At 46.0% G+C, this 70,608-nt stretch overlaps 3 protein-coding genes across 3 annotated transcripts; all 3 read right to left on the reverse strand.

Moving 5' to 3' along the window:
* Positions 1 to 23,101: 23,101 nt before the first annotated feature.
* LOC115327340 (alpha-L-fucosidase) lies at positions 23,102 to 26,526 on the reverse strand. Its single transcript, XM_029988338.4, has 2 exons — positions 25,769 to 26,526; positions 23,102 to 24,292 (listed from the first exon to the last, which is right to left on the reverse strand). Exons 1-2 carry the CDS (start codon positions 26,389 to 26,391, stop codon positions 23,524 to 23,526), a joined length of 1,392 nt encoding a protein of 463 aa, XP_029844198.3. The 5' UTR covers positions 26,392 to 26,526; the 3' UTR covers positions 23,102 to 23,523.
* Positions 26,527 to 33,039: 6,513 nt separating this feature from the next.
* Positions 33,040 to 39,076, reverse strand: LOC121834706 (alpha-L-fucosidase-like). The gene is made up of 3 exons (XM_042288440.1): positions 39,066 to 39,076; positions 35,513 to 35,545; positions 33,040 to 34,295 (listed from the first exon to the last, which is right to left on the reverse strand). The coding sequence occupies exons 1-3, from the start codon at positions 39,074 to 39,076 to the stop codon at positions 33,530 to 33,532; spliced, it is 810 nt and encodes a 269-aa protein (XP_042144374.1). The 3' UTR covers positions 33,040 to 33,529.
* Positions 39,077 to 45,860: 6,784 nt separating this feature from the next.
* On the reverse strand, positions 45,861 to 60,673 carry LOC121834705 (alpha-L-fucosidase-like; the record flags this gene model as incomplete). Its single annotated transcript, XM_042288439.1, is given in 2 exon segments — positions 45,861 to 47,649; positions 60,088 to 60,673. Coding segments are annotated over 2 exon segments (1,352 nt in total), but the record flags the coding sequence as incomplete, so codon positions are not given.
* Between the last annotated feature and the right edge of the window lie 9,935 nt (positions 60,674 to 70,608).

Here is a 70,608-nt window from a genome sequence, read left to right on the forward strand (position 1 = left end):
AGTACTTCCTCAGAATATCAAACGTCTCATTTTGCTTAGTGACTCAATATTTTTCGCCCGGGTAGTAGGGGTTGGAAAGGAGCTTTCTTCCACTTGTAGATGCACGGAACTTTACGCTGTCCGCACTGTCCTCGACTTTTTCGAAATAAACAAAAAAAAAAAAAAACTGCCCGCCCCCTCCCAATAAACACACACACACACACACACACGCACACACACACACACACACACACACACACACACACACACACACACACACACACACACACACACACACACACACACACACGCACACACGCGCGCGTCCGCGCGCGCGGACGCACGGACACACAAGCACCACACATACACGCACAGAGAAACACACACATACACAGGTACACATCTACATGGTATTGGCACTACCGCCTTGTTATCAAGGTGTACGTTGTTGGCCCGCATCACTACACGAGCGCTTAGTATGCTGGACGGAGATGAAAGACATTATCAGCATCGCTGGAAATTAAAAATAAAAATTATATTGTGCTTCTGGAAACTTTCGTCTGTCGGGAAAGACCCGGCAAATGGTACAAGCTTAATTCGCTTCTTGACAAAAGAATAAGAAGGCTTCACTACACTTCCATAACTAAAGAAAACAAAAATATGAAAGAAAACCCGAGACGAAGGGCAACACAGAAAACGGGGACAGACACAGCACGTCTTACTATTACGGAACTTGTTGAAACGTGTTGTGTGTGCCCAATCGTTTGGTGCCGTCTTTCGTCTCGGGCTTTTAAGATGCGTTAATTCGCAAACTGCGCAGACGTCTTGGGCGTGCCCGGTATCAAGCTAGGTGCAACCAGTTGCTGACCTCCGCTAGAAATAAACCGCCTTGAAAACGATTTCTGCGCATGCGCAGGTCCTTCTCACGCAGTGGAGAAAGCTCGAACTACGGTTTGCGTCCGGAAGGGAAGTTGCGCTACCCCTCCTGCCTCCTCTGCGACAGGAGACAGGAGTTGTGAACACAACTAGGGGTGTCGAGAGCCGGTCGAGGTTCGAGTTCGACCAGGTTCGACTTCTCCGAACTTCTTGTGCAAAGTTCGGCAAAGGTTCGACTGCTATGCGCATGCGCGACAGGCTGGCCAGTTGGCTTCGGATTGGATGGTAATGGCTTAAAGATGAATTAAGGGCAGTAGTGATTGGTTATTTCAGTTAACACAGTACAAAAAATGAAAGCCGTTTACAACTCCCTGTTACGCCGAATTACAGCGCAGCTCTTGAGGAGGAGGAGGAGGGAAGGGTACTGAGGGTCACGTGTTATCGGGGGGGAGGGGTAGTCACGTGACCTTGGAAGGTTCACATGACCCCCTCGCCAAGGTCACGTGACCTGGGGGTGTCACGTGACCACGGGGGTCACGTGACCTCGGGGGGTCACCTGACCTCAAGAGAAATTTTTCCGCTAGACTTAGCGGGGAAATTTTTCCGCTAGATATAGCGGCGAAAGTTTTCCGCTAGATTTAGCGGGGAAATTTTTTCGCTAGATTTAGCAGGGAAATGTTTCCACTAGATTCAGCGGGGAAATTTTTCTGCTGGATTTAGCGGGGAAAATTTTCCGCTAGATTTAGCGGGGAAATTATTCCGCTAGATTTAGCGGGGAAAATTTTCTGCTAGATTTAGCGGGGAAATTTTTCCGCTAGATTTAGCGGGGAAATTTTTTCGCTAGATTTAGCGGGGAAATTTTTCCGCTAGATTTAGCGGGGAAATTTACCCATAATGCACCGCGCGGTTACGCCGACGGTGACGGCGACGCCGACGCCGCTCAAGCCGGAAACGGGCGCCTAAGAGCTGCGCTCTAAAATTAAGTTATTCACTTCTTCAGTCATTAGAATGTTTCTTTTAATTGCAACTGTTCGTAAAATTAAAATAACTCTTTGCATAAAAAAAAAAAAATCTCCAAACTTAGACATGCAATTGTATCAAGGTCTGGCCACACTGTCCATAAAGTCGAACCGGTTGAATCTGGTTAAAAGTTCGAAGGTCCGTTGAACCGGTTCGACCCAGTCGAAATCCGGAAGTTCGGCCTCAAAATCCGGTTCGACAAAAGTTCACGACACCCCTAAACACGATTGCTTTCCTTTCCGCACTTCGACCTTTCGTCGCTTGGTGTCGTCTTATTGTGAGAAAAAAAAGCTTTGGCTAGGTGGCGCAAGCCGCCGCCCGATTAAAAGGGTTCAGCCGTATATCCATCCATCGATTCATCCTGTTAGTTGCTAAGAGAAATGAAGTGGAACGTGTGGCAGCATCCTATGCACGTATCCACTGTTCACAAATATCATTACACACGTGCTAAATCACAGTCGAACTAACACACAAGCCCAGCAATGAACGCGCCCTCATACGAGTTTATGGAAATGTGCATAGGGGGCATTCACTGGCGGCCATAGCTGTGTGCGAAACTGCTGAGCGCGTGCTAACGGCAAGCTTTTAGAGTTATCTTGCACTCTGCGTGCCACAACGTCAAGATTGCCGGTCGTAGCAGTCTATCAATGTGAGCTCGCTCCGAGCATGCGCACTAAACAGCGCACTCAAATATGGCGTAATACCCCCTAAAACGAAGAACGAGCTTAGTCAACCGCGATCCCAGACACGAGCGTTTTGGGGCCGCGCTGACTACAGTTCAAACGATGATGTAGTCAAATCACGTGACTAATGGCGTAACTGGTTTTCCAGACCATAGAGTTACTATAATGTACGCTGGAGGTTCAACTGGAGCTAGTGTCTAAGGCAGGGGTTTCCCAAAAAATTAAAATTAGGGGGGTCCAAATTTTTTTTTTTTTTTGGGTTGGGGGGGGGGGGGGGGGGGTGCATCGAGAATTTAGGGGTCGTTGCGAATTAAGGGGGTGCCTTCATCAAAACAAACAAAGGGGGGGTGGGGTGTAGGGAAATCACTGGTCTAGGGCACTTCCGGTTTCAAATTGAAGCATGAAGCAACCAGTCCTCTTTAAGGTGCTCCTGTGCATTCCTATGGTAGAACGCGCGTGCATTTCGTCTCTTCGCCGAAAAATAACGGATTAGATTTGTTACCTCGGTCGTAGGGAATAGTAGGTAACTTTATTAACATTTTAAAAATAAAATTGCTGTAATTACAGTATTTTTACGAACAGTTAGCGATGTTTAACTTACCAGTATTCCGGGCCCTGCCCTATGTTCAACAGCAAGTGCGTAAAGACAAGCGGCGAATCTAAGCAAAAATAGCAGTCTAAAAAAAACGCAGAACTTGTTGAAAAAACGCCAACATACCATTACGCTAATATTGATTATCTGCGAAATTTATATGTCATTGAAATTATCACCATCTACGAGCGGTTAAAACGCGTAAAGAGGTAAAAGTAGGCGCACTATAAGAGGTGTTTCTCTTTCGGTGGGGGGCTGAATTTATCGGGCGGTACACTCTAAAACCGGTCCCTCATAAAAAAGGCTGTCCCTCTGATTTTAGAGGGGACAACAATGCTTTCAGGGGGACAGCCCTTTTTAAGAGGGAAATTGAAAAATAAAATAGCAACATCTAGAGGGACACCAACATATTAAGAGAGACCAAGGAAACCGTTTCGTTAGTCCCTCTGAACAGGAAAGACAGACAAAAAGATTCACGCGTGTCCCTTCATATTAAGAGGGGACCGGTCCCTCTTAACTGGACCAATGTAGTTCGGTCAGGAGGAGGGGGGCAGGCGCACTAATCCACGGCAAAGAGTTCAGACGGTGCTAAGGCTTCGCGCCAATTCACGGAGAGCTGGAAACGGTCGTTGCCGGAGAGTCGCAAGCGTCATGCTGCTCGTTTGACTTCCTTCGGGTGAGTAATCCTGTCATATTGGCGCTTTTGTTTTGGGTGCATTGCGGGTGGGAATAACGAGCCATCAATAATTTCACGCTGGCTGTGAGATGCACGAGCTTTGCATGTAGAGTGAGAGTGTTCAGCTGTAGTCCGCGGACGCGGTCGCTTCCTGGATCTGCTCGTTCAGCTAGGACAAAGCGTCGCTAATCGTTTGCCCTGCCGTGAGCCGCAGGGCTGTCTTTCGCACAAAACACTTTTAGCGGGTTAAGGTGTCCCAATGTGTACGCGTCTGTCTTAAGCTGGTCATATCAGACCATTTTCTGTCCGACGCTTTTGTCCTAGCTGAACGCGCGATCGTTCTTCTCCCAGCTCGAGCTGCTAACTTTGGCAGTGCTACGCCGGCATTTTATTACCGGCAATTTCCTGGTATTTTATCCGTGAGCGTACACTGTCGGCATCGAGTACTACAAAGGATGGCATCCCCCTCCCTAAGGCAAAGCCAACATAAAGGCACCCTAGCTGGGGCAGTCAGTGTTTGTAAGCTTGGCTCGCCGATTTCTTTCTCGGTGTGCACTCTAAATGCTTGAGGTTGACCGCCCGGGAGCCTTGATTGACAGAAACAATGTTGGCGATTTTGCGTTTGTTTGCCTTCACAATTCATTACAGCAATTTACACTGCAACGTTATGTTGTAGACATCGTTAGCGTTGCAGTGATTATGAACATTTTTCTCTCAAGTGGGCGGCGAGTAAAAACCCATAATGTGTGTGTATGTTTGTGAAAAGGGCAGGGGGATTGGACGAGCACAAAACAAAAAGAAGAAATAAAGGTTTTTTTTTTCTTAGCGTGTTCGCGTTGCGTCGGCGTCGCGGCGTCTGGGGGAAGGGTGTAGCGGCGGCCAGGGAGTACATTTTTTTTTTTTTGTATTCCTTTGGCGTACTGTTTTGTTCGTTATATTTTGACGGTCGTGCCGGCACAGCTACCGGCTTTTTTTTTTTTTTGGCGCCGACCATGTTTTTGTTTTTGGAGATTTTATTTATGATGTTTATTATGCTCTTTGTTTTCTGTAGCTGGCTGAATATTTTTTTTTTCTGTGTCGTGCATCCGCGAAAAATATATAAACAGAAGTTTGCTTTTTTTTTCGTTTCTTTCTTATGCGCTTTAGGGCTGGTGCGCTGACTGTGGGCGTTAAATGACTGACCGTTATTAACAATCTTGTTTTCAGAGTGAGGCAATGGCAACGAACGTTGACATGAAGGGAATCAGGCGGGGGTTCCGCTCGGATTGCTCGTGTAAAGAGCTCTACCGGGACCCTCTGCACGGTGGAACGCACCACCCTGACTGGTGAGCCTACTGCGGCCACCCGCACACGGTTCACAACGAACTCGGTAATTATTAACTTTTTGTATTCCGGTATGTAGGTAGGCTCTATTTACGTTCTGTTGGCATATGCACTGCTTCTGAAAAAAAAAAAAAAAAAAAAAAATGAATGGCTTGCGGCGAAATATTTACAGAAATGTAATTTTTTATTTGATTATGTTGCTTCCTAAAACATGCGCTAGATCACCTCTGCAGCTTCGAGCCGCAAATGCAATCCATGCTTTCCAAAGCACATGGGGCTTCTAAAGTTCATCTACTACTAAATGCGTTTTCGTTTTGTCTTGGTAATACAGAAACAATTGATTCTCGTAAATTAATTAAAACTGCAGTCTATTCTCGTACCAAAAATTAATAGTAGCAGAAGTTGCGTCATAAGCTAATGTCACTCGCTATTTCATCGCATACAGATTGGGTTCCGAATCTTTGAACTGTTTGCACTTTATTTTCGCATTTGTTTCCTATCGCCTGCTTGACAACAGGAGAAAGCGCTTCATTACCTTTATTCTAATTCCCACCCTCTGTATCTAAAGGAAAACAATATGGTCTTTCATTCAGCTAAAGGTGGATGCACAACTTTGGTTCCATAACACGATCGTCACCATGCTGGGAAACCTGGAGGAGGTAAAAGGGGCCTTCTGCGGAGACAACCCAACAACATTCTTGAACATTAAGACCATCCTCCGGTCTCGATTGGCCAGAAGTTCTTTCATCACCTATGGTATGTGAAAAAGCGAATGCAAAAATAGAAATCTAAGTTTAACGCTGACGCAATTTTTTTTTTTTTTAAGAATTGTTGCAGGACGATTTTACCCCTGACGAAAAAGTTCCAAGGCCCAAGACTTTCTTCGGTTCGGAGAAAGGGATCGTTTCTGGGAACTGGTCAGTGAAACTCACCGCTAGCACGACTATGGAGGGGGCACTAGTCATGTGCTTATGGGTGTATTACATAACGGGACTTTCCTACCCCGTGGCATGTGGAAAAACCCTTGGACTCCTCTAGGGTCTGCTCGTTGAAAATAAAGTGTTTCGATTCAGTTTATGTCGGAGAAGCTCATAAAATCGCTTATGGCCGTTCAAAAACAACAGAAATTCTGAGCTTCTGCTGATGGCAAGAGACGCCGAATAATTAGTTTTTAATGCTATGAAGTGGGTAACTACGCTCTAAAAAAAAGCACAGGAATCTACTTTCCCGAGCCAGCACTTGGAAAGTCAATCACCGTAACTCACGGAAGCAGCTCAGCGAATCACGATGCCGAAACATAAGATTAGACCAAAAAAGCCAGTCCGAGTTGTGACATTAACCAATGCAAAACATCACGCTTGTTGTGCTTAATGTCGCAACTCATTTTTTTGGTATAATCATATGTTTCGGCATCTACATTCGCTGAGCTGCCTCCGAGAGTTATGGTGATTGTCTTTCCAAGTGTTGTGCGGGAAAGTAGACGCACGGGCTTTTTTTTTAGAATGTACTTTTCTTTTTGTGTTATCCGCTAAACAATTTTTTTTTCCAGCACGATTGTATTGTTGTTGTTTATGATAGGCAAAATGAGTCACTCTGCAGCACGAAATTTTTTGTGTGATAGCTTCCAAGAAACACCGATTTCTGGCGTCGTTCTAAGTCTTTTTTAATTCGTAAAAGCTACCAGAACATCGTTATAGAATTATTATTTTGATGAAGACATATCAAAATATTTTCTTGTGTCATGGCAAATAAAACAGTGTTTACTCTTAAAGATTGTTACTGTTTTCTTTAACACATTGATTCCGTTTATCAACAAGATATACAGATCAAATTTCAATTCTGCTACGCAGCACAGAATAACTTTGGTTAAACCATATCAGCAAAAGTGCGAGAAGTGCAGTGCAGCATGTCACCTGACACTCAAAACACGAAGGAGCAGAAATTGTACGATACAATAACAGAGGTAACTTAAAGCCGGGGTCACGCTGCTTATACATCATACAAAATACATTCTGAAGACATGTTCCAATGCGAGTCACCGCCCGTGCTTTGTATGCCACGTGACAAAGTAACCTCTTGATTGGTTACCTCGTGGCGTACGAAGCGCGGATGTCGAGGCGACTCGTTTCGGAACATGTCTGGAGAATATATTTTGTATGAAGTATAAGCAGCGTGACCCCGACTTAAGGGGGACTATGCCCCTGCATTTTAAGCGGGCCACCGTCCCTCCGAATTTAAGGAAGAAAATATCTAAAAACTGTCCCTCTTAATTAAGGGACTCTGACCTCAAATTTAAGGGAGACGCCGCCTCGCTTACTTTAAGAGGGGTGGTGTCTCACTTAATTAAGAGGGAGCATCTCCATGTAATATTAAGAGGTCTGTCGCCCCCCTTAAAGTTAAGTGGGAAAAAATCGAAGAAATGTCCCTCTTACTAAGTGGGACCGGGCTTAGAGTGTAAGAGTTTTCTTGCTTTTCCCTGTTTTAAAAGTTTTCCAGTGTGCGCATATATGATAGTTTTAACCGCTATAACAAACTTACCTTTGTAGGCATACATGAGAAGCAGAGTTAATAAAACGAATCTTATTTCAAATCGCACTGATTACTTAGTTTTACTTTATTTTGATCATCTACATGCATGTGTAAGTGCTGATCCAGTGTTAGTGCGTAGTTTTTGACGCCTCTCCTGATTTTCGAGACGCCCTGCATTGCTTTTGGACGTCAACTAGAATAGCACCGATGTCGTGTTCGCGCTAACAGTGTCGGACAGTCTATATAAATACATGTACGAAGTCATTTCAGCACCATTTGTAAAGCCGTGAATTTGAAAGAAAAACTTGCAACTGACCAATACTTTCGTCTAAGTGACTGAGAAATGTTTCAAGCTACGTACAATTATTCGTGATATTTGCTTTCATAATCAGGCGCATGTAGAAAATGCACTCACTTTTCCCCATAGAAATGCAATGCCGGAGGTCAATTTTAGAATGGTTGCCATCTGCTTCAATTTGAAACCGCACACTAGCGCCAGTTGGACCTCTAGCGTGCATTGTAATTATTTTATGCTACAAACCAATAACGCTGTGAAGACCGACTGTAGTCCTAACACAAGTTTGAAAAACAGGAGACGACGGATGACCGAAAATGGGGACAACATACAAAACGTCTCGTTTTGTGCGTTGTCCCCTTTCTCGTCCGTCGTCTCCGGTTTTTTTAAAGATGCGTAACATCAACCAGCTCGCCTGCCTACTCACTCTATCTTTTTGTAGTCCTAAACTGTTGGGCAAAATTAAAGTGAACTTCTTCCGTGAATCAAATCAGATCAAAGTTAATCACACGTTTCAATAAATGGGGAGTCTTCAGCTGAATATTTTTATTTTTTTATTTTATTTTATTTATTACAATACTGCGGACCTTTCGGTCTACGCAGGAGAGGAAGTACAAAAGCACATAATAAATACATGATCATGCACTCTGTGCGGGTCAAGCGTGCGCAGGCAGTTCGAAGTGCCTGCACATTCTTTACATGCATCACTTAATTAAAAAATTCGGTCAATTTGGCTCCGAATAGCTCAAGGCTGCAGAAACTGACAAGTTCTTCTGGTAAAGCGTTCCACTCAATTATTGTTCTGCAAAAGAATGAATATTTGAATACATCATTCTTGTATTGATACGGTGAAATGGCTTTAGTGTTGCTCGTTCTCCGGGAACGAGACGTCGAAGGTAGCAGATATGTTTCAGGATCTATTTTTGTCAGTCCGTTTGCTATAATGTATAATTCTTTTAATCTAGAAATTTTTCTTCTGTTTTCTAGGCGATCCAGCCGCGCCTCAGCTCTCATTGCGGTAACAGACGACGTACGCCTATATTCCGAAAAAATAAACCGTAAAGCAAGGTTCTCAATTCTTTCTATTTGTGTGACCTGTTTTCTTCTGTAGGGGTCCCATACGCAACTTGCATACTCTAATATCGGACGCACATAGGATTTATATGCAGTTAATCTAACATCTCTATTTGCATGTCTTAGGTGCCTTCTAAGGAACGCTAGTTTTTGATATGCCCTTGCACATATATAGTCCACGTGACTATTCCAGCGCAACGTATTACAAAAAATCACACCTAGGTACTTAAATTCATCTACTTTTGCAAGTTCTGTGCTCCCTATAGTGTAGCGGAAATCTAACACTTTCTTCTTGTTTGTAATACTACAAAATACCGTCTTATTAAAATTAATAACCATGCCCCATGTAGCACACCATGAGCTGATTACCCCCAAAGACTCATTTAGTAACTCCTGATCCTGAACTGTAGTAATTTTAGAAAATAGCATACAGTGATCCGCAAAAAGCTTAACATGTACAGAAGAAGGCAGATTCGAAGCTATGTCATTGATATAGACTAAGAATAAGAGTGGCCCTAAAACGGAACCCTGGGGTACTCCTGAATAGACTGCTAATGGGGGAGAGCATACGTTATTATAACAGAACCGAACAATGCCGAACAATGAAGAAAGGTTGTGGCGTGAAAATATATTTCTTTAATTTTTGTGCTTTATTCTGAATCGCAACTTTCAGTTTGAAACTCCCTCATACTTACACAGTGTTTCACTGGGCTAAAAATAATTAAAGAAAGGTCGCTTGAGACAAAGGAATTATTTGTTTTCGCAATAACGTTATCGACCATAGGAGGCGTCAGGTTACGAGTGTCAAGTTGCAGTTAGCAAATGAGTTACCTTCTTATTCAAAGGCGTTGGTGAAACGCCCTGCATATGTATAATTTAGATGGGTGGCATACGGTGTAGCCGGTGCCTTTGCTGGTCCTCCACGGTTTGTGTGAAGTCGCTGTGCAACGAATATCTGCTTTCTCTCCCTCTCTCTCTCTTTTCGTCTTTCATTTGTTACACCAAGAGTCGTAACGTAACCCACATAACATTAGCCCTGCGCGCATTCCCAAGATAATTAAAATCACCACTGCTAATGACTTCTTTCTAAATCTTGTCTGATTCGTCGTTTTTTTTTTTTAAGTTTTGCTAGAAGAGGAAAAGTTGTTAGCTTTTTTTATTGCCTAAAATAAGGCAAACTGATCAGAGTGTTAGATAACGTACCGTATTCAAAGAAAACTTCCGCTGTTCTGCGTGTTTAATATTGATTAATATTCTTCTTCTTTTTTTTTTCTTTTTTTTTGCTGCTCACTTCTATTCACGATTGCAAGCTGGGCGACTGGCCGCCGCCATGTCTCTGCTCGAGCAGGCACGCCCGTGCGATTACGAGCTTGCCAAAGCTACGTTCACCCGCGCGTTGCACGCGCTTGCACGAATGGGGCACCACTTGTGGCGCCATGCTTGCAATTGTCTATATACATATATCATAGTCCCCGCTGTAGAGACTGATTGTAACGTGAAGTGAAATAAATTTGTAACGCAACGTGTCACAATTCGCACTGATCGAGGATCTTTTCGATTATTTAGCGATACAACCAGAGTGTGAAAGTGGCTGTTTTGACACCCGCAATACAGACCGCCTGCAGGGCAGCGTGATGAAACCTGCGTAAAGTGCCTGCACGTTCGAAACAAAGAAACGCGCTTGGTCTCAAACAGTTCACGTGTAATCGTTACTTGTTTCACTACTTTCTACTTCTCTCTCTCTCTCTCTGTCTAAGTTGCATGTACGCAAACACTGCAGGAATGTATTTTTTTTTTTACTGTCCATAGAAAATGTAAGTTTTCTTTTTGTTTTGTTTTTGGCACGCGTTGGTGGTCTTTTATGAAGACGTCGCAACATCTTCGTAATCCGGCTGCATGTGTGTCCGTGATGGCGGGTCGTAAGCAGTTTAAGTCGAACGTTTTGACCTGCAGTTAGTTACGAAAAACATTTCCTCGTGGAGTGGCATTCCCCACGATTTTTCGTTTCTTTGGTGTCTAGTATAGCTGTTCGCTTACCAGGAATTATGGTTTTGTAATATGTACAGACGTCTTTAGCAGCCACGTCCTTATCTCACTGTGTTTAAAGTAATACGATTTTCCGTAATATATATATATATATATATATATATCTGTGTGTGTCTGTGTGTGTTCTTTTTACCCGTGTAAGCGTCGACGTTTCGCGCCGAGAAACTCAGGGGGAGGAGACGACGTCCCCGTGCGCTCTCCTTTCCTCCTCTCCCACAGTTTCTCGCCGCACAGTTACGGACAGCTTTCAAAGAAACACTGACAGGGTATAGCGCTTTCAGCAGATTTTCACGAAGGTGTGTTGTTTTACGTGAACGTTTAAATGTAACGCCATGCTGTAACGCCCGGCTGTAACAAAAAAAAAAAAAAAAAAAAAAAAACCCGTCACCGAACAGCGTTACGCCTATACGGCGAGCAAGTGTTCCAAAATGTGTCTGGCGCGTCAAAATACAAGGGGAAGCATGCCAATCGAAGAAAAACATGGAGAACGGGCAGGAAACGCTCGATGACAAAGCAGCCAAGTGGGCGGCGGTCATTGGTGGAGGTCAGTGCGAAACAAAAGTACGGGGGAGCGTTTTGGGTGGTAAAGAAACGCACGAGGTGCGCATAGAGCAGACGAACTTGCAGGCCGTATAAAGAACCGTATAACAAACTCGAAAGAAATAAGTCTCCGGCATGGGACTCCAACCCACCACTTCGAGATCGTGAGCCAAGTGCTCTACCGACTGGGCTATCGAGTGCCGGTGCGTGGGTGCTTGCTGTCGCACGCAAAAGCAAAAAAAAAACTTCGCGCGCCTCGCCGCCTCGTAAACGGATGGGCGAATGAGGGCGGTTTCTCGATTTCTGTCATGCTGCGCCATCTCACGGCGTGTGTGTCGGAAATGGGAGCGAATCTTCGGTAGGCGGTGCCCGTTCGGACGCCCTTCTCATCTTCCACCGTGGCCGTGGCTCCTACGAAGCCGACGGCCGCAGAACGTGTGCGAGCTTATCGGGAACGTAAGAAACGACAGAAGCGGCAGGAAGAGCCTTCACCGAGGGCCCCGCAGACGAACGCCTGATAAGTAGAAAACCTGCCATACATTCTGTGCTTACCAGTCTTCATCAGCTTGGTCAAACTTGTACAAGTTTGTTTTATTGTCGTTACAAATTCAGCATTCGTCTTTCGCAAAAAAAGAAAAAAAGAACAGAAAAAAAGAAAAACAGGTATCCAAATTTATTTATTATGTATACAAAAGGTTAGGGCGCAAACGATGTGGTGGTGGTTAAACATTTGACTAAAAACCCCGTGACTGGGACGGGAAGGGGCGGACAAACACAAAGTCTCAAAACTTTTTGTCCGTCCCTTCTCGACCCAGTATCGGGATTTTTAGACAAATGTTTACCATGGTATGTTTTTGGCGACAGAAAAAAAAAAAAAAAATAAAATAAAAACTCCTCATACAGAGCATATCTGCAGACTGTCTTTTGTACGATGCAGTAAAATCAGTATGACCAAGGCTCAAGGTATACGACAACGAGACACAAATTCGCGCGGCCTATATGTCATCGAACCCGTACGAACATTTTCCGTATTTGCGGCTCCCCACCCCGAACCCGATAAGTAGGGCTCCGTGTTTTCGGATAAATCCGAAAAACTCCGAGAAACACCCGCCGGTAAAATTTTTGTCAATTCGGATTTATCCGATAAACTCCGAATTGTTATGTGCCCATGCCCCCCCCCCCCCCCCCTTTTTCCAAAAAAAAAAAAAAAAGCTTTTTTTTTTTTTTTTTTTTTTAATTTGAGCAGCGCAGGATCATTGGTCCTGGGAAAAAGACACCATGATTATCTTTCAAGCCTCGGACCGTTGTCAAAAGGGGGTCTTACGGCTTGTCTCGTCAAGGTTGGTTCAGGGAAACAGGTCATCGTATCATTCGTGTTACGACAAAAGCCACTCTTTTGGCTTCCAGTTTGGGCCATGGGATTTGGGTTTTAAAGAAAGGAGAGGGTATGTTTCTGGGGGTAACAGTGAAAACTATGGACCATAGAGATTGTAAAAAATAGGGAAGAGGGGCAGTTGAAACTTCTCTATTACATCCTTAACCACTCCACCTCGCGCGGCCGCGGGATAGATTGATGGGATGACTACGAGCTTCCTTGCGGCTACCTCCGGCAGTTTATTGATTTTAAGGTATCGACGTTTATTGAAGCCACGCTTGCGCGTGACTTTTGTGGTGGGACAAATTAGTATTGCCAATGACACCAGCGCCAAATTCAACTGAAGAAATCTTAATTGATACGAGCGCGTTTTATTTTTTATCTGGCATACATTCACATCCGGTTATTATTTATTATTTTTAATAAGAAACACTGCGAAACTAATCTCCGAATCTCGGAGAATTGGGGATTTACAAAAAATAAACTCCGATAAACACCTAATTTTCGCTAAAAAATAAACTCCGAAAAACACCCTCCGAATTTGACGAAAAATAAACTCCGAAAACACGGAGCCCTACCGATAAGGTCTCCGTAAAGCCATGGTCACGCGGATATCATATATACATCGTCAAAAGACAGACTTTGGACACAGTCTGCGGTCACGTTCGAAGCGCACAAATGTTCGAAGTAAAACATGATTCGAAGATGCTCGACCCGCGCCCGCACATAATTCTGTCATCATTTCTGCAGACCGTGTATTTTCTATACGGTGTATAACGAGCAGAGCGACTGCGGTCGTTTTTCTTTTGTTTCGCCGGTTGCCTCCGGAGTAATCCTTGCCTCGTGACCCTGGCCTGGGTGCAATTGCCGAGGCCCTTTTCGCGCGAGGCCAGGAATAATCCCGCGCGCGGGAAGGCCGGCGGAATGACACTGGTCAGAGGCGCTGTTCCCGATGCGATACGATCGCTGGACCGACCGCCACCATGCACGATACCGATTTTGCGTAAAGCGATGTTTCGAGTGCATAACGTTCGACTACGGCCCCTCCGCTTCACTTCAGCTCCGACCGCAGTCAACATAATGTTCCAACGGAGGTAACTGAGCAGCGTCAAAAGTGCGTCGTCACTGCGTTCCCTGTCTTTGGCGCCTACAAGCAGCCAGCGTGCGGGCCGCAGTTTCGGTTGTGTCATGTCTGTGTCCCACTAGAGTGACCAATAGAGACGAACGACAGCGACAAGCCCCAAACCGGAGTTTTTCGAGATTTGACAGGCTTTGTAGAATAAAGGAGGCTATGCTCAAACACGAGCACCATGCAGACACTCGTACTTATTTCACGAGAACCGAACGACTAAATGCCTGCCAAAGGTACCATCGCGAGCATGCTGCGTGTGTTTGAGGCTTGTCGCTGTCGTTTGTTTCTGCTTGTCGTTCTAGTGGGACTGGGGCATCGGCGTTAAAATGTAACGACTAAAATATAATGATTTGTGGCCACGGAAGAGTCACGCGGCTACGGCGAACGCAGTGTGGAGTGCACTGCACCTACACCGCGATAAGGTGAGACCGCCTCGCGAACGCGGGGTAGTTCAAAAGCTGCCGACGCGAGCAGTCGTAACGCCCGTACGAGAGCAAGCCTCTTGTCTCGCGATTTGAGTCGCGCGAGTGGAACGACGACGTCGACGCGCGCTCGAGCGACAAACGCAATCTTATATCGAAAAAAAAAAAAAAAAAAACACACACACACACACACAAAAAAAAAAACACCTTTTGGAAGCAGCGGGGACTAGATTACGAGGCTTCGCACACGACGACGCTATCGGACCAGACTCAAAAAGGGTTGGCAAGGTCTCTCTCTCTCTCTCTCTTTGTCTCGCTAGTTCGTTCCTCGGCTTATAGCCGCCCGATGAGCGTTAGATTGTCCGCGCCGGCAACGTCCTGCCTGGCATCCTATCCCTCTTACTTCGAGGGTGTTGTTGTGCTGACCGAGCTCCCTGTAATCAGGGGAAGTGCAAGTCATCCTGGTATCTGGTATCTCTCTTTATTTTGCTCTCGAGCAACTGTCTTATATCGGACAGTGTGGAGTATTTGTTTTTTGTGTGTAATATAGCCACATGTCTTATATCGGACAGTGTGGAGTATTTGTTTTTTGTGTGTAATATAGCCACACGTTAGGTCGTTAGCCATTTTTATAATGGGAGCATTAAAAGACCTCTGACACGCCAAAAAAAAATTTTTTTTTTCATGCTAGGCGTTGAAATGGCATGTCAGGACATTACGAAAAAATTGTTTCACTATAGAGGTGCGTAGTTTTTTTTATAAAAAATAGAAATAGGAGGCCCGATTCAAAGTTCCCGCCAGTGCGCTGTGACGTAACAGTGTACCGTAAGGTGTCGGAGCGGTCAGAAGAACCCACTTTTAGTGACATACGTCACTAAAAGTGGGTTCGCAGGAAGTCACGTGAGTTTCACTCCTCGTGCTCTCCGCGACCGTGCCTACGACTTTTTTTTTTGATTTTCTGCTCTTTGTACGAGCGATTGTAGAAAACGAAGTTTCAGTTCCACTAGCTCTTTATCGCTGCACCGCTGGTTAGTTTGCGTGCTGTAAGCGTTGAGGACGAAGAGTCAGTAGATCGACGTGATGGAGGTCAATGATGAAAGCGTTGCGAGTACAAGCCAGTGTATGAGTGCATGCCGTCAGTCCGATGATACAGAGCTATACTGGGCACAAAAGAAGCTATTAAGTTTAAAAAAAAAAATATTTTACAACGCTCGCAGAGATTAGGATTGCTTGCGTACGACAAATTGCATTGCTGAAGTTTCGGACACCGAGGTCGTCGAATCATCGCATACTCTCCAGGCTGAAGATGCCTGCCGTCTCTCGGAAATGCATGCAGTGTGATCTCTTCTTCAGTTGCTGAAATACCGGGACAGTCCCTCACACAGCGCCTTCTAGGCATTGTAGTTGATCACGTCAATTCACTGACTCCTCTTCTTCTACCTTTACAGCAACATTAAGCGATGAAAAGCAAATAAAAGAAACCTTGTCTGCTTGGACCGCTCGTGGAGGTGCGGAGAATAGCAAAAATATTTAAAAAAATATTACACGCGCTCGCGGTAAGCACGAGGAGGGATACAACTCACGTGGCTTCCGGCGATGCCTCCCTTCTGACCGCCCCGACACTTGCGGTTCACTGTTACGTCACAGTGCACTGGCGGGAACTTTGAATTGGCCCTCGTATTTCTATTTTTTATAAAAAAAAACTACGCACCTCTATAATGAAACAATTCTTTTGTAATGTTCTGACATGCCATTTCCACATCGTTCAAAAGGGGAAAAAAAAAAGAAACAACAACCAACGTTGCGTTTTTTTTTTTTTTTAAATGGAAAACAAGAAAGCAGAGGAGGTGACCATCCGGAAAACGAGAAATGTATATAGTTTCGATAAAGCAAACTTGAGATTTTCGCACAATCAATGCCTACTTGTGGTTCGTTTTTCTTTTCTTTTTCTTCTTTAGAAAGTTTATGGAATTATTTTCTCACTCTCAGCTTTCTGTCTAATTCTTGGCCCGTCTTTTCGGACATATATTTAAGACCTTAAGTAATAAACTTGATGGTTTAAACGCATTTATTGAGTAAAAGGGCTACATTGCCATCTCTCGATATATAAGGGATGATAAAATGGCACGCGCTAATGAAACACGCGCTATTGAAATATACGTAATGCTTATTTTAAGGGGCTGAAAGTTTACATCTACGCTTGCACCGAAAGGTACATCAAAAGTAGCCGAGTGAGTCTCCACAAGCTCCCGTCGGACTCTGAAAGGTGCAGAAGTTAAATAATATTCGTGGATCGAAAAGAATGGTCGCCTCGCGAGGACGACCGTTTGTGAGACAAGCACTTTCTTGAAGGCAAGTGTGGCTTCCATTTCTATCTCCGTCCCGAGGCTTCCTTATGTGAAGGGAAACTGCCGTCTGATCGAGACCACCCAGATTTTGTTCCCACAGTGTTCGCGCACAAAGCACTGGCCAAGTGCTCGTCGGTGGCTCGCTACGCCCGTGCCACCAAGCGAAAGGAGATATGCGACAAAACGGACAAAGCGTTACCGCTTGTCGTGCCTTGTGGTCATGAGGTTAAGGAAAATGCCATACCTTAGTTGGAAGGACGCTGTGTATTTAATAAATTAATAAATACACTTTTGCAGACCCACAGTCTGCTGATCCCGCCGGCAGCGCGGAAACCGGCTCGAAGCAATCGTAGGCCTTGAGAGACTTGTACGCCTGCATCGGTCGCGAACTGGCTTGACGAAAACACTAAATAAATGACGACGTGAGCCATCGACGTCGGTGGCAGAAACTTTATGTCGGAAATCTAAGGCCTTGTTTACAGTGTACGGATCGTCCAAGGCAACCCCGTCCACGCACAGTTTGTCTCGATACCGCTGCCGTTCAGGCTCGGGTAGCGAGCTCAAATAGTCGGGCATAACATACTAAACAGGTTGTCAGAAAATACGACGCACAAATAAATTTAGAAGCGTCTCTACCACGGTCAACAACGAGCGCACGTCACACAACGCAATGGCGAAAACACGGAGAGCCTGGCCGCTTTTGCCCATGCACATGGTTTCTGCGGATGCGCTGTTTTCCGGCCGTGTTGGTAAACAGAGTCACGACGTGCGTCAGTCTGCACTCTAAGAAATGCCTACGCGTCTATTTACCCGCAAAACACTCGAAGAGCCAATCTCTGAGATCTACGAAATCAGCTAAATGAATGATGAGGCGGAACATCTGTTTAGGCTTCAAAATGAAGTCTGCGCTGTGGCATCACGCAATGCAGGCATGACGCTTTGCATTGCGTAATGCCACAGCGCAGACTTCATTTTTAGGTTTTAAGAGGATGTTCCGCCTCATCATTCGCTGTGCTGATTTCGTAGATCGCAGATATTGGCTCTTTGAGTGTTTTGCGGTTAAGTAGACGCGCAGGCATTTCTTAGAGTGATATATGCCACACTCGGACGGTTACGTAGAGACGTCTGCCTAACTTTAGCGAGCAGTTTAAACTATCTTCCCACATTTATGAAGTCATTTTCATGGAACGACGTTCTGAATGCAATAACACAGGCAGCACTTCTGCTTGACAATTTCGTAGGTGCATCGCCACTGGTTGTGGGTTCCTTCCACAAATAACACTCATCTGGCCACCACTATCTAAAGAGACGCAAATGCTAATGTATTGGCAGATCTGCTGTCTTCGAAGAAATGGAACGCAGGGTCTGGGGGGTCCTGTGCGTTTTATTATCTCTTCGCAGTCAGTAAGATCGTGGCATTAGCAGAAAGCCGAAGGACGGATCGTGAAGCGAGTAGCATAAATTAACATATTGAGTCACGCCCCGCGTTTCTTAATAAGCTGCCAGGAACTATATATAGACCGTCCCAATAATCGTCTTAGGCGTGCTGCCATCTTAGTCCACGGGATTGTGGGACGCTCGTACGCAGTAGCTCTCCCCTGCGAAATAGCGGACGACGTCGCGCATGCCTGCACAGTTCAGGTACTCGACATTGCTCGCCTGGGTGATACGCGCCGGAAAGGTGTGTGGAAGGCGCCACAAGGCAGGTTAAGGCAAAGATAAGGTGTCATCATCTACAATACAAAGCGTGGCGTCGGAACGGGGAAGGGGGGCAGATATTTAAAAAAAAAAATAATGTAAACAATACGAAGGAGGGGGGAAAACTTGCTCTCCCCCATCTCCCAAATGGTTCCGACGCTTCTGCCTGAACGAGGACCTCTGCGTGCATGCTCGGTGAGATCACAATCTCCTCGACGTACTGGAGCTAGACAAGGCAGGTCGACGTGATGGGCGAGATACACCCCTGACGTCCAATATACCGAAGCGCCTCAAGCCGATGACCGTCCATCGTTCGTCCTGCAGGCAAGCCGGCCGCCTGGCAGAAGCAATCTCTAGAAGAATCCTTGACCTTTTCTGAGAATATATTCCGAAGGCTTCCAGGGGTGGCTTGGACTTCGCTGTTCGAAATTGTAGGGGCGAAGCCACAATTGACGTCATCGGTGACGTCGATGCTGACGTCACGAATGGTGCGAGCTGAAGGGTGGTCATTTATAGTCCTTGCGTGCAGCGTGGCGAATGCTGGAAGCTAGCACGGCGAACGTTGCGATTTGTTTTGCACTTTGTTTAGGGTTGCAAAATAAACAAGCAGGCGCAAGGACGAGTTCGTCGCGCATTCCTGACGCAATCGTGCTGTTTTTTTTTTTTTTTTTTTTAATGATTTTTTGTTGTTTTTTTATTGTGAGATAGCGTTATTCCGCAGGCGGTATTTTAGTCCTGGGATTCCTTGGAGATTTTCGTTTTGTGTTTTCTTAATTGCGGATTTCTCTGTCCTAATCAATAAACTAAAAATTGTGCATGACTTGGAAACCCCCCCCCCCCCCCCAAAAAAAAAAAAAAAAAAAAAACAGGCTTTGAGTGCCGTTTATTCGCAATTCAATGCGTAAAGGAGCATGCTGCGGAATTTACAAAGTTTCCAATGTAAACAACGGTTTTCTTAACGAGCTCGAATGTTATGCTTTTGTGCAAGCCTTTTAGAGCCGTGCTTCGGACGTTTCCTCTTGCAAACTGAGATGAATAAAATATGCGTGTAATCTATCCGAGCGCGCAGGGTCGTACGTGCATGCAGCAATCATTGAGTTTGCACATGAACGTTCTAACAACAACAACATTACGGAAAATAAATTATTGATTACTCTCGTCGCCCTTAGAGGACGCGCTTTCTCAGTGGAAAGTGTACTGTTTGTTTCGGTTTTCTACGCTTCCTAACAATATTATTCTTTAAGTCATGATCACAGGGCCGAACCCTTGCTGAAATCGCCATTTAAAGGGGCGGTGCAACGATATTCAGTTGGTATCTTTTTGTGTGTTTTTTTCTTGTTTACTTTATACGAGCTTATTGGCAATAGTGGGACCCAAGTATACGCGCACGTAGCGCCAGTGACCAAGAAACCTCTTTGTTGCTGATAAATTAAAAAAAAAAAAAATAAAACCGAGCGTCTTCTCTTTAGTCTCTCCTTTGCAAAACTCAGTGACGTTTTGGAGGTCGCTGTGCCCCCCACTGACGATATTTTATTGCGGCTCATAGAATGAACCCGAACATTGCGTAGCGCCCGGTTCTCTCTGCCGGCCCTTGGCCGACAACCAAAACGATGACCAGAGGGGGGCACGTTTATTGTGAATAGGACACAGAAGGCGCGCGTTTGAATGCAAAGATCTTTGTGGGTAGGCTCATAATCGAAGTAGTTAGCTCGTTTACAAGCGCAAATTGAGAAATAATACTATTAAGTTGAGTATGATACAACACCGACTGTCGCAATTTATTGTTTAGATAAAACTGTGTACTTGCCAGTGAAAAGATATGATGGGTTTTATAAGCAATCTGGTACGTGTCCCCCAACATCCCCGCGCAGCACCATCAAGCCCGCGCCAGCGTCGCCGCCAGCGTGTGTTGCAGTGTCTCAAGCATAGTTACAGTTGCGCACACAAGGACAAGGACAGAGAAGAGAAACACGTGGACGACAGACAATTCCTCTTCTCTGTCCTTGTCCTTGTGTGCGCAACTGTAATTATGTTCAATATCTACCAACTCGCCCAACTGTCTACTCTATTGCAGTGTCTCACCGAGCATGCGACGCGGCGACGCCAAGAGCCAAGACGCACACATCTGCCAGATTGCGGCGTACTTCGTAGAGTTTCAGCGTGTTTTAAAGGGGGGGGGGGGGGGGGGGTGCCCTAGTTATGATGTAATGCACAGGAATTGTCCTCTCAGGTGCTATTGGTACTGTTCAAGGTGGGCGGGTCTCTGGAAGAGCAAAAGTCTGAAGACACGGAGGTAAAGAAAACTTCAGTATTCGTTTTGCTTAAGCCAAATATGGGCTCTGACTTTGCCATTGTGCACTTTATCGCGCTGTCTACGAGCTAGTTTGGCCGCTTCCACGATTGGTCAATTAGTGTATCCGCCCTCAAGAACGAACTGAACCTCCCATTACTAAACGTCCGCCGCAAGATAGCGTGCCTTCGCCTCTTTCACGAGATTTACCACTCCTTCCGGAGCTCCGAGACTCTTTTCTCCTTCTCCCGAGGCGATCCTCTTCGCCACTTTGAAGAAATGTGTCTATTTTTCGGTACTAATCTAAGTAACGACGACATTAACCGTTGGAAGAACTTAAAACACCGCCTGGAAGGGAAAACTTGACAGACTATAGAATTTGAAAGCAGATTGTGTCGTGCGTGATCCTACAGGGGGTATTTCAACTGACGCCATATTTGAGGGCGATGTTTAGAGCGCATGCTCATAAGGAGCTCAGATTAATGGATTGATAAGACCGGCAGTCTTGGTAGTGCGAAAGGCACGTTGCAGAAGAACTGTGGAAGCTCTCCGTCAGCGAGAGGTCAGCAGTCGCGCACACAGCAATGACCTCCAGCGAACACGCCCTAGAGCTTGCATGTGCACAATTAATACTTTCCCAAATAAAGAATACAATACCTTCGAACTGCCAGGAATTTCAGCGCTGCTACGGGCCAATCGGCTGCCCATATTGGTCGACCAATTCGTTTAAAAAGCAGTGTAAATTATACGTCCTGAATGATCATGCCCCACGATCAAATATTTTCCCATGTGCTCCGGGCTGCGCTGGGCCAGCGCGCTCGTCCACAATATTTTTAAATTACACCGAAGTTAGACCTGTTTCCAAGGAGCGTAGTGCAAATGCCACTTTTTAACACAGAATGTGTTACGTAGCTGGCTTCTACAGCAGTTTCCGGTAAAGCAACCCTGTAACGAGAGAGTGCCATAAGAGTGCTGCCTCAGCGGTCGGCTGGAATTCCTGTCCTCAGTGATTAAACAGGAAACCGTTACAATTTGACCACGGGACACCCCCCTTCGGCACACGCCTTTTTTTATGAAATAACAAAAATAAAATCTGTTTATTTTTTTTTTCGAACGAAAAAAAAAAAAAGAAAGATTTTTGCGAAGCTGTAAGAAACGAGGTCAATCTTTTTCTATGTACAGTTTCTGTGAAATGTCCTTTTTTTTTTTTTTTCGAGCTGGGACTGGGAGTTGGAAGCCCCAGGGAAGCCGCAGTGCGTGGCAAAGGCCATTCAGGGCGAAGTTTGAGGAAGCAGAATGTAGCTTTTTGAGTCCTTCGTTCAGACTAGCCCCCTCATGCACACACGCACAGAAATAAAAAAAAAATCCTGCTTAGGGTACCTAGTACCTACTCGCAGCCCGTAGGAGAACCAGAACCGAAGAATGCCTAAAGCGGATTCAAAATATAACAAAGGCAGTTGAAATATTTTCCCATTTTTCCTACGTGGTCTTTGTGACAAGCAATGTTTCGAGTTGAGAAGTGGTCGGGGCGATCTCTTCCGCTAATGGATACTACACATGATCCGTTCCAAATTCTGGAGCTGCTGCTCTTTTGTATAACATGCGAGCTCATCCACATGTGAATAATAAAATGAGCGACGCAAACTTTGAGCGACAACCCTTGCTCAAACTTAACAAGATCTAGAACCCCCTCTGCTCGCCCCCCCCCCCCCCCCCCCCCCACACACACACACACACACTGGCGAACGGCCAAATCATTAAACGTCTTCAAACAAATTCTATGCTTGTGTCCACATTGTGAAGGTGCAACGACCACGAAGAAGGAGCCAGTTTTTCTTCTTCAATGCTTGTGCAAATGTGAAATATAGGATGGAAGTAGTTCATTGTTATGAGCGCTAAAGATGTGTCTTCACACAACAAAGTAATCGGAAAGGTAACGATTACTTCTTTAAGTAATGTCCATTTACTTTTGCCGTCGAGTAATCAAGTAATCTAATCGAATACATTTTAGCCAAGAGTAATAGTAATTGTAATCGATTACTCTTTTTTAGTAACGTGTACAAGACTGCAGGAGTTTTACATGAACGCTGACCGGACAAGCAAGTAAATTAACTTAAATTTGCAAGTAAACTAAATTACTATTTAATCTCTTGAAATATTTATTGACATTAAGTTCTCTTGTATTAGATAACTGAGCAAGAAATTTATTTAGATACTTTATTTCGTAAGCATATTTGAATAAACGTATACTTCTTTGACGTTTGTACACCACTCTAAGAAGAAAACAAAGTTTCCTAACGGACTGAAGAAAGGTCCACGAACCATACAGATTCTTCGCCAATTCCCTCTCTGGTAAGTGCCAACAAACGTTCAGAAGCAACGACAACAAGGGTCTACCGGGACTCAAGGGCGGCAACAGCAGCAACCAGCAAGACCGAAACTTTTCCCTTCATGAAGTCTCTCACACAGGCTAGGGTCATTTCTGTTTGATCCCCCAATCATAGCTTTAATATACTCTTCAAGACTTAAACACCGTAATACGGAAGGTGATACGATACTATTTAAGACGATTGTTCAGACTCATTAGCGTGAGAAAATCTAGAGTGACGTTACTTTTAGTCGTCTTTAGAGTGCCCCCTGAATCTTGAGCACCCAAGCCCACGGTGTAGGCAGAAGATCCGGGGTGAGTGATGGAAGCTCGATGGTCAGCTTTCTCGAACTGGTGGCACTCTTCCCACGTTTGTTGTGATGCCACTCGAGCTGGTCACCCTCAAAGCCCAACATGGTGATCGTTGCTCCAGGTGACAATTCGAGCGTTTCTAGTGAGAGCTTGTTGGCCTTCGGCCACTTGAGGACAAATACGTATACCGCATCCATGTCCTTGTTGGCTGTGTACCAGATTCCCTGCGTGAGCGTGTCATTCTGGTACTTCCACGGTTTTGAACCGTAAACAGCCTCACCGTTCACACCCAGCCATCTGCCCAGCTGAAGCAGTCTCTCTTCAAAAACAGGTTCAATGATGCCATCTTTGGTGGGCCCTACGTTGATAAGGATGTTGCCGTTGCAGCTTATGGTTCTCGCCAACTCTTCAAGAAGTTCTTCGATGGTGTGGTAGTCACTTAGCTTCGCGTTCCTCCGGTATCCCCACGATTCCTTGTCGATGGTCATGGCATTCTCCCACTTGTGCTTCTGCAGTACTCCTGGGTTGTAGTGGTCCTTGCAGTTGTAGAAGTCGCCATGTTTGCAGGGTATGCCAACGCCCCAACGGTCATTGACCACTACGCTGGAGCTCACTGGGCTGTCGTTGTAGAGCCAAGCTAGGAATTCAGTACTGTTCCAGTAGGTGTCTGAAGCCTCCCAGTCTCCGTCGGACCAGATGACGTCCGGCTTGTACCTGCATTTTTTTTAACGTGGCATTAGGATATTTGTAACTGTAGAGATGAATCGATACGATCGTCTAAATATTTTTTTATGCGCAACGAAGTAAACTAAGCAAAGAAATTAAGAAATAACTCTTGGAAACGGCTTCATCTAGTGGACGTTGCAAAAAAAAAGTTTCGAGGATAAGACATTTAGACATTAACACATATCAGACGGTCAGACGAATATCTGCATATTTTTTAATCGTATCCGAAGATAATACTTTTCTACGAGCCCGGGGGGGGGGGGGGGGGGGGGGGGAACTGGGAAGTAGCGACGTCCTAAGTCCATGCCATACAAAAAAAAAGCGCAATGCCAGTTTACAATTCTTGCAAAAAGCAGGAATAGCCCGACACAAAATGTTGTCGTACACCTCTACTATATCGCAAGAAGTGACATTATATCGATCAAGTATTTTCTGCTATGACAGACCACACGGTATTATTGGAATAACTCTGTAACTGAGACGTTATAAGTTATAACTAACTTTCCACCAGGGCCCCAAGATAGCAATTATCTTAACCAAATTACAGAATTTGGTAAAAGGACACTTACTATAATTAGAAAACCTGTAATGATTACCGTTTTCTATATACCTGTTATTTTACAATGAATGACCCGATACTTAAAACGTTTTGTCCTATCGGTTTTCATAAATTTAGACAATTCATCATGTTTCCTACACCTCGTCGTTCTGAAAGGGGCCCACAACAAGATACTCAATATTTTGAGTGAATGCTGTTCATACCGATCAGAGAAAAGAAACACACACACACACACACACACACACACACACACACACACACACACACACACACACACACACACACACACACACACACACACACACACACACACACACGCACGCACGCACACACGCACGCACGCACGCACGCACGCACGCACGCACGCACGCACGCACGCACGCACGCACGCACGCACGCACGCACGCACGCACGCACGCACGCACGCACGCACGCACGCACGCACGCACGCACGCACGCACGCACGCACGCACGCACGCACGCACGCACGCACGCACGCACGCACGCACGCACGCACGCACGCACGCACGCACGCACGCACGCACGCACGCACGCACGCACGCACGCACGCACGCACGCACGCACGCACGCACGCACGCACGCACGCACGCACGCACGCACGCACGCACGCACGCACGCACGCACGCACGCACGCACACACACACACACACACACACACACACACACACACACACACACACACACACACACACACACACACACACACACACACACACACACACACACACACACACACACACACACACACACACACACACACACACACACACACACACACACACACACACACACACACACACACACACACACACACACACACACACACACACACACACACACACACACACACACAAAACAATGGGATACAATAAGGCAACATTTACCTTTCGACAACCTCTCTGAGCTCCGGCATGGTCTTTCCCTTGACAAAGTCATTCGTTGTCCACTTGGCAGCTTTGTCAGCGAGGTAAAGCGGGTTGTACCACTCATAAAGCGAATGGTACAGACCAAAGCGAACTTTTTCTCCCTTCTTCCGAATGGCCGCTGCAAGGTCACCAACCAGATCCCTCTTGGGCCCGACGTCCCCAGCATTCCAGTTCCAAGACACTTTCGATGGCCACAGCGTGTACCCTTCGTGATGCTTGCTCGTTAACACCACGTACCTAGCTCCAGACTTGTAGAACAGGTCCGCCCAGCGGTCCGGGTCAAAGAACTGCGCCGTAAATTGGGGCGCGAACTCCGGATAGGTGAAGCCGGGCTTGTAGTTCTCAAGCATAAATTTCAGGTACGCGACGTTCATGTCGTGCTGCCAGTGCCACCAGAACCACTCGCTTCCAAAGCTGGGGACCGAGAATACTCCCCAGTGTAGGAAGATGCCGACTTTGGCATCGTCGTACCAGGTAGGCAACGGCCGAGTGTCCAGAGAAGTCCAGTCTGGAGAATAGCGCCCGGCGTCTGCAAGTACCCCTCCGGCTACAAGAAACAGCACGATGCAGGAAGGTCTCATAGTTCTCACAGACACTTGTTCCAAAGGGAGCTGTTAATGTGGGATGCCGCTTCGCTTTCGACTGATTTCGCGATGGCGACGACGTATCAATGAGGGGGAATAGGCTTCCCACCGATGATAAGGTGGGAACCGCCGCTTCGTGATTGCGGTCGACGAGGAGAAGCGATTACATATCTGCATGTGTCCTGTGGTGAAAATAGAGTCGGTCGTCAACTTCTTTATCCAAAGTATGAGGACGAGGACGAAAGTTCCGATAGAGTGGAGGTTGAAATTTCAACAGAAGGAGATGGGAAGGAAGGCGAGGAAGAAGACGGAAACTTTGTTGGTGTATATACATAAAGATAGAAAAAAAGGATTTTTTTCTTAATTATTATTAGTCGCCATTAAACTATTATAGGTAGGTGTCGGTGTCCGCGATTACTCCATGCCGGAGTGATGAACCCGGGAATTCTTCATTTGAAACAAATGGTGCCGAAACGTGGGGCAGTCAACGCGCAGTAAACAAGGATAATCACTGGGAAGAACGCCATTGTTGACTAAACAGGATGGAGAGAGACAATATGTACCGTAATTATGCCGGCAAGAGCAAGAGGTTGTCACGGTGAGAGGACTTCCTGTATATGTTGATGTAGCCCTGCTTATCAAAAAAACATTCAAAATTTATTTATGGATATATCAAAACTGATAGAACGATATAACTACGGTGTGTATTTTCCGGTTTTAACCGAAAAACACCGATAAACATCCGTCGGTGACAACAATATAAAATCGGTTAAAACCGAAAAACACCGGTGGTCGGATATTTTCGCCCTGGTTAAAACCGAAAAACACCGGTCGTTGCATGTTTCCGACCTAGCAAAACCCTTTCCCCGTAGAGGTTCGTCAAACGTGTTATCTCGTGGATCCTGCATTCTTCCAGTGTTTATACATGGCTTGCACGTGGCGTCAGTCCGCCCTCCTTTCTGGCGGTCAAAAGCGTCTAGTGAACGCATTGGAAGCTAAGCTCTCACACGCCTTTCCCCTATTGTGTCTACCATGGCCCCCTTTTGTGGAAAAGTTAACGCAGTGGAGGGTAGGCTCTCACGTGCCCTTTCCCCATTCTGTCTGGTCAAGTGATGTCGGTGCAAGCCATGTATTCAGGGCTTGCCGTGGTTCCTGGAAGACACTGCCAACGTCCGTGTCGTACAGGAGCGTGCGTTTTCATAATTGCGGGTTGTGAACCGAAAGGAACGTGCTGCCATGACGGAAGCAAGCCTCTCGAAGTAGGCTTGCATCTACTATAATAACCAAGTGTGAAAATAGATGCTCCCTAGAGAAGTGTATGAAATATGTGAATAAAATTGGAACTCTCTGTCTGTGATCCATCGCATTTTTTTCCACCGATAATCACCGATTTTAGCCTAGTCGTGAGACGTTCCACCGAAATACACCGGTGCTTTGAAAATAAATAAACACCGAAAAACATCCGCCGATTTTTCTCACAAATAAACACCGGAAAGTACACACCCTAGATATAACACATAAAACATAAAAGACAGCTCACAGATATAAATTCAGCCATCGAAAAACCTTTGTGAATCAAATATTTGAAAATGAGATTAAAGACACCGACGTCTCGAACGTACTGGAATCATATATCCTTCGCTTGATAGCATCTTCAGCTTCTTCCTTGATCAGCCCTAAGAAAAAGACCGTTATTATACTACGTTTCATCTTATGTTGTACCGCAGCAACGGCTAGAAGCGCGAGCTCATAGCGTTGGCAGCCGCTCTTAAGTCACGAGAGCTTGTGCCGCCGAGATGGGCCCCAGAGCAAGGAGCTCGCGCTTGTAGCCTTTCCTGCGGTACATCATAAGGTGAAACAAAGTATAGTATGGTGGGCAAGAAGAGGTATGTCTCCCGATCGCACTTGCGAAAGTGACTCAGTGATTCAGCATGCGGAGCTGTGGAGGGCTGTAGCGGGCGCCGGAGGGCCATCGATCAGCGGATAATGGCGCCACCCTGCACTACACGAAAGGTGAAAGAAGAAGTACGCCGAGGGGCCACACTGCAGCCTGTATCCGTTGCGTTGAGTTCAGTGTGCCGTGCCCAAATTCATTATGCGGCACGACGCGGCACTTCACTATAGGGAGTATTCACTGGCGGCCATATCCGTATGCGCTGCTGCTGAGCGCGTGCTGACGGCGAGCTTCCGCAGTCTTTTTGGAGCGTGCATTTAGCACCATCAAGGTTGCCGGTCTTAGCAGGCTATTTTTGTGAGCTCGTTCTGAGCATGCGCTCTAAACATCGCCCTCAAATATGGCGTCCAGTGAATACCTCCTATTGTGACCATACATTTTCTTCTTCTTTAGTCATGGCCTCCAGGATGCTCCACCGGCCGTCCCATTCGACTCAGCCCCCAGCAGGAGGAGCGTGTCATGCTAACACCTTCGCGCTCCGCAAGTGGCGCCATAAACCCAGCCAAGCTAAGCCAAGCTATTTAAGCCAAGCAAGCAAAGAGTAATATACAGAAGGGAAAGAGCGGAAAGTCGGGCCGGTTCGCGGGCCCAGATACGCCTCCAATCCCGTCCGCGAAGCGGCGCTACTATAAAAAGTAGTTTGAAAGATTACGGTTAAAAAATGCTCCCGCTAAAAATTGTGGTGCTTTAATAATATTTAAAGAATTTAAAACTGTCATAGATGTCGACTCGGTTCCTCGCCAGGCAGCTTTGAACGAGGTGCGTGTCACGTGAGAGAAGAAGGCGACGACTGATTGTCGTGTCAAATGGAACGCTACTGAGTAGGCCTCAGGGCAGACGTTCTACTTGTAAATATACTTTTAACACTTCCGCTCTTAAATATATAACATCGGCGACGAGGTAAAGAAATAAGCGACGACGGCAACGGGGGACGAAGCGGACGCGCTCAGCCAGCAAGGCACTATGGCGGCAGCCACGACATTTGGCACCATCGACGAGTTCGCGCCGGGTACCGACGCACATGGCCTTCGTACCTGGAGAGACTACAGAGTTCTACTTCGTCACGAACGACCTCCAGGCGGCCGAGAAGAAGCGTGCTGTGCTATGCACGGTCCGCGGGGAGGCCGACGTACGCCATCATTCGTTCCCTCTGTTCGCCGGCTCTTCCGTCCGATGCAAGCTACGAGCATATCGTCTCAAAGCTGACGGCTCACTTCAACCCTAGGCCGTCCGTTATCGTGCAGCGGTTTCAGTTCGGGAAACGCGACCAGCGACCGGGTGAGAGCACCGCTGACTAGGTCGCCGAGCTTCGTCGACTGTCGGAGCACTGCGACTTCGGGGACGACGCTGGACGATATGCTCCGAGACAGGTTGGTGTGCGGTCTCTTGGATGAATCACTTCACCATATTCCACGTGAATCACGGTTACTGTCTAATTAACTGCCGAGACTGTCTTTGTTCGTTTGGCAGGGTTGCACCTCTCAGAGGAGCAAGGAGGAAAGCTCTGTCAGTACACTACGCGTCGCAGGGGGCACGCGGAGTGAAATCCGGTAATGTTCCACGTTATACGCCGATTGAGATCCAGAGTGCAATCTCAGGCGCTGTCTGTTTCGATTTGGATAGGCCTGTTGCTATGTGTTGCTGTCTGGAAAAAAAGAGGGGGGGGGGGGGGTAGTTCGCGTCAGCAAGGATGCTAGGATAAAGTACAGCAACAGGGTCCGCCAGATACGACCATGTAAGGTATGGCAAAAAAAAAAAAAAAAGAAAACAGGAAAACGTAGTGTTAATTTTAATATATCAAAAAGTGTAATGCGTGGAAGTTGTAAATAAACTGGTTATTTTTTGCGACTTTCTATTGTCTGTTTTCCCAGCGAGCTGCGTCAGAGTGGTGAAATTGTTTGTGCCAGATTTGCCTCATAACACCAAGTTTGTTGGCGAGCCAGCCCCATTTTATAATCGCCTTTAAATATTGCCCAGTTTAAACTGGCTAGTACTTCCCGGTTTACGAACACTGGCTGATTAATTGCCAGGCGGTTACTCTCATAATCGATGTATAAGGCGTAAATAAGCCCCACAATGTGACTAGTGAAAGTTAAGTAATAACGAGGAAACCAGCGCCGGAAGAAATAATAAAGAAAGGATTTCTCGTATTTTGAGAAACCCTAATTTGTTAGCGCTACACAGCCGACACGTTCCTGAAAGTTCATTCATTGGAAAAGCGCTTGCATGTAGTTCCAGCTGTCATACCTCAAAACATATGCAACATTTCATAAGCGCAACATCTTCGTTATATTAAGACGTAAGTGTAAATCGTAGGCAAGCTGGCTAATAACTTTAATGCCAAACCCAGGATAAAAACACACACATATACAAAAAAAAAAAACGGATTTGCGTATTGTGTCTGTTCAAGATTACGTGAGTTATCAGACAATAAGGACTTTTAGCAAACCACTGCCGCGTTCCGAGTACCGCACTACCGGAGTCTTCGAAGCATGCTTTTAAGCGCGCGCCCGAGTGATACCGTGGCAGCGGGGCGCTCACTTAAAAACATGCTTCAAAGGCTCCAGCAGTACGGTACTCTGAACGCTGGCAGCGGTTTTCTAAAGGTCCCCCTAATCTCGCTACGCATGATCAAGATGAATTAGCTCAGGTACAATCAGCACGGAATGAAACCCGAACGCCGGAACGCGTGGCCATCGATACAGGCTGGTCCACCTGGAGGGCCCCTGAGAACTAATGAAAATGCACCTGGGAGCGAGGGTGCGGGTCCTACTAAGATGTCCTCAACCCTCGCGTGGGGCGTCTGGGACTTCCGCGTTTCGCCGGTGGTGCGCTATAAGCGCCGCCACTCGGGGTGCTTTTCTGTCGCCGCACTGTCGCCCCGCTTTCGCCCGGTTGACACCGGGCGGCCGCTTAACATGGATATAGCTCTCTGCGATAGGCCCTGCTTAAACAGGGTGATGAATCTATTCCGCTCCAGAATTGATACGCCTAGCATATCGGTGGTTACCAAAGAGAGCGTTAGCAAGCGATTCCTCGCTTTTTAAGAATCGACTGATAAGCTAGCTCGCACGAAAACATGCGCATTGCTCATAAAAACCGAGGCATGCGCGTCGGTCTGTTGCAGCATTCTTCTTTTTTTTTTTCATGAAGAGTATGGTCGTGCGAACAAACGAATTTTATTTTGCGTTTATGACGTTTCACTATTTCTCAGAAACTGCGCGTGGCACGTTGTTCACCGGAGCCCCAGTGTGGTTCCGGCGACACGTCATCAAGCACTACGGGTCTTCGGTGCACGAAATGTTTCAACTATTATTTCGCCCTTGCGATACACAAAGCGATAATGAATGACATCGCTGAAGAGATATTGCTGGGAATCCGATACACAAAGCGAGTGACTGTGCTTTTTGTATCGGATATGACGGCGCTTACAACGCCTCACCGGCGAAACGCGGAACTCCCAGACGCGCCTCGCGAGGGTCGAGCTCATCTTAGTAGTACCCGCACCCTCGCACCCCGGCAGATTTTCCTTACTTCCGGGGGCCCTCCAGGTGGAACAGCCTGTATCAACGGCCACGCGTTCCGGCGTTCGGGTTTCATTTCGTGCTGACTGCACGCTCATGTATGCACATCGCTTCGCAACCGAACAAAACATCGAGCGCCGATAGCGGTGTGACTTGACGTATGTACGAATTAAGCTAATAAAGAGTTCGTAAAGAGAGCGGAACATGCGCGTGCCCGTATAATGATAGTGTGACCAGTGGTGTACGTAGACTCTGTTCTACACTGACGCTTATGACATTACGGGTTGTTCTTACCGCAATGACAGCTTTTGTGCAGGCACACGGAGAGCTAGATCGCTTCGAAAACCGACATTGGTACCGCCACTCGCCGGTTCTCCACCGATCCTGTCGAGAGTTCTTCGGTGTCAAACAAAATCTTTCGTTACTCGGCGTCGTGTTCTCCCATTTTAGTTGACTCCTGCACGCATGGAGAGTGGCTTTCCCGACAATTAGCTGGGTCCCCAGCGCTGCGGGCATATCGATGCTAACGCTGCGTGCTCAAAAGCCTTGCATTTTTCCCCGCTGGACGAAGCCTAGCAATCGCCACACCTCCCATCCTAGCCCACGATACTATTAGTTTGTCACATATATGTTGTACGCTGAGATGATGATAACGATCAAAGTTGCCAGACTGAATTTCAGAAACGTTTTATTGCTTCAATGAATCTTGAACTTCATGCCTTACAAGCTCCTCCTACACGTTCCTTCAGGGAGAAAAAAAAAAAAAAATGGAAGGGACAGGGAAAATAAGGCTTGCTTACACAACGGACCCTCAGAAACACTTGGACTGGTTGAAACCTATCGAATACGATTGCTCATGGTACCTAACAGTGTAAACCTTGCGCAATGTTTTGCAGATGCCAAGGGGAAAGGTATCACAATCTGTGATACATGCGCATGCAAATTGCGCGCGGGGTTATTAAAAGTATGCGGTAAGAACCATGTTAGAGCTGAGACTGGATTAAAAATAATACATGACTTGAACTGACTTCACATCTGTGACCATTGTGGTGGTCTTGCAGCTGAACGCGTACTTTTTGCAGCACACATTTCGCTCCACCGAATTTGTTTCTTTTTTCTACAGAAGAACAACTGGGAAGGACCAGCAGCACGGTGTTATGACGCGACGTGAAAGACACGTATAGGCAAAGAAGAAAGCCTAAATACACAGCTGGGTATGAATTAAGGGCCTGGAGTAACAAACGAGAGAACAACATGTTTGCCCATTACCGTGTATGCAGGTTGCTAGTAAAGCTCTAATTGTTTTAAGCTTATAATAAAGCAATAAGTAACAACAAGTGGTACATGAATGCAGCGGGAATATTTGTCGTGGTCGAACTGAAAAGACGATTAGTTAAAACGAGCAATGTCCCCATGCTATTTCGACGTGATACTCGTACAGTCAGTAATATTTATAAAAAAAAAAAATACAGGTTATATTCGGTGCCTAACGATCGATCGACTGATCGAGTATGTATTCTGGTTACATTGGAGTGTACTAGTGGAAGAAAAATGTCGTCAAGTAAGTACTTGGTTAACGTCATTTAAACACAAGCAGATACGCTGACAGATCCTCTCGTCAAGGGAACGACTGGAGGCATCTTTCTGGCAAAAGTGCCTAAATGGCTCCTTTTACTTTAAGCACCCAAGCCCAGGGCGTCGGAAGCAGGTCGGGAGTGAGTGACGGAAAAACGATCGTCAGTTTTCCCCGAACAGAATTCTCCCTACTTCGGTTTTGATGCCATTCAAACTGGTCACTCCCTAGACCCAGCATGGTGATGCTCGCGGAAGGTGACACGTCGAGTGATCCAAGGTAAAGTTTGTTTGCCTTGGGCCACTTGAGGACAAACACGTAGACAGTGTCGCTCTCCTTATTCGTCGTGTACCAGATACTCGAGGTGAGCGTGTCATTCTGGTGCTTCCAGGGCTTCGAACCATAGACTGCTTCTCCGTTCACACCAAGCCAGATGCCCAGTTGGAGCAGCCTCTCTTCGAATATCGGATCGATGATGCCGTCTTTAGTGGGTCCAACATTGATGAGGATGTTGCCGTAGCAGCTCACGGTGCTGGCCAGCTCCTTTATGAGCCCTTGGACAGTGCGATAGTTGCTGAGCTTGGCGTTCCTCCTGTATCCCCAAGAGGACTTGTCGATGGTCATGCAGTTCTCCCACTTGTGTTTCTGCAGGACCCCGGGGTTGTAATGGTCGTCGCAGTTATAGAAGTCGCCGTGCTTGCAGCGCAGTCCCTTGCCCCAACGATCGTTGACGACCACGCTGGACTTGACGGGGCTGTCATTGTAGAGCCAGGCGAGGAATTGAGTACTGTTCCAGTAGCTGTCTGGGGCCTCCCACTCTCCGTCGGACCAGATTACGTCGGGTTTGTACCTGCGATTGAGTCGACGTTGCGAGATTATATTTCTGAAAACGCAAGTCTTTAGAAACAGAAGTTGCAATAAATGTTTGAGTGCCTTTATAGTAACAAACAGCGTAGGCATTGGAAAAAAACACAAAAAAACAAGGGAATTCACGGTGATATTCTTGCTAGGGGTGCTTCTGTTTTCCTCAGTGAACTTGCTCTTGTTCTGTTGAAAACTGCCAACATGTTGACATTTTAAACTGTGTTATCACATCAGGCGTGGACGCAAAGTAGTTGTATATGCAAATAAAAACTAAAAATGTCATTGGCAAAACGGCGAGCTTACATAATGCAGAGAGCACGAGTACTCCCCCTAAGAAAATTCCTGGGGTATTACTGGGACAGTTTGCTGCTTTGCAACATGAAGCATCATTGCTCTTCTTTTGTCCCAAAATACCAAAGATCTCCTTGGGACGTCGGCTCGCCCATGCATTTCCGACGTCGTGAAAAACGCCGCGGCGATTTGCTTTTATCTACGCCGCCGTTCAGGCGAGGTTGTGGGAAATGGGAGGTTTTGCATCCATGTAACCTAAGAGTGACTGCGAATGTCTTCCTTGAGTTCTTAAAAAAGCCAGCCGAGATCAACGAGGGCAGGATAAGGACCGGGTATTTTTTTGTATTTAGAACCGGAAAGGTAGACATCATCGATTAGTAAAGGGAAACACATTATATTTAATGTTCCATTTTTAGCTTGAGCGCGCAAATTTTGAATTAGCTCAGCTGGATTAGAAGGTGATTAAAAATATGAATAGTTGTTGAGGTGGGAAACAACTGGCTCATATCTGCAAAAATGGCGCTTCCGTTCAGTTCTGAGCGAGTTTTTCCCTCGACGAGCTTTATTGTTCTCAGTGTTGCTATTAATTAACACATTTTGCGTGCAATATATAATGATGTTACAGCACGTAATGAATCGTTCTTTTGGCTCTTCAAGCATTAAAGCCACGACGTACAGTTAGTGGCAGCAGTAACCTCCGGTAAGCTCAAAAGCACAATTTGTTTTCGTTATATTTTTCCGAAATAATTATTTTCTAATCAGTTTATATAGAGTAGTAATACAGTAACAGAGTAACGGTCCACCTGAAAGCTGAAATTGTTTCTTCGAAGCAGGAAAACTATTTTCTGCTTGGCCCATATGTACTACCAGGCATATATCAATTCTGGTTTAAATAAAATAGACCGATCTCACCAGCCAGTTTGACTACGCCACCGCTGTCGCCATGCATCGAGGGAACCTTTAATCTTTCTGCGCGTGCGACAACTCCGCTGGAGCTCCGCACGTGTGCAGCACGAGACGGCACAAGCCCTCGCATCCACGGCCGTCTGCTATCTGTGAACTAAAGTTATGGCGGTGTCACGCATGCGCCGAACGCTTAGTGAGATCGGTCTATTGCTCACAGCGAATACAAAGAAGAAAAAAGATATATCCTTGGCGACGATTGCACCTTATATATCGAGGATCGGGAGGCACTCTCTGATTTAGAAATTTCGTTAATTGTTTGGACGTAACAGACGACGTTAAGAGGCTTCAGTATGCCGGGTTAAAGGCTGGCTTGAAAAGGCACTCGTGCCGACCATCACGAATATAAACGATGGTAGGCCGTTAAAAGATTACATTATTATTTTTGTCCGATACTTTATAAGGTAACACTATACTTCGCTTCACGTCCCAGCGCAAACGACGCTTTGTGCTGATGCGGTAAATCACTGATAAGTTTCTGGCAGGACGAAGATGGCAGGGAGGTCTTTCATCTCATCGTTAAGAAAGAGACCCTCCATCGGTAATCGACTGCAACGTAGCGCTTACTAAACATTTATTATTTTAGTTTAAAACAAAAGAAAGCAATAAATATCTGCGGATTTCGTATTATCGATTGTCAAGGGTCGATCAGATAAAGTTTAAAGATATCGAAAGTAACTATTTTTTTTTAATTGTTGCTCAAAGCTTGCAGTATTTTTTTTTTTTTTTATTTCTAAAGAACTTACGGGCACAATGCAAAAAAGAAAACACACAGACAACAGTGAACCTTAAATATATATATATTTTTTAAAATACACATAGCAAAATGATACTTGGCACAAGAAGTGTTTCAGCTCGAAAACATAAATAACATAACCTTAAATTCCCCCCCCCCCCCCCCCCCCCCGAAATTCTTCAATATGATCGAGTTGCTCAAGAACCAAAGTTTGATTTTTTTTTTAAATATAGGCTCAAATAAAGTGAATTTAATTATCTCCAGTAGAACAGTTTCCGTGCATTGTACATAAAAATATGAACGGTTTAGAAAATTGTACTGGTTATTCCCTGTGCCCTCAAAGTTGCGTGAACGCGCAATCCGGAACGTCGTTGCTTCAACCTCCTCTCAGACGCGATTTTTTTTTTCTCGCGAAAACAAGGAAGTATTGTATTTTTCGGTGTATAGTCGGAGTATATATGTCTAAAAACTCTACTTTTTCCTAATGCGGTCTATGTACAGGTGCGGACTATACAAGGTGTTGTATTTTTCTAGATCGTTTACTGTGACAAGACGTGAAGAATTTTATGAATAACGAAGCACATTAATGGTGATTTATGTATGATACAAGCTAATACAGCCAGACTTGTACACGTTACTGAAAAATAGTAAGGAATTACATTTACAATTACTCAAGGCTAAATTGTAATTTATTACAATTACAATTACCCTCCCATGAAAGTAACTGACCGTTACCTGAAAAAGTAATCCGTTACTTTCGTGGCGTTACTTTTAACATTATTGTTATCAAGTAAGAAACAAAGGGAAGAGGGTTATTCAAGTTCTTATTCTTGCCACCTGTTCCTTTTAATGACCTTGAGTATTTTGAGCAACAGCTGGCTCTTATATGTCTCGTCAGACATTTTGCATTATCTCTTACTCAATATGTCGACTGCTACGCTGAACACAATTTGAGCTGAGGCACTGGATGGGAGTGTCATATTGTTCCTCACGAATGCTTCATGCTCTGCATTGAGCTTTTTCAGCGAAGCAAGGGAAGTACTATTTTCCTCGAGAATGTAGAGCAAAGCTTCGTCGTTGCAGCCGTTGCCTGCTATTTGAGAGATTTAGTAGATCCTTCCGATACGTTCCATACCCACGATAACGGTACCCGATAACGATATGATGCATACGCAAAGACGGCGGCGAAGTATCGGATATCGTTATCGGAGTCATCGGACGGATCTACTAAAATTCTCCATTCTCTAAATCGCGAAGCTGTAGAAGTCATCAATAGCAAAACATAGTTGTAACATTAAGGTGATAAATTGATAATTAAATAATAAATAAGGTTTGGCTCGATATTCTTCCTTTGGTTCTGAACAGTTCGAGCCTCACTTGAGACGTTGGTGAATAAAAAAAAGTTTCCAGTATATAAATATCAGTTATAAAAGAAAAAGAAGACACTCATAACACCACTTAATTAGAACGTCAGTTAAAACAAGGAAATGTAGACGCACGTTTCCCGTGTGTACCTTTCTTGGTGCCGTTCAAAAACGCACGGAGCACGAACCGACTGCAATTTACTCCGGTGTTCTCCAGATAGACGTCTGTTGGACCACGGGCAGCAAAGGGTAGAGTACTAAGTAAGCCGCGCTATGGCCCCACTCACGAATTTGACCCTCTCCTCAAGCCCAGAATATCAAGGCTACGTCAGTCACCTATATGTTTTATTTGTAAAAATATCTGCTTGAGATAAGATGCGTCCTGCTGGGGCAAAACAGGAAGAGGAAGAAAGGAAGACTGTTACCATATTCTAAATGCTCGCAAAAAGCTGACTCACAAAAAGGGTAGGGTAGACGGAGCGTTGTCCCCTGTTGTGACATTATGAAAATGGTCGTAGTCACTATATCTGAGAAAGACATTGTTAATTCTTTTCAGTGCATTTACCGCCTCGAGCTTCTCGAAGAGGCGCACAATCACTTGGTGTCCTCCTCTCCCCATCTTTGATCGCAAAGAAAAGACAAAGGGACTAAAAAAAAAAAAAGCGGAAATACCTTGCCCCCCCCCCCCCCCTTTTTTTTTTCTTTTCGTGAATTGTTTATTGGGATTTTTTTTGACATTGATGTTAAGGTCTAAATAAAAGGGTAGATTCAGGGGCTTGGTGTTGCAAAAAAAAAGGCTTTGAGGAACTGAAGAGTGCCAAGCCTCCCTTTACGCTAGTCGATTCGCGTGACAATGTCACTGCGTTCGACTTTACAAAAAAAAAAAATCTTTATTTAGAATGGGGGCGGGGGGTTGATTCTGACAAAAAAATGTAACGGATTACAAGGAATCCGTTACGTCAAAAATGTAAGGGAATTACTTTAAAATTACTCTAGGAAATATGTAATTATTTCGTTACAAAATTACTGATAAATGTAAGGGATTACAAGTAATTTCGTTACTTGTAACGGATTACGTACAAGTCTGAATACAGCAGGCATTTGCCAATATGTGCTGTGTATGATCATGTTTACGTTCGGATTTGGCACTAGGTGCGGACGATACACCGGGTGCAAACTATCTATAAGCAAACACTTTTACTTTTGATTTCAAATTTGCCTCCGCGGACTATACACCGGAAGCTGACTAGAGTTCGGAAAATACGGTACCTTGAAAAAACCAAGGTCTGTTCTGTTGTGTAGACATGTCTTGCTACCTCATATAAAATTTGAATGAAAAAAAAAACAAAAAACGTTACACCCCTATGACTTTCCTTGCCTGAACACACTCCTTTAGGGCTACCTGCCAGTCATGGTGTAAAAAAGTCACGATTCAAAGGAAAACTAAATAAACCAAATTTATTTGATTTAAATCAAATTAATTTGATTGAAATCACTTATGCTAGAAAATGGTGATTCTTTAACCCTATACGTATTTTTCAACATGGTTGATTGATTGGTACTTTCGTCCGATCACTATTAACAATGCAGAAGAATTACCGTAAATGCAAAGTACACTGTAATGAACAACTTTTAGTTACTGTAATCCCAGTCCTACTAGCACGAAAACAAGCTAACTTTTTTTTAGTTAAATAAAAAAAGACTTCGTTTGAGTTTTTTGTTCTTCACGTTATTGTAATATGATATTACTTTTGTCGACCTGCATTCTTTATTTTGTATACGATCTTGTTGCAATATGACATTACATAGCTGACGAACAGAATGGAAAGTAAAAATCAAGTTCAGTACGCTCCGATTTTCTAAGAAGAGCACTTCTTTTTGCTTGTGTTCAGTTATATATAAATCTTTCTTGCCTGGCGATTCTTTGAGTTAAATACAAACAACGAAAGCAGCAAATAAAACAAATAAAAAATATTTTCGGGAATATTATTGTGGGTTAAATCACTATAGTAACGGGTGACATTTAAACAACGATTTAATCGCAATTTAAGTCATGATTTAAATTATATTGATTTTTATTCTACACCCTACTCCCAGTGCTGGGGCAGCTTCCTGGGTAGCAAAAAGAGGGTGTGTGATTTTATTTCGATAAAAAAATTATACCAAAATCTTCGTGAACTAATTCGGTTTATGCAGGTGAGTTATACAGCCCGGGGGACATGATGCAGGTATAATCGCGCACTTGTACGTGACAAGTTACAACTAAATGATTACTTGTAATCAATTACATTTTTTGGTAACTTTTTAAGGCTTCAATAATTTTTTTATGCGGTAACGTTCGCTGTTATTCAGTTACTATTTCTTGAATCAATTACAAGTAATCAATTATGTTTCTGAAAGAGCTAAAATTACTGAGATGAGGTTTTTCACGTAAAAAAAAAAGAAGATCTGTCTGCCTGTGCGTGACTCGCATCTGCGGGCGCTCCGAAGAATCTGTCCACGGTCGATTTTTTCAGCTTTTCGCTGCCGCCCACCTGAGACGCTTCCAGCAGGCGGTCGCGACAGTGAAGCGCTTCGCTTCCTAGAGGGCTCGGAAGCGTCCGTCCAAGTACTCCGCAACCACGTACTGGTACGCCAAGTATTTTGTGCGCTGCAACACCGCTCTTCCCTCAAGCGCATCCGTCGAGAGGGTCTTCAGTATCACTGCAGATGTCCTCACCAGGAAGCGTGGAAAGATGACTGACGAGGACTTCGAACGACAAGGTGTGAATGACAAAAGCAAACAAAATCTAACGAATTTGAACATATGTGTGCATTTGTAATCTCGTAACAGAAAGTAAAAAAAAAAAAAGAAATAGAGGTGACGTAAAAAGTAATGAATTACTTTCTGGTAATGGTTTTGGATTACGCTCATCGGGTTTCTATTTGAAGTTATGTGTTTGTTTTCAGTAACTATAAAGCTAATAAAAAAGTTTTTGCTGATTAGGCGACTTATTGCGGCGGTCATATAACTCACCTGCACAGATCGCATTACTTCGTTTTTTTTTTTTTTTTAAGAAACATTTTCTAATTAAACATACACACCCTGAATATTTGCGCAACTGAGGCTTTTTATTTCTAAAACATACAATTTGTATTACTACACACTTTTCGAGTAGTTTTTCTGATCATTTCTCGTTTAAAAACAAACAAACAAGGATTAGAATAGATTATTAATGATTTCGTTATAGATAAGCCATGAGCTTGCACACATTTTATTGCAATAAAAAAGTACGTATAACATTCACGAAAAAAACCTTGCACCCCTAAAATGTGCATCAGGTGTAAAAGCGTGTTTCACAAAACGTTGCACCAAAAATTATAGCTTCCACGGGAACAGTTGGACCTGCGTTTTGTGAATCACCGTGCACGCGTTTGCCAGAACGGCCTCTGGGTGCCGCTCTTCTGCTGCAGGCGGATGTAGATCGTCTGATAGTCAGGCCTGGCTAAGGAGTGCCCACTACTGCAAGACTAATGCACCAACAGAGCATTTTCCACGCACAGTGGTCAGACTAGAAACTAAACATTTGAGAGAAATCTCCCTGGTTGGGGAATACAATAATTAAAATACGGCAACCAACCAATTCCTAAACATGTAGGGGCCCTACGTTTCGAACCGACTCGGTTCTTCGTCAGGGGCGACTGTGGCCGTTGAGGAGCGACGTTTTTCGATCTTCTTTTTCTTTTCTCAGGGATGTGGCGCATTTCTCGATCTTCTTCTTTCATGAATATGGCGAAGCCCGTTCACATACACTGTTGGTAAAGCACCGAGGCACCTATTTATGTTGCCTGGCGTCGTTTGAATATGCCAGGACTCGACGAAAAGCCTATGTCGGTTGTTAGTCTCTGCGTCGATAATGCTGGTGTTGTCGAAGTCAATCCGGTGGTCTTTGACTTCGCAGTGCTCGGCGACTGCGCTGCGCTCGTGGTCGAGCTTGCGAACGTCGTTTTTGTGTTGGCGTATTCTTTCATTAAAAATCTTTGTCTCGCCGATGTAAGTGGCTGGACAGTCTGCGCAAGGGATCTTATAAACCACGCCCTGCGTTTTTTCTTTTGGAGGGCGATCTTTTGGACGGGGCATGAGTAATCCAAGCGTGGACATCGGCTTGTGGGCTACGCGGATTCCTTCTTTGGCTAGCACGCGTGCAAGCGCCTCGCTTGTTCCTCTGATGTAGGGTACGCAGATGCGCGAGGTTGGGCGTGACTGCGTACAGGCTTGTGGTTGCTGTTGTCTTTGACCTCGAGCTTGACGACGGGCAACGCGTTGGATGAAGGTGCTCGTGTATCCGTTCTTTTTCAGATCAGCACGCACGGTTTTTTCTTCCTTTCTTCTGTCATCCTCAGAGGAGCATATAGCCTTCGTCCTAGACAGCAGTGTCCTAACCACCGATGCTTTGTGGCAGGCTGGGCGATAGGAATCAAACTGGAGATAACGTCCAGTGTGCGTGGGCTTCCTGTAGACTGAAAACTTCAAATTTTCTTTTTCTCTTCTCACGAGCACGTCCAAAAAAGGCAATGAATTGTTTTTTTCAAGTTCCGCTGTAAATTGGATAGCCGGTTCGATGGAGTTGAGGTGTGAGAGGAATCTGTCCACTTCAGATCTTTGAAGGATGCAGAAGCAGTCGTCCACATACCGCACAAATATTTTGGGCCCAGTGGCGAATGACTGCAGGGCCTCTTCCTCAATGGCTTCCATGCACAGGTTAGCCGTGGTAACGGAGACAGGTGCGCCCATGGCGGTTCCGCTGGCTTGTTTAAAATACTCTCCCTTGACGCTAAAGTAGGTGTTGCTGAGGCAGAACTCAAGGAGGCGGCACAGTTCCTCCACACTAAGGGCGGTCCTGTTGTGCAGGTCTTTGTCTTTTTCGAAAGCCTTCTTGGCAGCTGTAACTGCCAGGAGAACCGGCACACTTGTGAAAAGTGAGATGACGTCAAAAGAGACTAGGCTTTCCTCAGCGCTCACCTTCAATTTCGAGATGCGCTCCACGAAGTCGCTGATATAAGTCGTCGTTTTTCCGACGAGAGGAGAGAGGGTGTGGTGAAGATAGTTCGACACGGCTCGAAGTGGTGAGGTTCTAAAGTCCACAATGGGCCGGAGAGCAAGGCTAGGCTTGTGGATCTTGGGAAGGCCGTAAAAACCAGGCGCAGATCCATTCCTACAAAGGAGGTGCAGGTGGAGGCTCCTCGAGTCTGGATGTTTCTTGAAAATTTCAGTTAGGATCTTGCTCAGCGTTGCCTGGATTCGCGGTGTCGGATCCTTTTTTAGTCTTTCATAAGCAGAGGGGTCAAGCAGGTCGTATATCTTCCGGTCGTAGACATCCCGGTCGAGGACAACGGTCGAATTGCCCTTATCTGCTGGAAGAAGCACAATCTTTTCATCATCGTGAAGCGCCCGGAGCGCACTTCCTTCTTCTCTTGAGAGATTGTGTCGTTGATGCTGCGGGATGTTTGATAAAATACCGATCACCTTCTGTCGCACCCGCTCACGATCGCTAGGATTCAGGTGCGCGATGCCGTCCTCCAGGGCTGCAACCATTTTCGGCAGAGGCGGTCTCGTGGTAGTCATGTTAAATCCGTGGCCTTTGGCTAAAACCTTGGTCTCGCAAGAAGAGAGATTCCTGGACGAGAGGTTTATGACAAACCTGGTGGTATCGGTTCCGTGTTTAGTATTTTCTCTCTCCATCAGCTTCGAGAATTTCTTACTCTGAGAAACTCTTTGCTTTTCTGCAGAGGTGGAGGCAATGCTTTCAGCAAAAGAGTGTAAGTGAGGGAGCATAGCTGGCATGCGGTGTTCTAGTTGCCTGCGGATGAAATACAGATCCAGTTCTTTTTTCTTTATGGTGGTCTGGCACTGGTGAATGCGGGCTTTGACCAAACGGTGCTCCGCTTGCTCGAAGATCTTGTGTCCCTCCGGCGTATGAACGAGCCGTTTAAGACGAAGGCTTTGGGGAACCAGGTGGTGGTCCCGGCAGGCTTTCGTGAAGTCCAGGTGTGCCTTGAACGTGGAGATACTTCGAGTGGCATTCACATACCTTTTTGAGAGTTGTACGGTCTCCTCTCCGAAGTCATCGCGTAAAGACTTGAAACTAAACATTTGAGAGAAATCTCTCTGGTTGGGGAATACAATAATTAAAATACGGCAACCAACCAATTCCTAAACATGTAGGGGCCCTACGTTTCGAACCGACTCGGTTCTTCGTCAGGGGCGACCACTGATCTCTATGACAATTGCTGGATCGCGCTTCCCCGCTTGTTCGCTGCAGCGCAAGTGAAGCCACCGGGCTTCACTCGCTTGGGATACGATTTGCCGTTTTTGCTAACGTTTGCTGCGGTTTTCCAGCGTGCTGACGACACGTTTTCTACTCGTTCGTCGTCATTCGCCGAAGAAGTTTTTTTGAAGACTCTGTGTATTGTTGAGACTTGCCGGTGTGAACACGTGGAAAATTTTACGAAAGTGCAGTGTCGCAGGAAAAAGGCACAACGCGTCGAAAGGAAGGGCTGGCGGCGTGTTCATAGCTTCCTTGGCACGCCGAAGTGCCGTGTCTCTGTGCCTTCGCACGCTTGGATACCGACCAAGAACCGACGCCGTGTGTATGTGTTCAGCGAGTGCAATGTGCGTGAAGCTGTTCGTGCCTCTGGATCAGCGTCTTTTCCCCTCGCGGTTTAGGAACGAGCCTAATCCAGCGTCCACTAGCGACGGAAGATGGGGAGAAGGTACGTATTTTTTTCGTCCTTAGACGATTTACACAATACCGTGCACAACAGCTCCTCATCACTGATCAGTGCTGGCTTATTATCAACCTACTTAATTGCACTTGACGTTTGAGCGCGGCTCGCCTAATTGTAATTGGTCAACAGATTGCACACGACTATATCGGCCGCGCTTCAAAGATTTTCATTCTCGCCGTCTTGTACTTTTGCTTTCGAAAACCCACCTGGCTCCACAACGTTGCCCTATTCGTGCTCCCACGGAATCTATTAGAGTAGATTTGGGACATAGCCATGGTTAATATAGTACATAAGAACACGTACAGATCTCCCCCTTTTATTTATAGCAACTCACCGGAACAGCTGGACGATCTAGAACTCCGTGGCCGATATATATAAATGATCTAAAGGCATCTACGCGCGACACACGTTCAGAACTTTGGCGCGGCGTCAATTCTTGACCGGTATCCAAGTGTGCGAAGGCACAAAGATGCATCACTCGGCGTGCCAAGGAAGCTTTGATCACGCCGCGACACCGGCGACACGTTTTCGACGAGTTGTACCTTTTGATACGGCTTCACGCACATTGCACTCGCTAAACACATTCACACGGCGTCGGTTCTTGGTCGGTATCCAAGCGCGCGAAGGCACAGAGACACGGCACTTCGGCGTGCCAAGGAAGCTTTGAACACGCCGCCAGCCCTTCCTTTCGACGCGTTGTGCCTTTTTCCTGCGACACTGCACTTTCGTAAAATTTTCCACGTGTTCACAACGGCAAGTCTCAACAATACACAGAGTCTTCAAAACACTTCTTCGGCGAATGACGACGAACGAGTAGAAAACGTGTCGTCAGCACGCTGGAAAACCGCAGCAAAGGCTAGCAAAAACGGCAAATCGTATCCCAAGCGAGTGAAGCCCGGTGGCTTCACTTGCGGGAGCGGCAAGCGCGATCCAGCAATTGTCATTGAGATCAGTGGGGGCGACTGTGGCCGTTGAGGAGCGACGTTTTTCGATCTTCTTTTTCTTTTCTCAGGGATGTGGCGCATTTCTCTATCCTCTTCTTTCATGAATATGGCGAAGCCCGTTCACATACACCGTTGGTAAAGCACCAAGGCACCTATTTATGTTGCCTGGCGTCGTTTGAATATGCCAGGACTCGACGAAAAGCCTATGTCGGTTGTTAGTCTCTGCATCGATAATGCTGGTGTTGTCGGAGTCAATCCGGTGGTCTTTGACTTCGCAGTGCTCGGCGACTGCGCTGCGCTCGTGGTCGAGCTTGCGAACGTCGTTTTTGTGTTGGCGTATTCTTTCATTAAAATTCTTTGTCTCGCCGATGTAAGTGGCTGGACAATCTGCACAAGGGATCTTATAACGAAGAACCGAGTCGGTTCGAAACGTAGGGCCCCTACATGTTTAGGAATTGGTTGGTTGCCGTATTTTAATTAATGGTCAGACTAGCTTTTGAAGCGGGGCTGCATGCAAACATCTATATAGATACACTTACCAATAAAAAGTATTCCCATGTCGTCATCAGCACGATCTGTGAGTAAAGCCACATAGAGTCTGCCGAGCATAATTGACACTTTAAGTGCGCGCCATCTAGCAGCTGCCGCGACAACTATCCGAGTCCGCCATTGTTTGGGCACGCACTCTGTGCATGTATTGCGGACAAGCACTCGGATCCAATCACACGCTTCGTGTCTAAGCAATGGCGACGTTCAGTTTTGCTTGATGGACTTTTGAAAAGGGTCTATTGCTTCGACGACATGAAATGAGTCTGGTGAAGGCTCGCTTTTAGCACGCGATCGACAGCGACACACACAACTATGGCGGCCACTATACGTTCCAACTTTACTGGATTAGCACAGTTACGGAACTGCCCGTAGGCTGCTTCCACGAACAGTTCCCTCCATCGCTTGCCTGCCATATCGTTCGACGCGCCACAGTCACCTGCTATGGCATCTGCAATGTATTCTTTTACATATTTATGTTTCGAAGCACATCCCCGTCTATATGTCGTTTCATCATTCTCAATCGAACACAGTTTTGAAACGAAAATCTAGATGGTGCTTCAAACGATTGAAGGCTATAACGGGAGGCGGGCTGAGCAGAGTGAAAGGGCGGGGGGGGGGGGGGGGGTTCTTCCTCTGCGCGAGTTCCATAACTGAGGTAAATCTGGTGACGTTGACATGTGTCCTGCACTTACGTTACACAAGAGGCCATTGAGGTGGCCTTGTTGCTGAGCACGTTTTTATCCCACATTTGACTCTATCTAATTTGGTTACCTAGGCAAGAGCAAGCTAGAATGACTGCCAGCACAATGCGATGACATCAAGTGTGAGCTATGTAAACAAAAGGAAGCTAGCCTTATACAACATGACATTGAAACAAACTCAGATTTGAGGCAATGAAAGCAGTTAACAAGACGTCCGACATTTTCTGCATCAAACGCATTTTCCAGATGGTGCCCTCTCTAGAGCGCCCCTTCGACTTTAAGCACCCAAGCCCATGGAGTTGGCAGAAGGTCTGGCGTAAGGGGTGGGAACAGGATCGTCACTGTTCTCCGGGAGGAATCGTCGCTCCCTCCAGTATGATCCCACTGAAACAGGCCATCGTTAAGACCCAACATGGTAATCCTCGCTTTCTGGGAAAGAACTAGAGACTCCAGCGTCAACTTGTTGAATTTAGGCCAATTGAGGACGAACACGTAGACCACGTCCATGTCCTTGTTGGTCGTGTACCAGATGCCCGGAGTGAGTGTGTCGTTCTGGTGCTTCCAGGGCTTCGAGCCGTAGACGGCCTCTCCGTTCACACCCAGCCATCTGCCTAGCTGAAGCAGTCTCTCTTCGAAGACGGGTTCGATGACGCCGTCTTTGGTCGGCCCGACGTTGATGAGAATGTTGCCGTTGCAGCTCACGGTTGAAGCCAGTTTCTCGATTAGTTGCTCGATGCTGAGGTAGTCGCTCAGATTGGCGTTCCTCCGGTATCCCCACGAGTGCTTGTCGATGGTCATGGCGTTTTCCCACTTGTGCTTCAGCAGGATTCCCGGGTTGTAGCGGTCCTTGCAGTTGTAGAAGTCACCGTGATGGCAGGGAATGCCGATTCCCCAGCGATCGTTGACCACGACGCTCGACTTGACGGGACTGTCGTTGTACAACCAGGCGAGGAACTCGGTACTGTTCCAGTAAGTGTCGTTGGCCTCCCAGTCGCCGTCGGACCAGATCACATCGGGTTTGTACCTGCAGTTTAATTTTTGCATGAGGACGTTCGTGACAATGAACATCACTCTATAGTCGCTGACAGCCGAAGAGACGCAGGGTGAGGTTTAATATATTTATGCTTTTTACGTCGTGATTTTTTTCTTCAGCGTTCTTGTAATTAGCTGTGGGACTATAATAAGAAGCTTCGGACTCGCTAGCGTTCCTTAGGCTGTCATTAACTATAGTCACTATTTAGAAGGATACAAACTACTGAAGGTGTTAAACTAAAGTGAGAGTGCGGGCGAGCTGGTTTAAGATTGAAAAACCCTGGCGCAAATGGAAAATGGGACGGCAAAAACAAAGCACCAAACTTCCGTTGTACTTCCTTCTGTACAAATTGCAATTGATGACGTTCTGGAATTACGTACCTTACTATCCCGAGAAATAACCCACCTAAAATAGAAAGCAAATCGGGTGAAAATAAGGAGTGGGCTAACTTTCGGTGCGTAATAAATGAAGTTGAATAAATATTAGCTCTTTATTTTTTTTGTGACGGGCAAAACTTGAGATATCAAGGAGGGCTGATGAACTTAAGATGACTGTCCTTCGCAGTCAGCAATTTTTCTTTTATGTACCTCCTTGGCTAAGTAACATGATTTCAGCCGAGGTAACCATTGGCCAGGGCCCTATACTTACTAAAAGTAGGCTATATTTCGGTGTTTTTGTGAAAATAGAAAATCATGCCAAAAATAAGAGTGGGTTATATTTCGGGGGTGGGGCATCTCTAGGGATATTACGGTACGCTTCGGCTGTGCATGATGACCACAGGGCAAAAGAGAACACCTCACTCGTTCAAAATGCTCAACTGTTTAGTGAGGGCCTCAAGATGAAGCGCCTTTTTGCACTAAGCTAACTGGTTTGGGGCGATGAAAGCATGTAACTCTGCAGTTGTTACTTCAAAACAGTCCTTGAGACGTAAATAATGACTTTAGTGCAGACAAGATGGAATGCGAGAATGGGCATGGCGACATGTAAATAGTAGAGTCAGCCGATCCTTTTCAGGGGTATTGGTGTGAATTTAATAAAGCCAGAAAACCTTACTAATATACTGTATAAACAAGGCAGTTTAATTTGTAATGTGTTGATGTCAATTTCGAAAGTCACGTGTCGATTATTAGAAGGTCGGAACATCTGCACAAAGGCGGAACAGCAGCATCGAGGAACGTGCAAGCCATTCTATAAAATAGCGAACGTCGGAACGTGGCCAACACTACGAGCCGACAAGCCAAACAAACAGCGTCGAAAGTGCAACGTCACTACTCTCATTACCTCTTCTCTGGGTGTGTTTTTTCTAGGGTTGTGCGAATAGTTGTTCGAATTGTCTAGCGCAGCATCATCCCTAGCTTCTTGAGTGTTGAAAGAACCGGTTTTTCCCTACACTGTCAAGGCTATGAATGACGCAGCGCTATTCTATTCGAACCACTATTCTCACAACTCTAGTTTTTTCTAGTGTGCCGTGACGTTGAAGTTTTAGTACGCCATTGTGTAGGGATTCCGTAGCTGCCAACAGAGGGCAGTATTTCGAAGGGGGTCTGGTGGTGGTGGTGGTGGTGGTGGTGTTTGCCTGACGTGAGGTTTTTCTCACTGGCTGTGGAAAAGTTTCACGGGCTTGGGTTATTGCAGTATTGATGAGAATGAATGCAGGGGAAAGGGGGGGGGGGGAACAGATGGTGATGAGAAATATAGGATGATGAAACACAAGTTAACAAATTAAAGTAAAATAAAAAGTCGGCAAAAAATCAGTCAAAATGAGAAAATGGGCACATCTAGAACGCGAGCATCACAGAATGTTCACAAAATTCCTGCAGAAAACTTCACGAGAAAAGCTATCACTGGCACACAAGCACGAAAAGAGAAGTCGGCGGTCGTATTTTCTCACTCATCACAGCCTTGCCAGAAGCCCACAGGCATCCAAGAAGCTGAACACAGTCTTTCGGAGACGTATGCACGTGGATGATGGACCCTTGGGGAATAGCATATCCACGAGGGTGGGTGAAACACCGAGGCTCTTCAGTGAAGCTAGAAGGGCGGTTCTTTCTGTATTGTAGTGTCCACATTCAAAAAATATATGCGTCAGCGTTTCTGGTTGATCGCAGTGGTCGCAGAAGGGGCTGGTTGTTTTTTTGATGCGGTGCAGGTTCACTTGCGTGTACGCGCAGTCTGCTCTTAAGCGGTGGAGAAGAGAAGCGAACTTCCGTGTTAGGCCACGCGTACAAGCTGGAGGAGGAGGTTCATCAGACGCCACACTGGAAACGGGATGCTTGTGTTGTATCCAAGTCTTAATAGCCAATCTTGGGTCAGAGTGGCTGGGGAGATTCAACGTCGCAGTGGGCAGTTTTAGAGCGGTTGAGGCCAGATGGTCAGCCATCTCATTTCCGGGTAAGCCAATGTGCGAAGGTATCCACTGTACTCGCAGGTTAGAACCATGGGAGACAAGTAGATGGCCCAGCCTAATTATTTCACAAACCAAATCAGGATTGGCGCCTTTGCTGCTGAGGATATTATGCACCGCACACCGAGAGTCTGTTGCCAGAAGCCAGTTATTAGGTGGTTTCGTCGTGATGTGAAGAAGAGCTGCGTGGATTCCACTCAGCTCAGCTGTAGTCGACGACACGGCATGGTCAAACCGTCCTGACCATGAGCAGGGTTCCGATGGGATGTGGTAAGCTGCAGACGCGATATCATGAATGAAGTCGACAGAGCCATCAGTATAAATGGCCGTAAACGAGGAATGCCGAGACGTCATCACCTCCTCTGTCAGGGCTCGACTAACCACACAGGGGTGTCGTGATTTTCCGTGGAAACCCGGGATGTCCTCGTAGATGGTGAACGGGTGCTTGCTCCACGGGGAGTCAACTGGAGGAGAATGGACGGAGGGTATGAAGCCGAGAGCCTCAACTAGAGAGGTGCAGTGACCGCCATATTGTGAAAGGTGACGCTGTTGCATGTCAGTAAACAGCGAGACACCACTGGTCGACTCAGCAAGCCGAACGAGATGATTAAGAGCACGGTTCACAGCGTGTAAAGCTACCGGCATCTCTCGGCCTTCAATCCACGTTGCATCGATTCGGGAGTACGAGGGAAAACCAAGAGCCATTCTTATTCCGGCTCGGTGGCATCGTTCTAGCTGATCCCATAGAGATCGCGTAGGCGGCAAATATGACGCTGCATAAAGAATGCGGGAAAGGTTAAGCGCCCGGTGCACGCATAGTAGGGCTTTAGGGGACGATCCCCACTCAAGTCCACGAAGTCGACGAATGAGAGATGTCGTCATCGCCGTCTGACGTACAAGATTCGTTACGTGCCGACGCCAACATAATCGGGAATCAAGATCGACCCCCAAGTATCGATAGCTACGCACGCGCGGTACTCGAGTCCCACATAAAGTAAGCCGCGGAAATCCATGACGAAAGGGGCGGCGGGAACAAGCGAGCACAGCTGTTTTTTGCGCTGAGACGGAAAGTCCGAGGTCTTCTAGCATGTTTGCAACACGCGCGAGGGATATTTGCATAAAGGGACGTAGAATGCGTCGATCAGAATGGGAAGCCCACAAACAGATATCATCTGCATAGATGATCATACCACTAGGGTGTGGTGATTTATGCATGCATAAAGGTATTGTCGTCATTACGATGTTGAATAGCACTGGACTAAGGCAACTACCTTGAGGTAACCCACGCAACAGTGGATGCACGGCTCCCGTAGTCTTGCCCAAGCAAACACTAATTGTCCTGTTGCTCAGAAACTCTTGGAAATATTTTAGCATTCCTCCTGTTATGCCAAGGTGATTCAAGCAAGCAAGAACTACATCATGTGGAACCGAGTCAAAAGCTCGTTCAACATCAAGGAACACTGCCAAAGCAGTGTCTCCTCGTGAACGAGCGTCTTCCAGCGCTGATGTAAGGCTCGCAATACAGTCAGCAGTGCAGCGTCCACTTCTGAATCCCGCTATTTCAGGTGGCAGTGCTTCAATGTCGTCAAGGTACCACTGGAGACGCGTAAGCACCAAGCGTTCTAGAAGTTTCCCAGCACACGAGGTCAAGGATATTGGGCGGTACGATGACAATTCCGACGAAGGCTTGCCTCGTTTTAAAATGGGGGTCACTACAGCATGCTTCCATTCTTGCGGAAGAATACCAGTAGTCCACGCCAAATTTAAGCGCTCGAGCAAGACGACGCGTGACTTGTCACTCAGGTTACGCAATGCTTGGTAGGTAATGCCATCAGACCCAGGAGCACTGTGGCGTTTGCATTTCCTAAGAGCCGCATCTAGTTCCGACATAGTGAAAGGATGATCCATACTCTCCGGACTCCGTGCAGGACCAGTCAGTGATCGAGGATATGAAGATCCAGAAGGGCGTTGGGGTACAATGAAGCGCACCGCAAAATCATCTGCAAGTCGTGATAATTCAATGCCAGTTTTAAGACTGAGGGCGATGAACACATCTCGAGGTGTTGGAGAGCAGCCCATACCTCTCAGTACTTTGTAGATCTTTGGCTTAGGTGTACATGGAGTTAGTGACGAAGCAAATTGACGAAATTGTCGACGGCGAAGTACGCGAGTATGGCGGAGTAAAGCTGACGTAATACGACGACAGTCTATCCAATGGGAGACCTTGCCAGATCGGCGCGCACGACGCTGAGTGCGGCGGCGAACAGCACGTAAGCGTACAAACTTCAAATCCGGGGACGGCTGAGATATCCTTAAAGATATTTTATATGTGGATTGAACGAGACTTGCAGGAATAGCTTTTAATATATCCTCTGACGGCTCAAGAAAGCGAAAGTTTGCGCGAAACACGTCCCAGTTGGTTACACTGTATTGGCGACGTGGGAGGCGGGTCACTTCAGGTATATTCATCAAAATTGGAAGGTGATCGCTTCCACGTGTGTCCGCATCCAACGACCAGTACACGTCTAGATCTGGAGAAGCGAGAGTAAGGTCCAGCACGCTAGGTTCTCCGCGATGACCGAAAAATGTAGGGGAGCCGTCATTCAGAATAATAAAATCTGTTGATTCAATCTCATCTGCGAGAGCCGTACCCCGAGGCGTCGTACGTTTACTACCCCAGAGAGGATGGTGTGCGTTAAAATCTCCGCATATAAGGAGACGACCAGGAAATTGAAGACGTAGGCTACTGATGCACTTCGCATCAAAGCGACCAGTAGGACATATATATACAGACACAATGGTCATCTTAAAGGAGCGAAATATGACCGTGCATGCTGCAAATTCAGCTGTTTCTGTACACAGATGGGACACATCTTCTGCAGCTTGCTGCACACTAGAGTGAACAAAGAGTGATGCCCGTGATGAGCTGTTAGGTGTGGCCGCCGCGCTAGGGTAATAGACATAGGGCTGAATTCGAGAGCCATGTCTGAGGCGGCATTCCGAAATTGCAAGTATAGGTACCGGCTGAGATGAAAGGTAATACTGCAACTCTGCCAATTTAGAAGTGATGCTGCGGGCGTTCCATTGTAAGATAGATGGGCAGGAAGCCATAAAATTAAATATGAGCAGAGTAAAAACTTTCATTGCAGAAAACTTTTGACCAGGGGCTCTATAAGTGTGATAAAGTTCAGGAGCTGGTTTGCCCATGGATACTGTAGAAGCGGGAGAAACTGTCGCGCTATGACCAGCATTTGGCGTACGAAGCTACCTAACGAGGAAGTGAGGGTGCTTGAATTTGGGAGGGACGGTATCGCCTCCTGTCCAACACTAAGAGGAGCTTGAGTGGTCGGGAGTACAGGTACGGCCTGAACTGGTGGTGACGACGGTGGGGGCTTGCTTTGCAGCGCTGCTTTGTAGCTCTGTCGCACGTTGCTCTCGCCAGAGGAGACAAGGACAGGTGCTTCCTTAGGCGGAGGCTCTGTGTCCATTGGCTTCGGGGCTTCGGTGACAAGCGTGGATGGCGGGTCTTGTTTGTCTGCAATAGGTTGTTCCGCCTGGCGTCGTCGAGAATGACGCCGTCTCCGTTGAAATTTTTCAGTTGGAACAGTCGTCTCTGTTGCAGCTTCGGCTCGTGGAGCCGCCTGCTCGGCCGTACGTTTATCAACTTGGGCTCGTGCTTCTGCGAAAGACACATTGTTCTCGCAGCGATAGCGACACACGGAGCGCTCAGCTTGCCAGAATGGGCACTGTTGGGATGTTGTTTCATGTGGTTTCTTGCAGTTGACGCAAAGAGTGCTCGAGCCTTTGCATTCCGTAGTTGCGTGAGGCTCTGCGCATCGGAGGCAAGTTAGCGACCGCTTACACACAGCCGCAACATGGCCAAACAAACCGCATCGGTGGCATTGGATGGGGTTGTTGACATACAAGTCGACGCTATGTCGAACCAGGCCGACGTAGACGTGCTCAGGAAGTGTAGGAGAAGCAAACTCAACTCGAATAGTAGTGGACTTGCCGATGCGACGGACGTTGCGGATGCCTACTGTTGAGCGCAAAACTCCGAGTATTGCGGAGTCAGAAAGGGTGCTGTCAATGTCGCGGACAATTCCAACGCTGGAGGCCTTTCCACGAGGCTCGAAAGCACGCACTTTCATACCGCAAAGCGTGGTCTGGCCAAGGAGAGTACGTGTCGTCTGCCCATTCCGCGTGTCAATCGCTAGGAGATTCTTCCGCCTGTTAAAGCGCACCTCAATAACGCACGAAGGCACGAGCGTCTCCAGAGTGGACGTGAGGCGAACCGAAGTGATGGTGTCAATTCTTACATCTTTGTCCACAGGAGTGAAAAGAACTACGAGACCGACAGTGGGCTCGGTTTGGGTGATGATGGTCTGCTCGCTAGAACCAGAGCCTTGACTTGGGCAGCGTCTCTTTGTTCCGCGGACGACATCCTGGAACGCACCTTGATTGTCGTCGGCAATTGAGCCCGAAACGCTGGCAAGTTCTTCGTCGTCAGGCGGGAGCGGTTCCGCCATGGCGGCGACTAAGGACGTTGAAATTTCCATGCCTTGCCGGCTGGAGTGCCGCGCAACGGGCAAGCCAGAACCTTGCAAGCCAGCAAGAACTGCTTATGATGAAGTGAGAGAAAAAAAATACTCACTGGCGATGGGCAACGTAGTAGCAGTAAGCAGAGAAAAATGGAGCGAATGGAATACACGTCCGCTATGTGACTTTCTCTTCTTCAACCTCCGAAGGGGGTCTATTAGAACAATTTGTGTACGATAAATATTATTAATTATTAAAACAAAAAAGCACCTAAATCCCACATGATGACTAGTTTGCTGGCTACTCCACTCACTGCCTGCCTTTATTCTTTCAAAATACGCTTTTTTATGCGCACTGAATTAGTACAAATAGAAACGTGTGTAATTTTCCCCACACGTTCATAGGTTACGACTAGCGTCGCAAGTTTTGCGATGTTCACAAAATAGTACGAACACAGAACTTTGGTGAGTTGACAACCAGGGGAAACGTTTCTCTCGATGAGGCAATTCAACAATGTTGAGGAAAAGTCACGGTTACCAAATCGTCATTGATTCCAAAATTCCCCAGAGAAACATCAACAGGAAGTTTTTAAACTCCAAGTCGTTTTTCGCGTGACGTTTAATGAAAGAAGTTTAACTACGCGGACGGAGAATTCATGCTTCCTTCAAGGAATCAATGGGAGCCGTCGGCTCGTGGATGAATTGAACTGCTCCGAGGAAAATTCAGGGGTGTTCATGCTCGAGCGTACCTGCGTGCGTGCTAGTACTTGGTGCGTTCCTTATTTTCAAAGCGTTTCGTGGTACTCATCACTTACACAAAAAACGATGTTACTTTGCTGACGGTCTGAGGTTTAAGGCATTGTATCCAGAGCCATTATTCGGGCAATAGTGCGTTTTCGTTTCGTAGTTGCTGAAGTTTTAGGCACACCATCTAATAGAGTCGAGAAAAATGTCAGCAAAATACACTCTAAGAAACCCAAAAAAGCCCTTGTGTTGCCTTTCCCGAAGAACACATAGATGTATCCAGTCGTGCGAAGAACGGGAGTATCCCAGGCAAATGGTGCTAAAATATAGCATTAGACCTGTAAAATCCGATAGACGCAGGGACAATAAGATATTGAAACGCCATGCTTGTTCTCCCTGTGTAAACCGCGTTTTTGAAGTCTTATGGTATTCTTAGCTTCGTCATTCGCTGCGATCCTGCAGTTGTTTGCGGTGATTTAGTCCTCTTAGACAGGAAAATTCAACTGTTAACTTTTTTAGAGTGTATAATTGATAATTTAAGTCACACTATGTTATTAACAATTTTTTTTTCAGGATAACTAACATGTAAAGTAAGGTAACCATAAAATTGACCTATTCTTGTTACATGAGTTTATAAAGAACAAGTTAGAAGGTTTGATGACTGAGTGCGTTGATGTACGGTAAATCAACCCCCCCCCCCCCCCCCCCCCCCCCCCCCAATGTAGAGCGAAGGCTCGGCATGCAGACTGCCATATTAAGACTGATTTTCGCTCCCATTGACTTAGACATGAACAATGCATTGTATTAAAGTCCCTTGATACTTCCTTTTGCAAGTAACGACAACCGATATAAATGACAAAAAAACATTCCACTGGAACAAAATGGTGTCATTCAGTTCAGTCTTCTGCTGTGCGCCACCATTCACTTCCTAAAACCTGCATCGCCACGCAGTCGGCGCTTTAATGAGTGTCGCTGCTTGTAGGAAACTCTTACGTAAAAACTTTACACTGTACCGGTATGCGTATGTACTATGTGTAGCGCGTGATGCAGGTCAGCAGTGGCAGCTTAGTAGAAGGCAATGATTAAATTCTCCCTCCTTCAGGGGAAACGCCTCTAAACCTCCAGTGCAACAGATTTGCAAGTACGCCCAACCAAGCTCGAAAGTTTGATCTTCGAATATTTTTACAAGAAAACTACTTCGTTTCACCTTAAACCCAGACGTAGCTGACGCTACGAGCTGATGGTATCAATCGGACAGCATAAAAAGCGCACCATCATGGTGTTGCGTTCATCATGTTTCTCTACGTGTTCTATCATTGCTGTACCAATCGTAAATAGAAAAAGCCCAGTGACTCGCACTTTTCACGTTGCTTGGTTGGTTACATAACCGTGTAGCGTCTTCTGTGTCTAGACTTCAGCTGATCCGCATTCAGAGATTTGTATACCTACTCGCATTCGCTCACTTCATTCGCGACTCCAGCAAACCGGACCGCACCCAGCGGGAAAACACCGAACTGACCGGAACAGGTTCTTTCGCGATTTGTGCTCGTCTTCTGTAGCTCCCGTGATTGCATGTTGTGGGTGGCTGCGCGATGGAAAAGTTGTCCCTGTAACTCTGTCGTCACTGTCGTATCAGCTTGTTTCCAGGATGCTCTGTACGCAACCCACGCAAGCGCGTGAACGAGACCTCGAAGAAACTCAAGCATCGGGGGCTCGCTTACGCCGACAGGTCGCCGCAAGTTCGAAACGTGGAGGTTAAAAATCGGGGCCAACCATTTTGGGTCCAACGTTTGCTTGCTGATACCCCAGCGTTGTGCGTTGAGCTGGCACTTGGCACAGCACGACCTGTTTTAGACCACCATATTACCGCCGTATTTGCCCGATAGGGGTGCCCCCTATAGGTCGCTGGAGTCGCGAATACCGAGGTCGTCCTCGGACAGTTCAATCATCGTTTTTGATGTTCCACACAACACGTCCACTTTAGCGTGATCCATGGATACACACCTTTCTACGTTTGCAACTACGGCTTCTGGGCGTCGCCATCTTGCTGCGGTGTGGATAGATCGTCTGATAATCAAGCATTGGGTGCGTTAGGTGGAGACTTTCGACTCGTGCCTGTCCGTCGAAGTTTCCACTAAACGGGCTTTTAGTGCACCTCCGGATGCAGTTCGCGCCTTCTATGTGAATTTTTGGTTGCTTTCCTTTTGCTTTTCTTGGAGAAAAAAGCCCCTAGCAACGAACCTTTGCTAGGGACGTTGTTATAGACAAATACATGGGGGCTCGACGTGAGGTTAGGAATTAGCAGAGAAAAAAGTAAATATATATATATACATTTTTTTTGTAAGCATTGTGTTCTCTCAATATCAAATCTTGAAGACATTTTCTATCGCTGCAGTACTATAAAGCGGCAACAAAAGCCCGTAATAAAGTTTCCCAACCGGTTTTGCCTTGCTAGCAGATGACACAATGGCTTGGTGGGTTCAGTGGTTCTTTCTGAGTTAGTGCGCGATTGCATTGAATGAAGTTAATGACGATCAACGAATCTTCTATACTCGGGATCAACTTCCTGTGGGATTTGGGAAGCGAAGAGTGCCAGTGCGCAGCTTTGATCGACGCTCGAGGTGCGCCAGCGCGCAAACGCCTTCCCATGAAGCTTGCTTCCGCAATATTTTAGGTGAAAACACTGTGAAGCCGGATCACGTACGACGACGACGTGAAGTATATCAATGTCTATGTGCAGGCCAGCACACGTTTCAAGGAATTCTGATAGCACAGAAGTTGCTTCGCTGCACATTTGTGGGATCAAACGAACTGCCCGTAACGTAGATATATAACTTGCTGGATGCGATATACAGCTCCTTCGTTATTTGAGGTCTTACTTAAAACTAAAGAATGAGTTGGATTTTTCCTCAGTGTGATGATCACAAGCAAGTACAAGACACACGAGCCTGAAGAACGAACTTTGGGGTCTCGAGCCGCTCATGTTACAGTTAAAACAATTCTTCATTGCAATGCACGTCAACTGCAAATTCAAAAAGAGGGCCCGACGCTGCTTTGATATTATGTTCTAAACAGATGCTTTTCTCGCTGTATTTTTAGCATATCTCCATGCGTGTGATGATTTTCGTCAGACAGTATCCCATATCGCACGCAAATACAATTCGTATATATAAACCTGATGAGTTGTCTTAGGCTTGCCAGGCTCCAAATAAATACAAAGTCAAAATCGTACCATTGTGCAAACGACTAAAACTGTTGCAGTAGTAATACTTCAGTCATTCCGTGCGCGTTCATCATGCGTTCGTAGTCTGCAGCAGACATCTTGAGACGTCTTGAGGACCGCAAGTTGTTGTCACAGATATTTCAGAAACAGCCGATTCTCGGCAAACACCTGTCGTGGTAAGTGTGAAATCTGGGCTTCCCATATCTATTCTTTCGAGACGTTCAAATTCCACGTCTGATTCTTGACCGACTGTTCTTTCGGAGCGAAATCCAGTCCCATGAATTCGACCATAACAATGCCCGTAGCAACGGTTTGTTTGGATCGGTGAGGTCACAATTACGGGGTCAATTGCTGAGACGTACCCAAGGTTCCCAGACTAGCGCACAAACGAAGCGTTTTCCCATCCACGGTGGCCAGACCAGCTCTCGAAGCGCGGCTGTTTACAAGCGTCTATAGTTGGTGCCAGAGCCGTATAGGCAGAGAGTTTGGTCAATGGGAGGCGCGGGCAGAGCCAGGGCGTGCGGCAGACTCGGAAAGAGGGCTTGGCATGCTCTCTTGACCAACTAGAAGCCGAAAAGAATCCCCTAGCAGTGGTAGCGAGAAACAGTTCTGATCAGAGGTCTATGTTCGTATAGGGTTTTAATAAGCGCGTAAGAGTGAGGTGTAGTAACTCTTTGTGGTTGAAAATAGGGTTCACGTGTTATTTTGATCATGATCATGCAGAAAGATGTAAGAAACGAATGCGCCGCTCAACTCTGTTTTGCGCGGACAGAGTGTGACCGCTCGGACGGCAGATTCCTGGCTTTCGGCGCTTGGCGTACGGATTATATCGATCGTTCCGCTAGTCGCGCTCTTCCACCATCATTTCGGATGAGCGTGATTGAAATATCACGTGTACCATATTTTCAGCCATCGAGAGTTACTCCAATGCAGTTATCAGGTTTGTTTCTCCCGACCACCGCCAGGGTATTATTTCCGGCTTCTGGTTGGTCACATCCGAATTTCTGAAGACGCCCTGGAACACGCCCAGTTCGCTTTCGACCAATGCCGCCTCCTCATCCGTCTTCGCAACAAATGGCCAAACTCTCTACATATACGGCTCTGGTTGGTGCCAGCGAGTCTCCGGCGTCTTATTATTCGACAAGAACGCATCAGTCGACAAGAACGCCGAAGAACGAAGCAAGAAGTGTGCTCATAATAATTTCCGCAGTGCGTTTTTTAAGCTGTCACTCACCTTACATGTATACGAAATCAGGTACAATAGACCATTTTCAAAAGTCCGTCAAGCAACATTGCCGGTTTTCATTTTTTTTGGCCGTGAAGCGTGTGATTGGATGCGAGTCATCGCCGAACCATCCAGTTTAGTACGTACTCTGAGTACGTGTCTAGGTAACGGCCGACTCAAATGACTGGCGCAGCAGCTACCAGATGGCACGCGCTCTTGGAAAGAGTCCAACATTAAACTAGGTCGGATTTCCATACAGTAAGGCAGAAAGAAGTATGTGATGGTCACGGCTTACCTTTCGACAATTTCCCTCAACTCGGGCATGGTCTTTCGGACGACAAAGTCGTTCGTCGTCCAGCGGGCAGCCTTGTCTGCCAGGTACAACGGATTGAACCACTCGTAGAGCGAGTGGTACAGCCCGAAGTGCACACCGCCTCCTTTCTTCCTGATGGCCGTGGCGAGGTCTCCAACCAGGTCCCTCTTGGGTCCCACGTCTCCGGCGTTCCAGTTCCAGGACACGCTTGAAGGCCAGAGCGTGTAACCTTCATGATGCTTGCTGGTCAGCACCACGTAACGAGCACCGGACTTGTAGAAGAGGTCCGCCCAACGGTCCGGGTCGAAGAACTGCGCCGTGAACTCGGGCGCAAACTCCGGGTAGGTAAAGTTGGGCTTGTAGTTCTGTCTCATGAACTCCACGACCTTCGGATCTTTATCGCTCCATTCGGACCAGAACCACTCGCTTTTAAAGCTGGGCACCGAGAACACTCCCCAGTGGAGGAAGATGCCGACCTTGGCTTCATCGAACCAGCTTGGCGAAGGACGCGTGTCCAGGGACTTCCAGTCCGGAGTGTAGCGTCTTGAGCTTGTGGATCCCAGACTGGCTAGAAAAAGTAAGAGCAATGAGCCTTGCATCATCTCGCTGGCACACCCGCGACTCTTAGAAAAAAAGTTTAAAGAAAAACATGGACTTCGCACAAGGGTTCGCTGTTCTATCAGGTCCATATGGTCACTATGAAATGCGAGGAAACAACAGGAGTCAATATATTGCTTAGGGTAGCAAGAGCGCGGTCACTTGGAGGTCGTCTGCCTTAAGTCTATACTACAGCGCCTGCCTCCGTATCTGTGTGCTTAGGAACGTGATAGTAAGAAGTGGAAGCTGCAAGAGGCGGGAGATACGCCGGTGTTTGATTTCACCCTCCGAATCTAAAGATTGGAAGCAGGGGCCAAGGTTTTATCTCTCTTGCAGCATTTACGTGAACCTTGTGCTGAAGTTGATGGATCGACAACACGCGGCGTGTTCACATCTTGTTTTATATCCAGCTAGCATCATACACTTTTTTCCTAGATTGTTTATTGTGAATTCAGGAGTAAGAAGACATATAGCCTTCGCCATTGTTATTTTGAACAGAGTGCTCTTTGATCCTAATAAGTGTTACTGAACGAAGGACAAGGATTAAAAAAAGAAGTAGGCAGTGCGAAATTTGCGCGCTCTACGTTAAAAAGGCATAATCTAATATTCTGAACACGTACTATAGCGAAATGACGCTTAGGGCGCCTACTTAATTACATAACTTCCTCTTGAAGGGGAAATGAAGCGGTTTTGTATTTTAGTACAAACATTTAGATCGTCTTCATTTGGCCTTCAGGGTAACGAATATCGAGATTATTTTTCAATTTGGTGCGCGGAGGCTGGAGAAAATTATTTGCAAATATACCGCTGAAGCCCCTCCTTCCCGTGAGCATTCATTCCGCCATAAAAAAAAAAATTTCCATAATCTCCGTAAAAAAATATAAAAAAAAAGAAAGTCGTCGCGACTGGTGTCAATGCGGGGGAATGTACCTGACAAGCTTTTAACTGCACGTGCTTCCCACACGAGTGACGCGCGCTTGGCGGTCGAAAAATCATTTTATGACGTAATGACTGGTCGGAGGTTTTTCGTGTTTTCTCGCCTTTAGTTGCATTTTCGGGAGAAACGAACGTGATATTCAGATTCACGGGATAAAACTACTCTAGAATTCACCTCCAACTCGTTTTTCTTCAAGAACCTCTCCAGCTTCCCTTTAAAAACCGAGGAAAAAATAAATGAAAGGAGACATTAGCTGCTGGCTGATGGTTTAGAGGCGTCGGATGCTTTTTAGTTGCATTGCTAACTTTATATAAGTTCGTAATACATTCACATTCAATTAAATTTCCACGGCAATTGTCATGTGATCAAAGTAATGAAGCTTGAATTACAAACATTAACGGAAAAAGCGTTTTCGTTGAGTAAAATTTAATAAGATACTAGCTCACACGGCAGTGCGCCAACTCCTGATATTGTGTATTCAATATGACGCGTTCTAGATTTGACAGCACGGACTACCAGATGTACATTCTTTAAAATGCCCGCGCGTGTAATTTCCCGCCAAGCACTCAAAGGGCACACCGACCGCGATCCAGGACGAGGCTGAAGATATGTTGAGAGCTGAAACTGAACCCTACCGTGCGACACTGAGCCTGACGAGACGCGAAAAGCCCTGCTCGATGTCACATCGCAAACTCTATAGCTGCCTCCGTAATAAGCAGTCATTAGGACCTTCTTGTAGATCGTACGCAAGAGCTTAGTGTTACTAGCAGGAGCTCATCCTGTCACCTTAACGTCGTGTTGAGCAATGGCCTCCTCTATACTGACCAAGCCTGACAGATCGCCACAAGACGCGGCCGCCGGAAGTGACAAGGTAGAGCGGCAGACAACGGATAAGAGGAGAGTCATGTAACGGGCGCCCCGCTGCGGCGAGACGCCGAAACACACTTCTCCCGAGCGATGGAGTGTCCGCTCGTGCTCCTCGCGTTCCTCGCGCTAGCGCTCCTTTTCTCGTCGGGTTTGAAAACCATTTTTCGGGTCCTCGCCGCTGCAAAAAGCTGTGCGCTGAATACCAGGTCCCCCGAGAAATGCTCTCTGCTACCAGATCCTTGCGCTCCAAATCTGTGACCGTGCACTCTATGGCTCCGTCGTCGAACTGCCAGGCTTTGTGAGAATAGAGGAGGCTATGGTTGAGCACTTGCTGGCATGGCCAGCAATCTGTAGATTACGATCTACGAAAAGTTCCTACTGATGCTACTAATGCTTCGTTGGAAAGTGCGGCATGTAACCAAACGCTTTTTAGGCACTTTAGACAGCACACAACCATCGGTTTTTCAACGCATCGTGCTGCGATTTACTACAGAAGTGAAAGCAGGCGGTTGGAGTTTACAATGAAAACAAATAAAAAAATACCTACCTTGCTCAAAAAAAAAAAAAAAAAAAGAGCGGAGGGGGGGGGGGGGGGGGGGACAAGAGAATTTTGTTTTGGGTATTCTGCGCCGCCACTTCGCAGACGATGCCCGCGTTACGAGAAGCAAGGGCAGAGGCAGGGGCGGAAATGGTGGTGGGGAGTGAGCGTATCATATGTTTAAAGGTGTACTCTACAGGTCTTTTCATCGTCCCCGATTTGTTTGAAATTTTGCTAAACTCACCAACAAACACCGCTAAAGTAATATCCCAAATATTAGGTCAAAATATTGTATGTTCGCGATGCTATTGAACTTACAGTTTTGGTCTTCACCGTGTTTTTCAAACTGGAAGTCCCTACTGGCAACAACGAAAAAGTGACGTCAGTGGAAGGCAGGGGTTCACTCTTTGGACTGTAGAATTTGTTCCCAACTGATTCCAAGCAGTTTCATTGTGTCAAATGAGTACTTTGGAAGCTCGGTCCAGTACCCGCGCTCCAGCACAGAACAAATGATTGGAATATTCTATTTTTTAGACTGCTTACTCAACTAGCAAGCCTGCCGGCCACAGACGTCACGGCACTAAAAAGTGCAAGTATATCTGAACGTTGGTTTTTGCATCATTTTCATTTGCCGATTTCACAATAACTATTATGAATTCCGCGATGCTGAATTGCATACCGGAAAGCGTAAATGCCGGGGATTCACAAAATATAGTTAGTTGAGGTAGCTCGAAAAGCCTGTGGAGCAGCCCTTTAAGAGCCCCCTCCTCACCCGTTTCCCCGTCCTAAATGTTTACATGCAGAATGTAAGAGGCATCTCAGGACATCCGGACCCCCCTCCCTGAATCCGCCACTGGTGATAAGTGCTGCCGAAAGATGGCGTACGCCGCGTCGAGGGAACTCAGGCCGGTTCGGGTTATAATAGCACGCATCCCGCAACCCAAATCGGCTGGCGCTCCCTCGGCGTGGCGTACGCCATCTGTCGGCAACACTTCTCACTACACGTGCATCGTCGGCGAATTGACGGCGTAGAATGCCCGAAACAGATTTATTTCTGTTTTATTTCTTCTGAACGAGGTAAGTTAATTCCTTGATTTGTTTTCATCGTAAACTTCCACCACCTGCCTGCACCTCTGTAGTAAATTGCAGCGCGATACGTTGAGAAGCCGACTGGTGCGGGTCTTCTAAAGTGCCTTCAAAGCGTTTGCTTAGATGCTGTAGTTATAGTCGCAGGTTAAGAACGAAGTGGAAGTTCCTCCCACTTCTTTTCAGGCTAGCAGAGCGAAGGCTGGAGAGAAGGCAACCTCCTTTCCAGCGTTCTCACTGCTAAAGTGGAAAAAGATGAGACTGCATTCATGCACACGTTACTCGAAAACAAATATCGTTTACAACTACAATTACTCTTGCTAAAAGAGTACTCAATTAGATTACTTGATTAATTGAAAATAAAAGTACCGTTACTTGAAAAAGTAACCGTTACTTCTCAGATTAGATCAGATTTTCAAAACGACAGAGTTTTCTGCAGGTTTGAAAACCGGTACTTTGTTTTGTTTATTATCGGATTAGAACTACCGAATTATGAACTACTTATCTTCTTAATCCACCAATATTGGTAAACCATCCCCTTGTCGGAGATTCGGTTCGAGTTTCGAGGATTCCTCCAGGAAATTTGTGCGAACAAAGGGTGCCATTAGAAAAGGGAGGCGAAAAAAGTAACTGTTACAAGTTATGTAAGTACTTTCAAAAGTAAGCGGATTACTTTTGCGATTTACCTCCTAATAAAAGCAATGAAATTATCACGATATTACACAAAAAATCTAACCGATTACAAGCACTTCGATTACATTTGCAATGAGTACCATCCAAGTCCACTTCACCCTTGACCTGTCACCTACTACAAGAACTGAATACTCTTGAAAACATTACACAATTGCTTGACGATTTTTGTGCGGAAGACTGTACTTGCTTGTTTCAAGCAAAATATTATAAAGCACCCTTCTCAAATATCGATGCGCACCCATACGACCCACATCCCAAAATACCAAACGAAAGACAGATGAGAAATACAAAGAAAAACCCGGGAAAAGGAAGAGGGAAGAGGGTAGGGGCTTTGGGAAAAGGAAGAGAAAAAGAGGGGTACCAAAGGGTGGCGAGCGACTTATATGTTTGTCCTGTGAAATAAAGGTCGTAGCTGCACTTGAGACTTCGGCCGTGTCGTTCTGTGTTTTGTCCCTTGTCCATATCCTCAGTCTCGGGTTTACAACTACGCTCAATTTACATCAGCTAGCCTGCACCCTCACTCACCATTGCTTCGTAAGAAGTTTTGTTAGTCGACTTCACAATTTCAAGCGAGTCACAACAACCACCCTTATTTTTTGATTGAAGTGTGCATCCAGTCTATAGCCGATGCTTTGCGCCAGGACTATTTTATTAAAATATTGCAAAATGGAAAGCTATTAGAAACGGGTGCAAGAAAATAAATGTCATTTACGTGCGTTTGAGCAGGAATGTATGGTAGACAACCGTGGCTAAGCACACGTGAGTTCTTCATTCAATAATCTTCAAATTTTCAATAATTCAAAATTTCAATAAACAATTTGGCCTTAACGCAATATCGTTTAGGAGCCCGCGCCGCAAAAAAGCCAGCGTCAGTGGGACGAAAAAATTATGATTGGTCGATAGGATCATGACGTTCCAACCACGTGAGACGTCACGCCCCGTGACATCGCGCGAGAATTTCAAACAACCTACAACGCTCACGTGTGATGTCACGTGTGACGTCACACACGCGCGCGTGGCCAAACGTGTGACGTCACGCGGAGGCGGGATTCAGTTTAGTTTGTTTGTTTCTCTCCAAACAAAGGGAGGAAGGGAGGTAGAGAAAAAAACTGCCATTTCAGCTTGACTAGGCCTCTACCTCCCTTTACGATACAGAGCAAAACAGGACATCTGCAAAAGCACATGCAGAACCAAACAAATTCATAATAAACACTATTGTACCAGATTTAACACGATTGGGAAAAGAATACATCAACAAGGACTTTTTCACATTCTTTTCCTCATTCATAAACAATATCACTCTCCACTAGGAGTTCTTTATTATTTCTCCTGAAAATCGGAAAGGAACACTGAAAGTTTACCTTTTCTTCAATTGTGTTTACCAAGGAGAAAACTTGATAATCCAATTGTTGCTTGCCATAATTGGTTCTTACTTTAGGTTTTTTTCAAATATTTTTTTCAAACCCACGGCCCTTCGGTTGCGAGCCAGACTTGGCCAGACACGCTACCAACTAGGCTACGCAGACATTTTTTTCTTCTTTTTCATTGTCTAGGCTACGCAGACACGCTGGCTTTAGCTGAAGTACCCTTATGCAGTCGTAGCACGTAAAACATCGATAACATCTGTATCTTGTATTGTTCCAGCTTCTCTAGTTATATTGTCTAGGCGAGAGAATGTGGGCGCAAAATCTAATCCGCAAATAGCCAAGTCACGAAGATCGTTGAAATACTTATTGTTGCCCGTTGTAAAAGAAAAAAAAAAAAAAGAACAAAAGGACAGCGGAATTTTGAGTTATCGGCTATTTTTGTTCCATAGCCACTCCACAAACTTCTCGAATCAGATAGCCTTCCTATTGTGTAGAGTAGATGAGGGGCGCTGTTTGTTCGCTGCACAGCGTACAACCGTGGTCACAGAGACTAGAAAAGTTTTTTTTTCTTTATTGCATTATTCGGATATTTTGACTCAAATTCACTAAAGCTTCCTAAAAGTTCCGATAGTTTAGCAAGGCTTGTGGTTGGGCTAGTTAGTGCGTCTTGCTAAAAAAAAAAAAAAAAAAACATATAAGAGCAAACAACGACAGCCACGAAGAAGGGGACACAGATGGGGATCGGTGGCCGACTGTTAAAGCTCACTGCGGTTCTAAACATCGAAAGTTGTAGCGCTGCAGAACTCCGGGATCCTGGTTCTATCCCCACCACGGCACGTTTCGATCTGGATGAGCGTTGCACCGGTACGCGGTCATGTATGGCCACTGCGAGATGCAGGTTAAAGACCCCAGCCTAGAGCAGTGGTACTGTACTCCGAAAGTACGAGGTGTGACTGATCAATCCGCTGAAGCTTGTATGGTGCACTTAATCATACTGAACTTATTATGCGATCAGTTCTGTGCCATTACCCAATATTGGTAGCCACAGCCGACGCAGGTAAGATGACACCAGCTGAGATTGTGAGAACTAAACCCACGGGGACATTGTTAGTTATCTGTGGGGTAGCGCTCTGCTGATGCCATCGAAAGCTATTACGCAGCGCTCGTGTCGAGAAAGTTGGCGTCGAAAATCCGGTCAACAGTTTTTGGCTTGGGTTAGGACTGTGCTCTGTGGAAAACCAGCTGGACAAAGCGCCCCCTATGGTTTGATGTTTCATTTCTTTTTGTGATGGAGGAAACATCGCAATTTTAAGTCATAAATGCAATAAGGAAACTGTCAACGCATCTCACTCGGCTATTTCAAGGTATAGGCGATCGTACACCACCCTAAGAGATACGAATGCGCTGTCTGCGTGCGCGTTTCTCTTCCCGTGTCATTGCGAAAGCGCCCATGCGAACAGACTGCGCATATGGTTGATGTACCTTTTTTTTTCCTCTATTGTTGACGCTGGTATGTGTACTGCGTGGGTAAATACGTTTATGACGCAAATAACTTCACTTGGGCATTCTCTTAGCTTTTTCTTCCATTATTTTCAACCATAACAGAATTGAGACATTGCGCATGGGGCGTCCAAAACTGAACTGTAGCAGCTCGTCGCTTGCTTATACGTTCGCTATCACTGTGACGCCGATGTCGTTTCTGCGCCGCCTATTGGCGACGTGAGCGATCGAAAGCGTCGCTGTTGTCGGCCCACCACAATTGGCCGAATGCTGACTATGACGTCAGCAAAGGATGTCTCATCGACGCAAATAAGAGGAATGTAAGAACTTCAATTTCGACGGTGTTGGCAGTGTTGCTTTGAGAGTGCTATGATTTCAGGCTTCCACCATGCCCATTACAAACGCCATCGAGCTTGTTGTTCACAAGGTAATGACGTTACGAAAGGAACGAGGGCGCCACTGAAACATCTCGCCGCTAATTGAGCTCGATCCTGAGGATTTTCATGACATCTTTACTTCCGCTCAATTAATTCTGTACGCGTGCCTGATCCGTAGTTTGTCTACAACGAGCCTCCTCGGTCTACTGAACACTGTAGGAGATCACGTGTCTGCGTACCGCATTCCTATTCTTTAAAGCCGGGGTCACGCTGCTTGTACATCGTACAAAAGACAATCCGCATGCGTACAGATTCGAACCCGAGGCACCGCGAGATCCGTGCTTCGAGTGCCGCATGGCCCGGCAGGCGCCCGACTTCCGGGACAAACACCGAACCTCCGGTGGCTTCACTTGCACCCGGCTGGGACCCAGCCCCCTATGTGGTATAGAGGTCAGTGTGTGCAAGGTACACTCTTTGTATTGTTTTTTTTTTTTCTTTTTGTATATATAACGGGAGAAAAGGTAGCGGCGAAGGCGCGCATGCAGGTAAAAGAAATCGGGAGTGCCTACTTTCCCATAGAACACATGAAAGGGCCAATCTGTGGCATTGAGCATGCTTCGAAGCATGCTCAATGCTTCCAAGCGTATAAAAGCTTATGCCTAGTTTGTAAAAAAAAAAAAAAAAAAATAATGTTCGGTTTTGTTACGCATACCGTTTTTTTTTTTGTGTTTTTTTTTTTTTTTTTTCTTTGCTTTTTAGGTTTTCACGCGTTTATGAGCCCCTTCATTCGCCGAGGTACCTCCGTAGAGATTGCAGCGAATCGGCTCTCACCGAGTGTTTTGCAATTTCTCAGTGCACGTCCCAGTTACGGAATGCAATATACAGTGAACTTGCAAGAAAGAACAAGAAAAAAAAAATCCAACCTCGCCGTTCATCGCAGAAAAAGGTATCGGTTTTAGTCGAAGAACAGGCTACGAATCCTACAAGGACCCGGTGGGAGCCTCGTCAGCTGGCAGCGCGCTCTCTCTGCTGCGTAGTACTCGTCGGTGTGTCTGTAAACAAAATAAATCCTGCCAAGCGCACGAGAAGAGAGGAAACGCTACTTTTATCCGGAGGGAAAAAAAGTTAAATGTTCGAAAACAAGAGCCAACAAGAAAGAAATTGGACGAGGAAAGCCCCCTCTGAGATGAAAGGTATACTACGTTGGGAGCGGTGGTCGGATTTACGGAGTCACGCTACGGTGCAAGGACGTAAGCCTTCCATGCTTTGTGTGCGTCTCAAGCTGTTTCTCTCTCTCTTGTCTCGACCGGCTCTGATGTCACGCTGCTCCGGTGACGCTGCAGTCGGCACGACGCATGCGCAGTGACGAATTCGTCTCACGCGATCGAATATGTTCTGGTTTCTGCGCGTGAGCATCGCCCACTCCTGGTGTGGGTAAGCGCGGGCTTGGTCAAGAGTGCCTGTGGCCGTGCACTGCGTGACTGTTAGCGCGCAAACACGACTTAGGCGCTTATTTTTTTTTTTTTAATTTTACTTCGAAGGTATATTGGCGGCCATCAAAATTTACCACAAGGGCTAACACCGTAACAAAACGAAAATTACAACCACTGTAATATATATATATATATATATATATATATATATATATATATATATAACGGGCATGGTGGCGGGGGGCCGAAGGCGTGGGTATAGAAGAAGATAAGAACCCTTAGTGAAAACAGTAACAACGGACGATTTAATCTTCGACGTTTCGGCCGGACTCCGGCCGAAACGTCGAAGATTAAATCGTCCGTTGTTGCTGTTTTCACTAAGGGTTCTTATCTTCTTCTATATATATATATATATATATATATATGGGTGGTTTCATCTCAAATCGTGCAGGCAAAAAGGGTCGAATTTTTAATTTCGATGAAAAAAATATATGTTATGGCGCCGTTTTTAAAAACGCAGTCGCCGCAGACCGCAAGTTCGTCGGATTTTTTGTTCGCGACTTATGAATTTTTAAAGAGGCCGCGGCGAAAAGCAGTGTTTTTCACACCCGTCGTGGGTCGGATGTTTCGCTTGATCTCCCGCCGTGGATTTTCAGTCCACATTATATTATCTTTTTTAAAGCACTCTGTGGACACATTTAAAAGGCTCCAATACCATAAAATAATTTTAGGCGTTTTGCTTTTTTTCTGTAAAAATGTCAAAAACGCCCCCTTGGTCAATTGTTGACGAACTTTGACAATTAATTACTGGCGATCTACTTGGGTTACATCAATACTTTTTATGTCCACGGAGAGCCCAAAACACGTTCTTTATATGTATTATAAAATAACTTGGCTGTATAAAATATTCTTTGCGGTACGTTTACGTTAATGTTATGTGAAAACCAAAAAGTACCATTTTTGAAATTGATTTTCTCAAAAAAACCATTTTTTATTTTTTTTATTTTTTGTTAAAATGTAGATGTGATAGTTTTCTATGCGAAAATCAAGTCTAGAAAGTGTATATATTGTTTGTATGTTTTATATTTAAGCATCAATATCGTACAAA

The sequence above is a fragment of the Ixodes scapularis genome, unplaced genomic scaffold, assembly GCF_016920785.2.
Source record: "Ixodes scapularis isolate PalLabHiFi unplaced genomic scaffold, ASM1692078v2 ptg004177l_1__unscaffolded, whole genome shotgun sequence".
Lineage (NCBI taxonomy): Eukaryota > Metazoa > Arthropoda > Arachnida > Ixodida > Ixodidae > Ixodes > Ixodes scapularis.

What these genes read in the sequence shown, in the direction of transcription:
- LOC115327340 (XM_029988338.4), bottom strand. Translation starts at nt 26,391, where the DNA reads ATGAGACCTTCCTGCATCGTGCTGTTTCTTGTAGCCGGAGGGGTACTT. An exon ending in CTCAGAGAGGTTGTCGAAAG is followed by an intron (nt 24,293 to 25,768) that starts GTAAATGTTGCC and finishes AAAAAAATGCAG; the next exon opens with GTACAAGCCGGACGTCATCT.
- LOC121834706 (XM_042288440.1), bottom strand. An exon ending in TGGCGTAGTCAAACTGGCTG is followed by an intron (nt 34,296 to 35,512) that starts GTGAGATCGGTC and finishes ACTCAATCGCAG; the next exon opens with GTACAAACCCGACGTAATCT.